This window comes from Solanum pennellii, chromosome 4, assembly GCF_001406875.1.
Source record: "Solanum pennellii chromosome 4, SPENNV200".
NCBI lineage: Eukaryota > Viridiplantae > Streptophyta > Magnoliopsida > Solanales > Solanaceae > Solanum > Solanum pennellii.
In genome coordinates, this window is record NC_028640.1 from 31,529,099 (window position 1) to 31,601,187 (window position 72,089).

Here is a 72,089-nt window from a genome sequence, read left to right on the forward strand (position 1 = left end):
GGGCTGCCTAGGGACTTGTATTATTGGGATTAGACCTAATTCTTGAAGAATTCATGATGAACCCTTCTCCCATAATCCTAGGTTGTGAATTGATGTTAATTTGGATAATGATGATACAATTGATTTAGTTCTTGGGGTTAATTACTATTGAATGATGTTATTACACCTATTGTTGGATGAGATTTGTTTGGTCGATTGTAATACCATGATGATGGCTTTGGAAGGGGAAGAGGTAAGACTTAGTGATCTTCAAACCTTAACTCTATTGTGATAAACTATACCTAATGATGTTGATTCAATTGAAGTATGTGTGTTGTGGTTGGATTGATTAGGAATACGATGTTGGTATAAAAATGTCTTATTTTATGAATTATGAGATCATGTTAAGGTTGTAATGATATAAGGATGATGTTGATTCATTTGTGTGCATTACTATGATATGGTATATGGTGTTGATCTCACTATGAGGGATGTATTGAAAGGTGAATTCTCATACACTTCCTAATGAGCTAATTATAATGATATACAAGGAGTAGTCTCCTACGACCTAAATAATTTATGATTATTAGTGAAAGACATTTCAAAAGGGATTTAGCATAGCACCGAGTGAACTTGACAATGAGAGGTGATGGCTTCCCAAGAGGAAGAATTCACCCTATAGTTCCACATGAGGTGTTGACTCCCCTATGAGAGACACTCACCCTATGGATTCTCATGAGATGAGGATCCAATTGCCAAGTGGCATGTAGAGGGTTCATACATATCTCCTAGTTCTTGAACTATGTTGCACCAATAGGAAGACTAGCTAGTGGATCCACCTAGAAAGCTACGTTTATGTTTGGTTCTCATTTGGCCGGTATACTACCTTCCGTCGGTGTAAGGTTTTACAACACTGGATTCCACACTTAGCTCTTATGGTCTATGTCGGTTAAGGCAAGTGTTCCCTAAATTAAAATGAAGTAATGAAGCACAAACTAACTAGGGTGACTTAAGAGGTTAGACTTAGCTTAGGTAGGGGTATGGGACTCTACCTATGCCTTGCACTAGTTTTCCTTGAAGGGAACCTTAGGAGGTTGTTCCTATGTATGTATATACTTATGAATGTAAATTATATGTAAATGATGATCTTACATGTTGATGGAACTATATGATGTTGAACCCACTTGTGAATATATGTTTGGTCTATGTTGTTAAAGTATGATATTATATACTCTTAATGATGTGATATGTGAAGTTGGACATCGATTATGGTTCTTGCTAGGTTTACATGATTAAGTAAGGTTATGGGGCTTTACTTAGTTATTGCATAAGTGGACTTAAAGAGGGTCATGAGTAATGGTCTTGCTTTGTTATAATGTGATTAACTCTTATTCATGCTTGTTGATGTTGTGACTTGATGAAAGAGTTGTATTTGATTATGGGTTCAAGTATGTTGATGTGCATGTGGCTTGCTTAGACTTAAGGTTGTTGGTCTTGTGGAAGTATATGGTATTGACTTAATGAATATGTATTATTGACTTGTATTGGTTATTGAATGTGAATAAGGTTTTTAAAAGTAAAATAGCATGTTTTAATGAAATGTCCCTTTTCAGCATGATTTTATGTTATATGTGCATATGATCCTATACTTAGTACATATGATGTGTTAAAACCATTTTCTCCCTTTTCTCTAACATTTTAGGTCCGGTTGTTGATGGGTTTTGAGACGACTTTGAAGGAGACTTGGAATTCTCACTCATCCAAGTTTGCGTAGGTCCTCACCACTTCAAGGATAATGCCATCTATCTAGCTATTGTAGTTGATTAGTCTTGAAGACACTATTGTTCATTTCCTTTTCATTTGAGTACTAAAGATTGTATAGCCTATATGTGGCTTTGTTATATTGATGTATGGACTATGCCCAATTGTTATATTCTTGTTTAGATGGTTATGAGATGAGACATCCATTTTCAGACTATGTTATATCTTATATATATGTGCAATAAAAGTAAAAGACTATGTAATCTTCTTATACGAAGGGTCTATGTATACTCGATATGAATATATATTATGTGTATGAGAGAGGTCTATGTAAACCTCATGATAAATAGACAAGTTTTTAAATTTCCGCATTTTAACCTATGAATGTAATGATGCAAACTAAGAGGCTAGTCTTAGTCCTCTCCGATGACGACGACGCCAGTTACGTCTAGGGGGTGCTCCCCTGATATGAAAATGTTTTTGCATGATTGTCATACGTAGTGAATTCTTGTACTAACTCCATTCTTCTCTACTTTTTACACAAAGTGTAGGTTGTGGATGCTTAAAAGGATGTCTCTATGATCGAGGGGCTTGTTATGTGTTTCCCAAGCTCAAGCAAAAGGAGTCCTTAAGGTTCAAGGATGTCCTATGTCAAGTCATGTTTAAAGTCTTGTAATTATACGTATGTATTATGTTGTAAGGGTCGTGTTCCTGAAGTACTCCTAAGATGTTGTGTCTAGGATGGCAAAGAGACTTAAGGTCTAAATGTACTTATGATATTTTATATATATGAAGTGAAGTTTCTAGCATATGAAGTGCTATGAAAAGTTTAAAAATTTTCACAAATTTGTCTATGAAAATGCGATGAATGATAACTATGGGCTTGTATAAGACCTCTGAGAGGTCAAGTACGCCATGATACTTCTAGGGGTTGCTCCCTGGATGTGACAAGCCACTTCAAGAGTGAACTGTTATTAAACTTAAAAACAACATAACAATATCACACTAACAGGGTCATTGCATTAGATAAGTTATTCTAATCCTACATGAATTATTTCAAAACTTCTCCCTAATGACTTTATCAACTTCATCAAGTAAAACAACTTTCAAATTGTTGTTCTAAAAGATTCAAGAAATGGATAAATAAGAAACCCACAAGTTATCCATAACCTATTGGATTATTTAATTCTTTCTACATCTAAAGCATGCAATTATTCTCACCTAAAGTATCATTTGATGTATTGTCGCTCGGTACAATAATAATATACTCTTATTCACTTTTATAGGATATTTTGTAAGGTATCTGCATCCCTTTGAAGGCTACAAGAGACTGCTTGTTATTTTCTTAACTTTGTCTAGTATCAATAGCCCTTTCCTCTGATAAAATTGATTTTTTCTAGCAATAAATCCTAAAATCAGATCTGATTGCAAATACATTTGACTCTTTAGAGAAATACCTAGGAGTTTAGATTCTGTATCGGCATTTTCATGAGCAGCAGTCCCCCAATAGCTTCTGTATTGGCAATTCTATGAATAGCAGTTCCCAATAGCTTCGGTATTGAAATCAAATGACAGTACCGCCTCATTCTGTCCAAACCACCAAAGCCACTTCAAAAGTAACCTTCCTCCAATAATCGAGAATGTCATGTTTGGCTTTGACTATATCCCTCCAGTACCCTTCCTTATTCTGTCCAAACCACCAAAGCCACTTCAAAAGTGAACTTTTATTAAACTAAACAACAACATAAGAACATCAAACTATCGGTTCATTGAATCAGATAAGCCATTCTAATCCTACATGACAAACAAGTACTATATCAACATAGATAAAATATAAAAAAGATTCACATATGCAATGTGCTTAGTCAAGATGCATCTAATATGTTACACGAGGTAGACAACAGGTAGAGTATTTTGTTTTTGTTTACTATTGTTTTATCGTGATCCTTTTATTTAACATATTCTACAGAAGATAACATTTTCTTTAACTATATATGTTTTTTTCTCATTTGCTGTCCTTCAAATCTTTTTACTTCTAGTTAATTCGAAGGCAAGAAAGATACGTACCTACATTACTTAAAGATATTTGGAAACTTCCTCCAAGGAAAACAATTGATGTGTTATTTAATAGTCAAAACCAATCTATTGGAAAAGAGGGTCGATAGATTGCTAGTTTTCTAGGAATTATTGCAAGAACTCCAGATTTAACACCTTTACACGTACATGATTGGAGAAAATTCAACAATTTGGAAAAGAAGAAATTATTGGATTTTGTGAGGGTATGGTGTAGTTGTTATTATTAAGTAGACTCTGTTATACATGATGTTATTTTATAAATGTTTTCTTTACTTTTTCAGAAGAAGTTTACTATCCTAAAATGCGGAGAAGACTTTGTCTTAAAGTCGCTAGGAAATATTTTTTTAACTAATGTGTTAATATTTATCAGGTCCTCGATGTCAATAGTGGCAATGGAGAAATACCACAAACAAGAGGTATTACTTATCTTTATCCTCACCATGTCAATCCGTTAAAAAACATATATATGTATTAGTGTTATAATAATAAAGTAGTTCACGACCAAAAATGGGCAGAATTTTGTTATTTGAGAGGGATTAGCTATCTTTCTCATCTGTTATCCTTGAATTGAGATATAGTGTACTGATTTAGTACATAATTATATATTTGTGTACTGTTGTTCCTAAGTATTACATTTCCAATACCTTATTAGGTTTTGTTTTATAGATTAGTTATCTGATTGCTTGAACAATCCTTTCTCACCTCATCCCTACTCTTTTTGTACTAGATTATCGGCTAAGTTTTATGCCATTAAGATTCATTTTGAACCTTCCAAAATGTGGTATATAGTTGCTGCAAACATTTCCCATAAGAAAGATCGGCTATATTCATAACAACTTGAGTTTCTATCATCTATATTGTCCACTAGATGTAGGCTGGGATGATACCTCGACCATTTTTTTTGCCTCATGATGTCTCCTGGAACATCTAACATTTCATTAGTCTTCTTGGGAATTTTCCATAGTAGAGTTTTTGTCTTTGCAAGAGTTATCACAATCTGCAGTCTATCATCTTGCTTGGGGTTTCTTGACTGAGAGATTTTATATGATTCACATAAAGACTAACAATTAAGAACTTCTTCAAAGATAGAAGGATTCAGCCTCATGTGTCTAACTTTAGCATCACAAAAAATCTACAGCCTCATGTTCAAAAATCTGAAGATTAATAACTGCTTCAAAAATCTCCAGCCTCATGTTCCACTTTAGAATCACAGAAAATCAAAAATAGAAGGAACCATCCTAAGATGTATAATTGTAGTTTGCTCCTCTCATTGTTTAACAGCATCCAACCCTTCATATATCCCCTAATTGTGTAGTGTACTAGAATAAAAAGAATCCACCTTATTTATTCGCTTCCAAACCTTATGTTCTTCAAGATTTTAAAAAGGAAGTCCTAGTTAATACAATGAAAAGTCTTTTGAATGTCTAAGTCACAAATGTCCTCAATTACATGTTGGTTCATATTGACACAGAAAATATTTGAATTAGAGACAATAGTTGTCTACTTATGAAGCTAACGAGGAATACTAACATGGACATTACTAGTTGTGCTCCTCTCATTGTTTAGCAACCTACAACCCTTCAAATATCCCCTCTTAACTTGGGCATCACTAGTTTTAGTTCTGTTGTATAAAATACTAACATGTCATCTGCAAAACACAAATGATATCAATTGAGGCAATAAAGACAATAGTTGTCTGCTTATGAAGCTAACGAGAAATACTAACATGGACATTACAAGTTGGCTCCTCTCATTGTTTAGCAACCTACAACCCTTCAAATATCCCCTCTTAACATGGGCATCACTAGTTCTAGTTCTGTTGTATAAAATATTAACATGTCATTTGCAAAACACAAATTATATCAATTGAGGTTCTTATCCATATTCAATGAACTTTGGGTATGAACCACATGAAATAGTTTAGTAATCTTGATTCAACATGCCATGCATTTATAAAGACATGAAAAACACTTTATATTAGAATCTCCACAATAGATCCAAGTGGCTTTTTGAGATTTTCTGTATGATATGATATTATTCCTATCTCATGATGTTTTTATCAGTTAGATTTTATCTTTTGTCACATTTATTTTATTATTTCAGGTCATAGAATATGATGTTTAGAAATTTTGCCTACTAAATACTTTAATATGGTGAACCATTGTAGAGAGTATCTGAAGACATTATTTTATTGAATTGGTATATATAATGATATTAGTTATTTCGTTCAAATAATATAAGTTTAGTTTCTAAGTTTTGATACTATAGTTTGGATTAATACTTCTTTTTTCTGTTTAGATTTGATGAGATATATTATGTCTTATGAGTTATAAAATGTTTTTTAGTATTTGACAAACCTCGTTGGCTCTAATAGGCGCTCTTTTGATTACAATATTTTTGAATTATAAACTTCCAAGTATAATGGTGAATTCGATAAAAATTGGACTCTAAAGGAGGGAAGTAAGATGTTTTCAAAAGGATATAGCCTTCATAATTGCAATAAAATTTTTGTCGTTAAAGATATGAATTTTTAGCGGCACTATTATTGAATTTACCAGCTATAAAATAGACGCTACATGAGCATGATTAGTCGTTTCAGATTTGATTTATAAACTATTTTAATTGCCGCTATAACTGATGAATTTTAGCGGTAGTATGGTTGGATTTACTGTCTATAAACATGGACACTACACAAGCATAGCCAACCTTTTTGGATTGGATTTATCAACCATCTAAATTGCCGCAACCAATAGCCTCTAGACAAATGTGTTTAGCGACAATTTAGTTTGTTTTAACGGCTATAAAATGGATGCTATATGAGCATAACCAACCGATTTGGATTGGATTTAACAGCCTTTTGAATTGCCGCTAAATCGTCTATATTTTAGCGGCAAAAGATCTTATCTTTACCAGCGCTTGTCCTAATGGCCGCAATAGCCTTTACCGACCCCTGATACAACGACCAAAGTGCATTGGCTGGTAATGGCTATATCGGACATAGTTATGCCCGCTAAATGCCCTTTTTGTTGTATATTCTTTTCATTTCAACCCCTTTTTATTCATTAAGATTTATCAGATGTATAATTAATCATCAATTCATTCTCATTACTCCCAACACACAAATGAAGGAAATACACAAATTTTACTACATTACAACGTTTAGGAGATCACTTGCCTTAAGTCAACCAAATAGTCGCTACAAGACTTAAGTCTTTTCCTTCTGACTAATGTCTAAAATCACACAATCTATATCAATTTAGTATTCACAAAAGATTCCGAAAATAACAATACCCAATTCAAAATTTTGAAAAATGGGTCAATCAACAAAACCAAATTTCGAAAATGAAGTTTAAATTCAAAATTCTTTACTTGAAATCATTACTCAAGGCATTTGGAATTTATTGGTGATAATATTTTGAAAAAAACACATAAAATGAGTTCTCGATCTTCCATTTTAGTTTAGAACATGAGCTTTTAAAAACTTTGTCATTTGCCAATTAAAATCTCAAGTATTAATATTCTAATCCGAAAATTTTTTAAAGAGAAATGAAATGTTAGGATTACAAAAGTTTACCCAAATGATTTATCACAATAATTCCTTTCACAAATCAACTTCAAGAATTACCAAGCTAAAAATGAAAAGTGGGGGCAAAGCCCCCGAATTTTGATGGTTAAAACCCCCATCTGATCTCCCAAAACTAACCCAAATTCACAAAAGCGAATCCGGTGAAAGTGGGGATCTTCGCTTTTGCAAACATCGCGATCGTGATCCATGGTTCGCTTAAGCGAACCCCGCCTAACTGAGGCCCTTCGCTTTTGCGACCATGGTCTTGGTTTCACGAACGTCGTGATAACAAGTCACCTTTCGCGAAAGAGAAGCACACCAACATTAGAAAAACTAACCAACTTTTTAAACATTGATAGAACCCTCAAGATTCTTTCGGAACCCCAGACACACAAATCACATATGAAAATCAATTACACTCAATGTTTCAGACTCAATAGAATCGTAGAAACACGAATTCGAGGTCCTTTAATATGACATCCATGAAAATCACAAGAAACTAACACAATACCTAAAATTGCTAAAACAAGCTCGAGACTTCTCCTCCTTGGCCTATAAAACTCCCCGACTCCAACAGAACTCTTAGAATTCCGATCTAAGCATCTATACCTCGAATGTTGGCCAAAGTCAACCCAAAAGCTAAACTCTAAACAATTTCCAACTTAGGACCTCAATCCTCAAAACCTTCGAATTTGAAATGGATAACTCTCATAGTTTAGATTTCACATTTCCGATACTACTGCAATCGACAAAATTCCAGTACGACACTCGAAACTCCAAAACACATCAACAACCTCTTTTTGACAATATTAGTCTTTCAAACTCAAATCTTACCAAACTCTAACTTTAAACTCAAATTTTTATCCAATTTCCGAAACTCAATTATAATAGACTCGGAGTCGATATCGAGAGGGACAAAACAATAATTTCACACAATTTTCTAAAATGACAAACCAGGTCTACAATTATAATCAATTATCTTCGAACTAAAGTAATTACATGATGATTCAAATAGGCCAAACAATTTAATTACATCCAATTACACTAAATTCAATTATTAAGATACCTTTTCAAGGAAATAAATAATAGTCCGTCCTTTCCATTTTGTTTCAATTGTAGCGTTTATTATTTCATTTTCAACTAAATTTATATAAATGTTGTGAAATTCTATAACTCCATTTTTAATCTCATCCATCAATCCGTATGATTTATTCAATGAACTAGATCATCGCATTCATCTCTTCTCCTTATAATCTCACCACACCCCAAACCCTAATATATTTACCGTCTTCCACTCCAGTGAACGACCGCCTCCCACCTCCTTTTATCTCTCCGTTACCCGTCGAGCTCCAGCGAGACATCATTCTCTTGCCCTTTTCCCGGAGCCACTTCCCATCTCCTTCGCAGCTGATCCTCCCCATCTTCATCTCCTCGCCGTCGAGAACAAATCTCCACACCTCCGTCTTCTATCTTCCATCTGTCTCCCCATCCATTTCATACACGAATAATTACTCATTTACACACCAATAGTTAATACTACCCGATCACTATCATATTTCATTGTTGTGTTCTCTTATTTGCTGGTTCGTGTTCGAGTGTGAGTTGGACCAGGGATCCGTGATGACTATAGCCGAGGTCCATATTTGTTCCTTACTTTGAAAAAAACAACAAAAAATTTATCAGTTTAGCTCGTAGTCGGTTCTTATATGCTGTTCAAATTCTGCCTATATTTTTGTTTGTATAATCAGTGTATAGAATGCATGAACCAACAAGAATGACAATTTAGTATATCAAATATGTCGATCATTGTGTTGCTTGTTATATGCTGTTCAAATTGTGCCTACTATTTTTTGTATAATCAGTGTATAGAATGCATGAACCAACAAAGAATGTCGATTTAGAATATCAAATATGAGGGTCATTGTGTTGCTTGTCGAATTTTCATCATTTCTGGTGAAAGTTGGAACTAACTTGGATAGTCTTAAATGGTCCTTCCCTTTCCAATTTTTAACCCAATTCATGGAAATCTGTTTCTTTCCCCTTTCAAGTAAATATGGTAAATTTGATCAATGTGATCCTCGGGTTGATTCTTAACGCTTAAATATAGCAACAAAAGGCTTTTCTTCATGGGTTTGAAGTCCTTAGCATGTGGAATTTTGGTAAAACTTTCATCTTTTAAATTGAAAACTAGAAGCAATTTCTTTCTTTATGGCCCTGTTCGGGGATTGGATAGTGCTGCTTGAACCACTGTGTGTCACATATTATTGTTATCCTGACTGTTCCTTCTTGATCGGTTAGTTTCCATCAAAGTCATTTCAATTCTTAATATGTTAGTTTGCTGTATTTTCATTATCTATACTTGTTTGAAAGCTCAAGCATGCTAGGCATTTTATGGAAGCATCCATGTATGTAATCCTGACCCTATAAGTGCCCCCAATCCTATATGTGCTTCCAAGCCCCTGAACTTGATGATATTCGTATGCTGAACGGATCTCTGTATCTCATTTGTGTACCGTGAAACTTGGTTGTTTGTCTAAAGTGCTAAACTTGTGCCTACTATATGTTTACATGGGATGTCAAGCTTGCCTCTTGTCCGAGACTGTATTTTGTGGCATGATTTCTCTTACAAGTTCCTAATTAGTTTAATTATATTTATAATGTCTGCTCATAAAATTCATTTCGTCTTGACCTGTTATCTTCTCCTTTCCTGATATGTTTGATGAAATCTGAGTGATGTCTTTTAATACATTGAAATTATAAGAAAATATTTTTTTATGTAAATGAGAACCATTTCTCTCTTTGTTAATTATAAGTCCTTTTGAAGCAACGACTACTTAAATACAATGCCCTTGAGATCTGTTTGGTTATGCCTCAATTCAGGGTCAATTAATAGAAGGGTGGTTTGTGTAAGCTTAACAAATACTAGACATAAGATATTTTATAATTTCTGTCTTTTCAGTTGGTTTCTAAACACCTATGATATCATGTGCATATGCATTCATCCCCAAAGGCATGCTAGCTTCTGGTTTTTACCCTTCTATTTAACTCTTGGATATCACTAGATTGATATTGCCATTACTAAACCTTTGCTTGATATACGCAAATACCATTTTCTTAGGGTTAAAGTAAACTTTGTACATTGGCATAGAGTATAGTTTGACATTGGGATGAGTTGATATCATGACTTAAAGTAGACCCTAGACATGACATGACGTATAACCCCGAGAGACTCTACACAAGCAACTTGACACGCATACAACACAACATAATAGAAAATAGTAAGAGAATATCATATAGTGAAAGAATTTGGTATAAAAGCAGAAGTGACATCATAGTCTCGATAAGCCAATCTAGTACATCAAAAGTTGTTGGGACGTACCTATACACCACATACAATATCAGAAAACTAAAGGCATAGAAGAATATAACATAGGTGACAAGGTCCTCGGAGCTGAGGACTCACCAAGTAGCCCAAACCTTGAAGTTCTTTCCCCTTTTCCCAATGCCGAGGTGTTATAGTTTAAAAATTGCCTAGAATGTGGAAAAGATTGGCTGTTTTGGCTCGGAAAGCTATTTCAGATTTTTGTTTTAAATTTATTTATGGTTTGTAATAATTGTAATGTATGATGTATTAAGAACACGAAGCTGCAATTAATCAAGAGTGCACAAATTTATGTGCTATGTGTTCCTTTTTCAATTTGTATTTCTTACTTCTCTTTTACTTGTTCGATTCTCTCCTGTTTCCTTCCCCCTCTCCTTATCTCTGTCCATATCACTCACCTGAATCATGTCTTCCTACAGGGAAGCCTTTACAGAGGTCAATCACGGAGAGAGAAACCTAGAGGACGTAATCAGGGGTTAACTCAACAGAAAAGGCAAGAAATAAGAGAGGCTTTTGAGCTTTTTGATACAGACAACTCTGGTAATAAAATAAACCTTAAGGAATCCATACTAGATATAGTTTTTTGATGCTTAACCTTCTTGCTGACTGTTAATTTTTGCAACATATTTTAGGAACCATTGATGCCAAAGAACTCAATGTTGCTATGAGGTTTGTGATACTTCTTTGCCATTCCTTGTAACGTCTTGGATGTCTGACTAACAACAAAAAACTTGACTTTGTGTCTTTGTGATCCTCTACTTTCTTTCACCTGTTTGTCTGTGGTGCCGTTACCGCTTCATTTTTATTGATAAAAACTTGTATCATTTGTTACAGGGCTCTGGGTTTTGAAGCAACTGAAGAGGTATTTATATGCTAGTTCATATATTTGTTTTTGATAACTATATGCTATTGCTTATTTCTGTTTAACAACATATTTCATACAGTGAAGATATTGAATCACAACAATATTTGTACTAGTATCTGAAGCATATCACTTGAACTCATGAGATGCAATGGGTTAGTTTTTGTCCTATTACCTATGGTTAGACCATGAAAACGAGCTTAGCCCATGGGGTCGGCCCAACCCAACTCGTTATTGGGGTGGGTTGTGATATAATTATTCAAACCCATTTAAAATCAGGGCTTATAAGCCCGATCCATATAAGCCCTTTAGGCTTGATCGAGGTCGGGTTTGGGTTTGTCTTTGGACCAAAACTCTTATTTAAGGGTAACTTACAATAATCTCACTAGTATATAATCTAATTACTTAAATACACACTTTGTTTTAATAGTATGAATATTACCATTGCACCTTTAATGTGTTCCTCCTTTCATTACGCTTGTACCTACATAAGAATCCTTACAAAGGGAAGGATAAACTTATATACTAGTACAACATTTCTGCAACATTGTATTAGGTTAGCGAACACTAATACAACATTGGGAACTTCAAACAAGACACAAATTAAAAAACCCATTTCTGCAATTTTTCACCAAAACGAATTTGAACACTTCTTTTGGTAGCAACAAACCCAAGACTAGAATTGTAGGAACGATACTAAGCTCGACTCTAATACCAAATGATGTAATTATCACAAGAGAAATTGTAATATAATGCGAAAATCAAAAGAGAAGAAAGTAAGCTACATAGATAGACACAAAAAGAGGAAACAAATAGAAACCCAAGGGTATATTATACCCAAAGATCTCAATTCGTTAATCCAACAAGGAGCACCAACTCTTGCGTTGATCTTGAGGGAATCAATATCCTAAGCAACCGACATTTCTAAACAAGGTTCAACAAAAGCTAATACCTAACTATCAACAAACACATAAGGAGTTCAACAAAAGCTTATACCAAGTTTCAACACTCACATAAGGAGTTTAAAGTTGATAGCTACAATATTCAAAATCATTTCTCCCTAAAATGAGCACCTAAAGGCCTATTTATAGTTTAAGGCATTATTAAATAGATGGGCCCAAAAGTGACCCAAAATAGATGAGCCAAGTCGGGCTCGCCTAATGGCTCGGCGATGTGCCCAATGTACTTGGCGAGGAATCCTGCTCCTTGCCTTGGCTGGGGAGCTACTGGAACTTTGGGCAGTCTGGGGACCATCATCCAATCCACTCGGTGATGCGCCAATGACCTTCAGCTCGCCTAATGAGTAGCGTTCCCCTTCATAGCTCCTTGGGCCAGTTGACGATCTTGAAACCCTTGTCAAGGAGGTTTGGCGAGTCGTCGATGTGGAAGTCAACTCGCCTACTTAGTTGCGGACTCTTCACTTTTGATGCTACACTCATCTCGGATTCTTAAAAATACACTACTTTTGGATTCGACACGCACCCATTGGAATTTTAAAGAGTAAGCAACATAGCTCGCCGAATGGAACAACATCTCCACTTGTTCCTCCTTGCTTCGTTACGCCTCCCACACTCCAAGCTATCATCCAAGCATGGTGTTGCCCAATGGGGAGCTCCTTCAAGGTGCGTATGTTCGCATGCAAGGCATGGAACTCCCTCCTCGTCATCCTTACATGTTCAACAACCTCCATCCTTGTGAATGATCCATCAATATGTTGAAGTTCGTGAATGGTTAGTCTTGAGGTAATCTGTATTACATCATTAGCCTGGTTGCAGATTTGAGAATGATATTAACCACATCACATATATTGAGGTGTATTATTTTGTGTTTGACTTGTAGTAAATTGACACCTAAGATGTAAGTGATGTGGTCTTTAGTTATTTAAAAGTTCTGCTATTTTTTTCTTTTTGGTCTATATTCTTCTTAGTCTTTAACATGGTGGCTGGTCAGTGTTCCTATTGGTTAAATATTAACAAGATTTGTCCTTAGGTGCCTGCATCAGGATTTTAACCTTTCTAATATCTGATTACTCTTTCAATGTTATTTGGCAAGTCATTTAGGAATAAGTTCATTCTTACTTTTTCTCTCCTTGCGCTAATTTGGAGCCTTTCCATCGTGTCAAATACTGTTTATTCGCGGATTAATCCTTGATTTTAGTTTTCTTCTTTTCTGCCCTTGTCAGTTATTCTAATATGTGGTAGTGTACTCATTAGTGTGTTTGTTATTGCAGGAGATCAATCAAATGATTGCAGAAGTTGATAAGGATGGCAGTGGTGCAATTGATTTTGATGAATTTGTGCACATGATGACTGCCAAGTTTGGAGAAAGGGACACTAAAGAAGAGCTCATGAAGGCATTTCACATTATTGATCAAGATAAAAATGTGCTTGCTTTTTTCGCTCTCCTGCTTTCTACTTTTTTGGTTATCTTCCATACAGTTAAATTGTTTTCTTGGCTTGTGATTAATCATTAAAGCATTTAAATGTAGGGGAAAATCTCTTTTGCGGACATTCAAAGAATCGCTGATGAGTTGGGGGAGCGATTTACTGACAGAGAAATCCAGGAAATGATAGAAGAGGCAGATCGTGATCGTAAGTTAGGCTATATTTCATAGTATTCCTATTGTGGATTTTGTGCTTCTAAGGTTAAAATATATATTGGTCTTTTTTATTTTGTTGATAACCAAGAATCCCCAAGGGTTGGTAGTGCGCGGTTTGAAACTCGGTGGATAATGGAATTGCCCCTCTATCCTTCTCCACTTAGATACTATGCATTTGTCTGGGGTAGGGTTTGAAATTGTGATGTGTTCCTACTCCACACCTCACAAACTACACTCTTACTTCTAGACCAAAGGCCTAGGGTTTCAATATAGTTGGTATGTAAGATATTTTTCTTTGAAGCTCTCAAACTCCTAAAAAGACCTAGTTATTCCAAAAACTGTTACCATATCTTTTATATATTACCATTTAATGGTGGCAAATGGCCGACTTGGGCTGACTTTGTTCGGGTCAAAATGGGCTAAAAATGATAAATGGGTCATAACCCAACCAGCCCAAAGTTAGTCGACTAAGATGGGCATTAATGAATAATGGGTAATAACTTATAACCCTGCTCTTCCAACATGACTCAAAAATTTTCCATTTCAAACTTTATTTCATGATTCCCGTGGATCTCCATCTAATAGAAGAAACCTATGGAATGATGGAATTGATGATTTGATTGCATTATTGGTTAGACATCAAGTCTAAATTGGCAATATGATACCAAAAATATATTTTGTTCTTTTCATTTATATTTCAAATTTAACAGAAAGTCTTGCTTAGGTCCGAAAAGGAACTATTCTGATTGTTGGAAAAGGCTTTCTTACCTTTTTGCTTCCCAAGAGTTGAATTATGTGTAAGCTGACTAGATTAAAATGAAATTAGTATATATTGTGAAGATCAAATTGCTAGTTATAACTTTCTCATGTAATTTATCAAGTATCTATTTTTAAAGCAATAAATTTAATTAATAGATCCCGATTAAACTTAGGAAATTGCTCAAAGTTGCATTACAAAAACAACAATAAAGATTGTGTTGGTCCAAAGATTTGTTTGCTAAAAATGATTTCGGTTCTATGAACTCTATAATTTGTTTGACAACAATTGTTTCATTCTTTTCATATAGGAACCTCGGATCATTTGAACTGTTCTTATCTGATTAACATGTCTCTTGGTATGTCTACGTAGAAAACAACCGAAGTTGTCTATGAGTGTTGGTACAAAGGAAAATGTTTTCCTCCATCCTAAATTTGACTATATTGCTAAACAAGATCAAGTAATCTCAGAAAGGAAAAATAAAGATCATGTAATTTTTTTTGTTGTTTTAAATTAATGAAGAGCAAAATAACTAACATTGGATTGTTCTCCAAACGAAGCCTTTGGTAATAAGGAGGGGTCAATTCCTTTTTTTCGGCACATAGAGTCTTCGCTTCTATAGGCTAAGATTGGACATTTTCATGTGTCATGTTTGGGCATCGCCATGGGTCTATTTGGGCTGTTGATTTTTGAAGGCTTAACTCGGACATAACCCAAAACACTTCATCATCAAAATTATTCCTACCCAAACCCATTTGAGTTTAGCATGTTGAGCGGGTTATATGGATTTGGGTCAATTTTGCCACGCCTAGTGTTTTAAAAGGCGAGCGCCTTTCGCCTTTGGCGACGAGGCGTGGTGAGGCGAGGCCTATCCGCCTATTTTCAGCGAGACGTGGTGAATTCAAAAAAGCGTGCCATAGTGATCAAAAGGCGACTGGCGTCGTGACGTGGTGATGCAATAGGCGTCGCCTTTTTTTTTAAAGGTCAGATTTAATAATTAAAAGCCAAAATTAGGGTTTTTTGGGGGTATTTTTGCAAACTCACCTTAGATTAAGCATTGCGACTGCTCTCCTCTTCTCCTCATGTTTCGCAAGTCGCGACTCCTAGGGACTTACATGATTTTCGCGAATCGCGACGCGCTGCTCAGGTAGGACTTACGCGACTGCTGTTCAGGTACGACCCCTGGAGACTTACCCAAATCTCTTCTTCTTTCTAGTTCTTCCCTTCTTTTCTTCTTCTTCTATGTTTTTCAACAGTGTGGCTATGCTGCTTTGTTTTTCAGACCTACTTTTAGTGGTTGACTGGTGGTGAAGTGTGAATTGAGTGCTTTGTTCTTCTGTTATATTTAAGTGCTCTGCTGCTCACTACCTATATATTTTTTTTAAAAATAATTTAATTCTTCTATAATTATTTCTTCCCTCTTAATATAGTTCTATACTATTTAATAGAGTATTTTGAATTATTGGTTCATTCAAGTTCTAGACTTTCAATATCTACTGTTAGTTTTTGAATTGAAATGTTTTCTAATATATGTTATTGCTATTAAGATTTTGGATATTTATATATGCAATTAAATATTTAATTTTTGGTATTAATTGGCGCCTCAATTCAAAAAGGCATGCGCCTCGCCTCGTGGCTTGTCCCCTTTTGTCGCCTCTCGCCATCCAAAACACTGGCCACACCTACTAGTTTGTTTAGGATGATATTACAAACTATGTAGTAAGAGGAAGTCTATATAATGCTTTTTATCCCCTTAGTTCTCTTAGATAATGCAGTAAAATCTTAGCTTGTTGGGAATTGCATCTATAACAAACGATGTGCACTTTGCTGATTTTAAATATCAATTCCTTCTCTCGTTTAGGGTTCCAATGATTGTGTGAATGAAAAAAATAAAAAAAATCCTGAAATGATGTTGTAGACCAGTACCATGTAGTTTCTCAGTCCCTTCTTCATTTTTTATGATATTAGTTCTATTGCAGGCATCAAGTAGATGCATAATAGTTACAAAAGCTTAGTAGCAAAAGGTCAGCTCTCCTTTACATTGTTAATTGAGAATCAGGGAGCAGACATAGTTCAGAATTGAATCAGGGTAATCTAGAGGGAATAAATAAACCCCTCTAGATTTTAAAGATTGGTAGGGAGTTAGCTTTTAATGATTGGTAGGTAGTCCCTTCTTCATTTAACAATCCATTCGTAGTATAAATTTTTTGATTACCAAGAAATTCCCGAGTACCAGCGATGCACGGTTTGGAAGTTTAGATAATGGGCCCATTCCTATCCTTCCCTACTTAATCATGCTTGTGTGAGTGGCAAAGCTTGAATCCGTGATGTGTGCGGTGCATTCCTAACACACTGCGCTCTTACCACTACACCTGAACCCTTGGGGCCCAGTTTCAGTACGTGTTTTCCTATACTTGGTACTAGGTTAAATATTCAAGTAAGTGCTGAATTGTTATTGTTGATTTAGCATCCTCTGATGACAAACTATTCCATGCGATTGAGGGATCTGCACACATTTTAATAATAGAATAGCTATCTGAAAGCAATAAACAATGGTCAACTTTTTAAAATTACATGTTGCAGGACTACCAATCTCCAGGCTACTCATTTTATTAGTGAACGTGACTCCTGTACTGTTCATCGACATGCCGTGACTTGGCTTGTGTACTGTTCATCGACATGCCGTGACTTGGCTTGTGTTTGTTTTTACATCCCTGTAGTCTTGTCTGTTATTATTATTATTATTATATTATTATTCTCTAGTTTTGCAATTTTGACATTGAGGTCTAGTGTCTGGAATATGCTTTTGTAAGTGTGCATCTCTCTCTTTTATGAACTAATGTATTTTTAACTTCTCGTTGGGTGCTGCAGAATATGGATGTAACTCCTAGTTTTGCATCACTACTTCTGGATTATTGTTCCATGTTGGAGTAATTTATTGAGGAACTGTTGGTTGTAAATGTTGCAGGTGATGGAGAGGTTAACGTTGAAGACTACATGAGAATGATGAGGAGAACCAATTTCGGGCATTAAGGAGTTTCATTACTGCACCAGATAAATCGGAGGATATATATTTACCAACTCTAATATATTATAATTATTTTGTGGATCAAAATGGACGACCAGTCTGTAGTCTGTACCCAGTTAATTATGGAATGTGTATTATCTAAGTTTGTAAGCAAGCAACTACTACGTCTTGTTTGACATAATTGTGTATGGGAAAAATTGTATGAAATAGCAAATATTTAATTCGGATTAAATGCCATAGCTACAATTCAACTGTATTTTTTCCAATTTGCAGCTGCTATTCAACATAATTTGACATATGGTGTGACCCTTGGTTTTGTATTTAACTTGGAAGATATATTTGTATAAAGATATATACAAATCAAAATGGTTCTTTTCCCTCTTTATTTACACCATTGCTCTCACACTATTTCTGAATTTGTCATTACCCTCCGGATTGTGCCTTCAAAAATTTCAGGTAATTGCAAAAAATGTGTTTGAAGTTAATTTTATACTTTCTTTTATTTGTAATCAATTTTATATTTTCTTATCTTTGTATTCTGTTAATATTTTCAATTTTTTTTATGAACTTTCTACATATACAAATTCTTTGTATATAGATTGCGCATATAGAACATATATTTACCAATACATATACGATTGAAAAACACAACAATAAGTCACATGCTTATACAAATTACATCTAATATTGTCTCTTATTGCATACATTTTTCACATATATACTAATACAAAGAACATATACATATAGATTTCCAGCTGTTTACATATACAATGAACAATCCTAACAAAAAACACATGTGCATATACAATCTTGTTAAGACATTCAGGAATATAGGAGAGTGAGGTTAGATACGAGCGATACAAAAGTGATCGGATAGTGGTTGGGGAAAAATATTTCATATATGAATCTTATTTCATCCATTGCAATTGAATTGAATATTGATGAATTGAAAAAATAATGTTATCATCCAATATATTGTAGAAGGCAATTCATCTCCGATGATAATTAGAAATGATATGGGAGTGAAATTGTACATAGAAATAAACCCGATGCATTAGCCAACACCTATGTCGTTCCAATGGAATCAATGCCGGACAAAAGTGATTGGACAGTTCCGAAAAATGTTTTGGAAGAAGTTGTCTTGCCACGTAGATATAAAAAGATGTCTGGCAGACCAAGAAAAAAAGGGAATAAAAATGCAGATGAACATATAATTGCAAACACAAATTGTTGTGGACAATTGGACAAGAAGGTCACAATAGAAGAACATGTACTTTCTTTCAAAAAGATTCTTGATGATTATGTTTCCGGAGTATCATGAATATTTCATGTTTAATAATTCTCAAAGTGTAGAGTTTTTTTCACTGTTACACAGAGATTCTGATACAATAAATTGAATTGAAACGTTTATTAATGTGTTCTATAATTTTTGTTTGTCAAACTTTGTCAAAAGTTAATTTTATATTTATGTATCTGATACTTAATTTTTAAAACTTTTGCATCCAAAATTCAATTAGTGTTAATTGCTAAGATTTTTAACCAAAGGTATAAGAAACAAGATGTAACATTTACTAATTGTATTAAGTTTAGCAATATAGTATCACATTTTTAGATACTACTAAATTTTCATATTAGAAGGCCAAATTATTGTGTGTAATATTTATAAACTTCCTCTTGATAAATCATATTACATAATATATCAATTTTTGTGATTTGTACAAAATATATTTAATTTTTTAAAAAATAACTGGCATGTATCAAGTGTAAAATATAGTATCACGATTTGTGATACAAACAATTTGTTATTTGGTGGTCATTATTTTATCATGTACATAATATTATTTACAAAATTCTAATGATATGTATCAAAATTATGAGATACACTAATGTGATATTTTTGAGTGACAAAATTTCATTAATATAATAATTATCATAGATATCTGATACAATAATGTCATTATATCACAATTATCAGATATATAATTTTTTGAATTCCTAACTGAACTGAACAAAAAATCAAAAGTAAAAATAAACAATTTTAAACCTCAAAACTCTTCCAAATTTAAAACTATATTATTGTAAGGGTAATAAATACTCTAAAACGCTATTTGATCTCCAAAAAACATATACACATCAATATATGTCTGTGAATAGAAACATAAAAAACTAACTAGCCTACATTAACAAGTTCATCTTCAGCTGCTGATTTTAAGACATTCTTTAGTCTTGGAGGTCATTATTGTCGCTAACATATCCAGCATTGGCCTTGTCGAAATCATACTTCCATAACACCGTTGCATATCTTTTGTGAAGATAGTCACTTTCAAAATTATTATCTAACAAGTTGATTTTGTCACTTATAAATTTTGTAAATGCAGCTAACATTACACAATCACTACAAAAACAAGAAGATTAATTATAAGAATGAATTAGATACAAAAAAATAGAGAAAGAATGAACAATATTGACAGGCTATCGCTTTTTTGTTGTATGATGTCTTGAGCAAACTCTACATCAAACAAACGTTGTGGACCCAAAAGTTCTCCGATTTTCTTGTATTTATATGCGTCCAATGCTGCCCAATCAGTTCTCTCTGTCTTTTCAAAGAACCCACTATTGGATACTCTCATCCCCTATTGACAACACAAAATCTCTTAAGATATTTGAATTGTAACTAGAGCCAAAGTTAAAGGAGTGTTTTGGAATCTATTTAACTAGATAATTGATATTCTATAATTGAAAAAATGATATTGATACATAATATAAATAATAAGCTTCAATATGATACATAAAAATGTAAAATTGTAGTTGATACATAATTCTAACTAATGATTATAAATCAGTCAAATTGATATTTAATAGAAACAATAAGCTTTAATATGATACATAAAAATATAAAATTGTACTTGATACATAATTGTAACTACAAATTATAAATCAGTCAAATTGATAGTTTTCTAAAACATACATGTAATCCTCCAATTTGAACTTTAAACTTTCATACATTTTTGACAACAGAAAAATGACCAAATATGCTTTATCTGGTAAAATAAATAAATGATACAGAAAATCAACATTTTATAAATGAATGATAAATATCAATAGTTATACCTTATTTATCTTCATTTTAACTTCTTTAATACATTAATGGTAAGAAATAATCAAAATGTACCAAAAATTAGGATTTTGTGTATCAAATGAAGAATTTGATCAATATACCTAGTAATTTTTAATTAACAATAATGTTTATACTATTTCACATAACTCATTACATGTGAATACAAAAAATTACAAAAGTACATTACCGATGGTAGTGCAGGTCTGGATGTGGCGATGACAACCTTTCTATCCCTCTTCTTGGGTGTTTTTGCATGTGCCTCTTGATACGCTCAAATTATACTTCCCTAAATAAGTATACGCGGTTGTATCAAGTAAAGAACCTATTGTTAGGTTGGGGTCGATACCACGATGAAAATGGTTTAGGCTTAACTTCAATCTACGATTACGTCTATTTAGTCAAGTCCTTTCCAAAAACGATTAACTAAAAGGGTAACACATTTTTTTAATTATTTCTAACTAAGACTAATATGAAATTTATAACTTTGGTGTTTATCAAGTGATGAGAGAAACTAGGGTGTAAGTGTTCCCCATAGGTTTATAACGTGGTAATCCTAGCTATAACAACTCTTTCCTAGTATCTGCATGCAAAGTGGTAAGTTATGTATCTCTAATTCCTTGGTCCGGCAATTAGGGAATTTCACTCCGCACCTTGCTCCGACTATGTGTGTTTACTTTACTAAGCCTTATCTTCACCCATATATGGGTTATATTCAATGTATAACTAAGTTACTACTTCACACCAATTGAAACTAGCCTCTTAGATAGTGTATACTAAATTTACGTTGATAATTCTTTTCTTATTAGCTACCTCCTTGGTCCGGCAAGTAGCAATAAGGCAGTTCTAATGTTGGCCATCGCTAAAAGGATTTCTAAACAAAAGAATTATCAATACATGTAAGAAACTGTTCTAGAATTGTTATTAAGCTAGTTTTACTTTGTTAATTACCCATGGTTCCCACAACCCTAGTTGTGGATTTAGTTACCCATGCTAAGAAATATACAATTCATAATTGTTAAACAAGAAATGAGTTAATACCTCAGATGGTCACTCAACTTTGCACTATTCTCTCAGAAAGTCACTCAACTTTCAATTTTCCCTCAAATGTCACTCAACTATGCACTCTTCTCTCAGAAAGTCACTCAACTTTCAATTTTCCCTCAAAAGTCACTCAACTATCCACTCTTTCCTCAGAAAGTCACTCAATCTATTAAATTATTTTTAATTAAAATTTATTGATATTAATTATTTATATAACAAACCAAAAATTTTAAAAAATAAATTAAATCATTTAGTGATCCACCCACCTAACCCGACCCATTAAAAAATATGATATGACCCATTTTATTTTATCTTTAATCCTAAATTAATCTAATCCTAATTCAAGGTTAAAGAGAGGGATTAATTTAGGATTAAAGATAAAATAAAATGGGTCATATCATATTTTTTAATGGGTCGGGTTAGGTGGGTGGATCACTAAATGATTTAATTTATTTTTTAAAATTTTTGGTTTGTTATATAAATAATTAATATCAATAAATTTTAATTAAAAATAATTTAATAGATTGAGTGACTTTCTGAGGAAAGAGTGGATGATTGAGTGACTTTCTGAGGAAAGAGTGGATAGTTGAGTGACTTTTGAGGGAAAATTGAAAGTTGAGTGACTTTCTGAGAGAAGAGTGCATAGTTGAGTGACTTTTGAGGGAAAATTGAAAGTTGAGTGACTTTCTGAGAGAAGAGTGCATAGTTGAGTGACTTTTGAGGGAAAATTGAAAGTTGAGTGACTTTCTGAGAGAAGAGTGCATAGTTGAGTGACTTTTGAGGGAAAATTGAAAGTTGAGTGACTTTCTGAGAGAAGAGTGCATAGTTGAGTGACTTTTGAGGGAAAATTGAAAGTTGAGTGACTTTCTGAGAGAAGAGTGCATAGTTGAGTGACTTTTGAGGGAAAATTGAAAGTTGAGTGACTTTCTGAGAGAAGAGTGCATAGTTGAGTGACTTTTGAGGGAAAATTGAAAGTTGAGTGACTTTCTGAGAGAAGAGTGGATAGTTGAGTGACTTTTGAGGGAAAATTGAAAGTTGAGTGACTTTCTGAGAGAAGAGGGCATAGTTGAGTGACTTTTGAGGGAAAATTGAAAGTTGAGTGACTTTCTGAGAGAATAGTGCAAAGTTGAGTGACCATTTGAGGTATTAACTCACAAGAAATCATGTACTTACTTTAACAAGTTGCAAGGAACCCAGAAATATCACTTGGATTAACTAAATATTGAAAGAAATGATTTCGGAAAATTGAAGTATTTCCCAAAAACCACAGTTTTTCTTCCAATAACACAAATCTGAAAAATAGTAAAAAGTCTAACCCCAAAAACGAGGTTTTTAGTCCTATTTTTATAATAATAAATTCATAAAATAAAAAGGAGTTCTAAATAAAGAAAAATCTATCCAAAACGCGTCTTCAGTTGACGATCCAACTGACGGTCCATCGATGGAAGGATGGACCATCGACAGCTTCCGTCGATCCATACTTCAAATCTTTTTCAGTCTCCAATTTTCAACACTTTCTGTTACGATTGACGGACCAGAAGCACGGTCCGTCAGTAGACCTACGATCCGTCGATGACCTCCGTTCTCCATACTTAGTGGTTTCTTCAAGTCGTGTACTGGGACTACTTTTTGTTACAACTAACGATTTGCCAGCACGGTCCGTCGATCAGTCAACCGACCAACGATCCTTCCGTAGCCCCACACTTGCTCAGAATTCCCCAATTTGATTTCAGCTGCTTGAACCCCCAGTCGACGATCATCACCTACGGACCGTCAACTTAAATTCGTTGTTTTTCCTCAAACGACGCACTATGGCTCACCACAACACCTTTGTACAAAAGTATCTTCACTTAAGCTTTCACAATCATCTGGCTATCAATACCAATTATTTTTATTGTTTTTATGCATGATATCGCTCTTAGGCTCATTCATGTGGATTAGACCATGACACAGGCTTATCACGCACCGATACCTCTCCTCTTTTATCTCTCACCAAGGTACCAACTTTCCAATATCGCAACTTGTGTCCTCACTTTAAAAACAACATCCTCCTTTCTCACACACTGATTTCAATTTGAGTATAAGGATTATTTTTCAACACTCGCTCTCAGAACAACTTCACTCCTAATTGATACTTGTCGCGGTAAGCTTGCCCGTATTTTCACTGCTTTGAGTTCACCATATTAGACTCTCAGGATCACAATAGGACTTTCTTAGCTTGTAACGTAGGCTCAGGGTTAGGTAGGGTACATTTGGATGCATTTTAATGACTTGTTTCCCTCCTTGACATAACTGCTAAGAGTCCTACCTTTTCATCATTTATTATTCCCTACTCTTCATTTTCTTATATTCTTTGCCTTTCTTTTCTCCTTTCGTGCAAATGACTCTTCTTTTATTTTTATTTTCAAATTTTCAAAATTTTCACTTGATTTTAACTTTGATTGAGCCACTTTATCTTTCCTTCTTTCATTTTTTTACATTAATTCTTTCAACCCTGCTTTCCGAAACATTCCTCATAATAGCCACCCTTAACTCATGACTTTGCCATGAGTCAAGGTACACAATACCCAAAGTTGGGTCAGGGCCAGGATGAGATTGGTTTCTGCATTAGCCACCCTCAACTTATGGTTTTGGCATAAGCTGAGGTGCACAATGTCCAAGGAGGGACCAGGGCCAATACATTGTACCCAGAAAAGATGAGTTCGGGTAGAAAAGAAAGGTTCATTGTAAGTTCAAATCATTTGGATAAAAAAGGATTAATTTCATTTGGTTTTCTTTCATTCAGGCTAAAGATTTTCTAATTTGAACAAGGGGCTATGATCCTTTCCTAATTGTCTAACACAGATTACTTTTTGCAAGATTAATCAGGCAAGTTCTAGCTAGGTACCAACAGTGGACTATTCAACTTTCCTCACACTCTCTTAACACCTCATTATCCTACCAGATTATCGGACACCTAGTTTGAATGTTAGAGTAAGGGTCCAGCAATGGTGTATCTATATGTCATGCTTAGAGACAACACATTCAACATTCACTTTGCCTAATCATGCAAGCATTCATTTTAGAATGGGATGTCATTGTATTTTGCCATAATGCTTCAGATTTCACATTCATACTTTGTACAAGGTTCTAACATTATGGTTCAACAGTAAATAATCAGTCTCTTGGTGAAAAAGATTACAAACAAGAAAATCCCCAAGAGATGATCATGAGTTGGGCTACTCAGACTTCACCCTAACCCTCACTTTCCATTTACCCCACCCCCAACAAGAAATCATGCAATTGTCCCAAATGCATAAGAAATATAAAACAGGGTGGTGGGTGAAGCAAACCTGTGGCGCATAGCGCTGACGATCAACAAGCTGGTGGGTCCGGTTTCTCGGAACCCACTCCCTCAGTAGTAGGGACACCATCAGTAGTGTCCTCATCAATGTCAGCACCCTCAGTAGTGCTTCTCTCAACATCAACAATCCTGGAGCTAGACGCCCCAACAGCCAACTCATGAGCCCTCATCTGCCGTGCTCCAACTCAGTACGCTCTCTTTCTAGCATGAGCCTCATCACCCTCTCTAGTCTGGTGCCTCTTGGCATGCTCACGTGGCGGAGGGGGTGGCATAACGGAGGTCTAGAACAGTGCAGCAAGCACTGTATCCTTAGCAGGCTCTGCAGGTGTGGCCTCAGGCTCAAGTACTCGCGTATCCAGAATGGCATCCACACCAGCCCTCAAATTTACCACAGAAGCCTGGAGAGTCATCAAGTAAATAGTAGGGGCTGTCGGAGTGAGAACTCTCAACTCGAAGGCGTCTAGGCGTTGGTGGACCACCAGAATCTGCCTTTTAGTTTTCTTGGCAATCCTCTTCTCAATCCGATCCTTCTCCTCAGCAATGGACTTCTGCATCCAAGGCTAGATATGATACAACAGTGTGTCCATCTGGGCCTGTAACTTCTGGATCCTAGCAATCGAGACCAATACTACAGATGGAGTAGAGCGGGAGGAACTTAGAGTTGTGCTAGTACCCAAGATAGACTCAACGGGGGTGGTACCGGTAAGCTCTGATGTAAACTGATTAGACCCTTGGGCTTGCTCTACCGTGTCCGCCAAGTTCTCACCTAGAAGCTGCACCTCCACTCTGAGCCCTCTGTTGGGTGCCGCCTCATTGGCCTCATCCCGGATGAGACCTATATCAACTCTCCTAGTAGGAGTCCTGAGAACATCAATATGCCATATGGGCACTCCAGTAGACCTGCACAACTCAAAAATCAAGAAGGGAAAAGGGTACGTGTGATGGACTTAAAGGCCCTCTCATGAATGACTACCAACAACAGTCTCGGAACATCCACCTCGAACCCTGCAACCATGGCAGATACCAATACTGCTCTATCCTATGTGAGAATGTTGTCAGCAGCAGTAGGGGATAGGAAGTGAAGAACCAATAGCCAGATGAATTTGGCCACGAATGTGAGGTTGGCCTTCTTTATCACACCTCTAGGCTCCAACACCCAATCTGCACCCTCATCATCCTTGGAAATGTGTTGGGCTATCCACTTCTTGGTGGTCTCTCTCACTCCCGCATCACGCTGGAAATGGTCCTCCTTTATCAGCTTCCACCTATAGTCAAACTCGGGGGTAAGGGGCTCCCTGGTAACATCTGTATCAGCGCCGTATAAGAAACAACGAATAGCGGGTAAGGAGATGTCCACCTTGCGGCCACGGACTCGATCATGATCAAGTGGTACCTGTTTGGCGGGATTAGACCGCCTATCCATAGATGACCGGAGAGTCCCTACATAAGAAGCGTAGAACTCTGGCACCACCTCCTCGCTATAGGGACCGACGCTCCTAGCCATCTACTCTAGCCGATGGAGGGTGAAAAGAGCTTGTGCATCAGGGACAGAGTGAAGACTCCCTTTAAGAACTCGCAGCTCGACTATCAAAGTCCGAGTCATGACCCCCTTATCGTTGAGCAACTTGTCGTCCCTATACACCTGGTTTGTTGATCTACACACCAATGGTTGGGATGATTAGCAAGCGGTGAAGGGATATCGGTCAGGGGTGCTATCAACCTCATCAGACAAGGGAGAATGGACCGGTGCAGCAGGAATAGTGGGACCATGTGAATTTGACGCTTCCTCAGACCCGGAACCTCCTCAGAGCCAGTCGCTCCCTCAGACCCAGCAGCCTCCTTTGAGACAGACACTCCCTCAGAACTCGCAACAGACCCAGAAAGTGTGCCAGTCAGTGTGCGCTCCTCACTAGACTGGGAGGCAGTGACTACGCCGGATTCCACCTTTGTGGGCATGCCCTGGGTGGTCCTAGCAGCATGTGTCATTGTCCGGGTGCCTGGTGTAACATATTCTAGATCATGATCATCATCCAAGCCAATCACCAGCCGACATAAAGGGGAAACAAACTTTGAATGTCTTCTAGAGTAGACTGGGTCTTGCTTGGGAGCCATTGGTACCTGCAAAAGAGAGTTATTAGTTTCATTGTGAACATCTTACACACCCAACAGAAGCAAGATCAAATTTGAATCACAAAACATTGTCAAGTTCAGAACTGCAGAACTAAACGGCGGGCACTACAGACGGTCCGTTGGTAGGGTCCGTCGGTGATTACTTAGCAAATATTTTGAAGGCTTCAAAACAAAGGTTCTGTTAAAGACGACAGACTTGCAAGACGGTCCCGTCGATCAAGCGACTGACCGTAGACCTAGTCTATGGTTGGACACTTAGAAATTTTTTTTTGAATGCTTGACATGCAAAGTTTCTATTAAAGACGACGGACCGTAGATCACTTCCATCGGTAGGCACTTAGACAAAATTTTTAGACCCTCAGCAAACAGAGTTCTATTAGAGTCGACGGACGTGCAGGACGCTCCGTCGATTAGTCAACGGACCGTAGTCCTAGTCCGTTGTTCCAGAGTTGATTCAAATTGGGGGTAGCTATCGACGGACCCCATCGACGGTCCGTTAATTGACCGAAGGTCTGTAGATGAGGTCTCGTACTGTCGGTCAGAGATAAATTTTTGTAAGCCATATTTGGCACCCCCAATTGACAATGTCAAGCATAGAAAGACACATTAGGTTCATATATCAATTAATCCACCATTTCGTCATTCCTACGACATCGATTAGTGGAATTTCAATCATAGAATCTTAAGTACTAAATAGCCCGAAGTTGGAAAAACTACAAAACTCAGAACACCGTTCATTTATATATTAACACCCCAAACCATTCACTTTTCATCATACTAAGGGACTAGGGACCCAAGTTCAATAGTTTAATCATGCAATTTTGTCGCCAAGTCAAGACCAACATACAATTTTTCATCAAATTTGTATGCTAACATTTAGGTTTCCAAACAAAGAACATGAAATCAGAAGCAGATGAGATGAACATACTTGGGGAGATGTCTTTGTGCATGAAACAACACCGAGCCCGCCTTTGAACACCGACTGGAAGGAGTACAGAAAATGATGGGAAGTTGGGAGAGAGAAGTTTTGGGATTGAGATGAAATTTTGGGGAAGATGGGTAATCAGGAAAAGATTAGTGGGGAATAGATGTGTGAGTGAGTGGGGTAGTTAAAGGGAAATGGGGAGGGAAATGGTTGGGAAAGGGATTTGAAAGGGTGAAAGGTAACTGAAAATTTTTTAAAATCAATATATAGCCGATTGGGTTGGGTCGGGTTATTAAGTTTGGGGAACTAAAAATTCCCCGTTGACAGACCATAAGTCCGTCGACTATTCTGTTGACTGTGCCCTAACTTAGGAAAAATTAAAAATCATACATGGGATCCACAGATGCCATCGACGGTTCGTCGATGGCACGACGACCCATCGGTTGGTCCATAGATCAGTGCACCAGACCGATTTCTATATATTTCTGGTGATTTGACTCCCTGCACATTGAACACCCAATAAGCTAATCTTTTTGTGTTTTCTTGACACTTTTTATACACTGACCCTATTCTACTCTTTAGCCAACACTTCTAAAAGAAAGTCAAGGGAAATTCATACATGACATGAAGTGAAAACTAAAATAATGCAACTACTCCTATAAAATCAAGAAAAACCTATTGTTGGCTAGGGGATACATATTGGGTTGTCTCCCAATCAGCGCTTGATTAATGTCGTGGCATGATGCAAGACTCTTGATTACTCAGACTTCATCAAGATGATATGCCTCAACCACTTCATTCGCATTTTCCGCATGCCCTAGGTAGATTTTGATTCTTTGTCCGTTCACCTTGAACCTTACACCCTAGGTAGATTTTGATTCTTTGTCCGTTCACCTTGAAACTTACACCCTCCTTGTTCTCCAACTTAACCGCACCATGAGGGAAGACTTGAGTGATCAAGAATGGACCAGTCCATTTGGATTTGAGTTTGCCCGGAAACAAGCGCAACCTAGAGTTGAATAAAAGCACCAAATGCCCAACCAAACATTCGTGCTTCTCAATCTTTTGGTCATGGTACTTCTTCATCTTTTCATTTTAGAGGGCTGAACTTTCATATGTCTTCAAGCGAAATTCATCAAGCTCATTTAACCCATTCAACTTCTGCTCCGCTGCTTCATTCCAATCCATCTTCAATTTCTTCATTGCCCACATGTCCTTATGCTCTAACTCGAACGGCAAGTGACAAGCCTTACCATATACAAGTTGGTATGGGGACATACCTATGGGATTCTTGTATCCTGTCCGATAGGCCCAAAGAGCATCATCAAGCCTTCTTGACCAATCCGTTCTACCTCCGTTCACCATTTTCGCCAGAATCTGCTTGATTTCTTTGTTTGACACCTCAACTTGCCCACTAGTCTGAGGATGGTAAGGAGTGGCCACATCGTGGCGAACCCCATATTTCTCCAATAACCCTTTGAACAACTTGTTGCAAAAGTGGGATCCGCCATCACTAATAATGGCCCTTAGAGGTGCCAAATCTGGAAAATATGTTCTTTTTCAAGAATGCAGTGACACACTTTCTTTCATTATTTGCAAGTGCTATGGCTCCCACCCATTTCAACACATAATCAACCGCCACAAGAATATACTTCATCCCATTAGAACTCACAAAAGGGCCCATGAAGTCAATGCCCAACACATCAAACAACTCAATTACAAGAATAGGATTTAAAGGGAGCTCTTGCCGTCTAGAAACACCTCCATCCCTTTGGTACCTATCACATGCCTTGGCGAACTCATGAGCATCTCGGTGGATGGTTGGCCAATAGTAGCCACATTGAAAGATTTTATGGGCAGTCCGGATACCACTATGATGCCCACCCACAGGCGAGGAGTGGCATGCCTCCAAAACACTCAACGTCTCAACTTCTGACACATAATGCCGAATAAGCCCATCGGCAACTCCTATATAGATATGGCTCATCCCAAAATAACTTTTTCACATTATGCATGAATTTTTTCCTTTGATGAAAGGACAAGTCCTATGGGACGATATCACTAGCCAAGTAATTTGCAAAATCTGCGAACCATGGAATGAAGTCATGATAAGCGGCCAACACATGCTCATCAGGGAGAGTATCATCAATTTTCAGCCTTTTCACCCAACTCTTGCATAGCTTAATCCTCTAATCTAGACAAGTGATCGCCAACTTGATTTTCGGTCCCTTTCTATCTTTCACTTCAAAGTCAAACTCTTGCAACAGTAATACCCATCTAACCAACCTTGGTTTCACATCCTTCTTTTCCATTAAATATCTCAAGGTAGAATGATTAGTATGCACTATAACTTTTGTGCCAAGCAAATAGGAGAAAAATTTTACGAAAGCAAATACCACCGCAAGTAGCTCTTTTTCAGTCATAATATAATTTTTCTGAGCTTCATTAAGGCCCTTACTGGCATAATAAATGGGGTGAAGGATTTTATCCCTTCTTTGTCCCAATACTAGACCAAGAGCAACCCCACTAGCATCATACATAACCTCAAATGGTCTGCTCCAATACGAAGAAATAATAATGGGTGCAGACACCAACTTTTCCTTCAACTCTCCAAATGCTTTAAGACAGGATTCATTAAAATAAAATTTACACTCTTTCTCAAGAAAATTTCACAGAGGATGTGCAATTTTTAAAAAATTCTTGATGAACCTCCGGTAGAAACCCGCATGCCCAAGAAAAATCCTCACACCTTTTATAGAGATGGTTGGAGGAAGTCTCTCTATCACCTCGACTTTAGCTCGATCAACCTCTATACCCTGCTCTGAGATGCGATGGTCCAATAAAATACCCTCTTTCACCATAAAGTGACATTTTTCCCAATTTAGCACAAGGTTGCAATGTTCACATCTTTTGAGAACTTCAGACAAGTGATTCAAAAAATGATCAAACGAGTCACCAACAATAGAAAAATCATCCATAAATATCTCAATGGTGTCCTCCACCATATCGGAGAATATGGACATCATACATCTCTGTAAAGAAGACGGTGCATTACACAACCGAAGGGCATCCTCTTGAACGCAAAAGTTCCATAAGGACAAGTAAAAGTTGTTTTCTCTTGATCTTCCAGTGCAATAGAGATTTGGTTGTAACCCGAATAACCATCAAGAAAACTATACCACCCCTTTTCTGCAAGTCTATCCAACATTTGACCATGAAGGCCATAGGAAATGGTCCTTTTCTGTCCATGCATTCAATTTTTGTAATCCATACACACTCTCCATCCGGTCACAGGCCTCATCAAAACAAGATGATTTTTCTCATTAGAGACCACAATCATTCCCTCTTTCTTGGTCACACACTAAACAGGGCAATACCCAACAACTATCAGCGATCTGATATGACTCAGGCATCCAACCACTTAATAATTTCCTTCTTCACTACCTCTTGCATAGGTGGATTTAAACGTCTCTGGTGCTCAACACTAGGCTTATGATCGGGCATGAGTTGGATTTTATGTGAACAAATATCGGGAGGGATCCCAATAATATCCGCAATAGTCCACCCAATAGCTCTCTTGAACCTCTTCAACACTTCAACCAAACACTCTACTTGTTAATATTAAAATCTGATGCAATAATTACCGGCAAAGGGTCACCTTTCCCCAAGAATACATACCTCAGATAAGGTGGTAGAGCCTTAAGCTCAAATTTTAGAGTCTCCTCTATAGATGGTTTCACGGCTGGAGACTCGCGATGCTTCATATCTAACTCCAATATCTTTGGTTTGAACCAAATATCACCTCGATCAAGTGCCGCAACCAATGATCCATACTCTTCAATACCATCACTCTCAAAATTCATAATCACTGCTACTAGTGCCTCAACACCAAGGGCGCTCTTCGATTTGAACCTTAGACGTACTCTCAACCCTGTAAGATATAGCATATACCATTTGTAGCTCACCCATCTGCCTCATGGACCTACAAATGTTGAAAGTTCCTTTTTCATTGTTCAACCGAAACTTCATCTGCCCTTTCTCCATGTCAACCAAGGCGCGGCCAGTAGCAAGGAACGACCTCCCAAGAATAATAGGCACCTCAAAATCCACCTCACAGTCAAGAAACAAAATTGGTCGGAAATATGAATGACTCCAACTTCATTAAAACATCGTGGAGTATCCAAATATGCCTCTTCACTGTTCGATCGGCCATCAACAAACACATCGCAGTGGGCTTTGGGTCACCCAAACCTAACTTCTTGTAAATGGAGAGAGGCATGAGATTTATGCTTGCCCCAAGATTACATAATGCTTTAGCAAAGTGTAATAACCTGATTGTACATGAAATAGTGAAATGACCCGCATCTTCTTTCTTTTGCACAAGAGACCTTGTAGCAATAACACTAGAATGTTGCATCCGATCATCATCCTCAAAACTCACCGAGCTCTTCTTAGTGACCATATCTTTCATAAACTTGGCATAACCGGGCATTTGTTCAATAGATTCTATCAAAGGTATATTGATGGAAAGTTGTTTCAACATAGTAATAAAACGCCGGTATTTGCCATCTTCGATCTTCTATAGCAATCTTTGTTGAAATGGTGGTGGTGGTCTAGTAACGAGGATCACCTTTTGGGGCATCTCTAATTCTTTCACCGCTTCATTTACCAATTGACCACTAGATATTACTACATAATCTTCTCTTGTCACCTCATCTTCAACACCAGACGACATAGGTGGATCAATGGTTTGCTTACCCCCTTGAGTCGTGATTGCCATACAATATCCATCATTTTTCAGATTTTTGACGGTATTGCTAGGAAGAGTACCTGGTTGATGAGGGTTCACTATAGACGACAATTGGGCCATTTGCATCTCAAGATTCTTGATTGAGACTGCATGTGCATCCACTTTTTTCCCAATATTAGCCAAATAACCTCTCAACACCTTGGCATGCTCATCACTTGCATCAAACCTCCTTATCATATTTTTAAATATGTCTTCGACTCGCGCCATACCAGCTCCACCATCTGTAGGAGCAACTCTCCTATTTTCAGGTGGAACATAGGGCCCACTCCGATCATTTCTGTTACCATAGTTACCCTGATTGCAGTTGTTGTCACGTTTGTAATTGCCATATGGAAGTGACCATCTCGGTTGTAATTGCCATAGTTCTGACCTAGATTTCCTTGACCTTGGCGCTAATTTTCCTAATTGGAGCCTTGGGCTTTCGGTAGGAAACTCCCTATATGCTCATTCAGTGCATAAGAATCTTCTTTATAGTAGTACTCATCAACCGGTGGTGGTGGTTTAGCCAAATAGTCCATTGCATTTACCTTTTCTGCACCCCAGTGACATGTTTCAACAACAACCCAAGCTCAGTTCTCATTTGAGCCATCTCTTCACGAATCTCATCTGCGGCTGGGTTGTGTGAAGCTTGCACCGCAAAAGTGTTTCTCCCTGTATCCGACTTCCTAGTGCTCCAAGCTTTATTATTTCAAGAGTTTTTCTCTAACTTCTAAGCGATCTCTGCATAAGTACACCCCCTATAAGAACCACCCATAATCGTATCGAGCACCGCTTTATTATTATCATCTTGCCCCCGATAGATTTACTCTTAGTGACTCATCATCAATGCGGTGGTTTGGGACACTTCTTAAGAATGAGGTGAACCTATCCCAAGAACTGCTTACTGACTCCCCTGGCAATGACACAAAGTTATTCACCCTATATTTGTGGTTGAGATTTTTAGAAATCGGGTAATACCTTACTAGGAACACACCCCTCAATTGCTCCCAAGTATAGATTGAATTGTAGGGCAACTCAGTAAGCCAAATTGCGGCCTCCCTCGTCAGTGAGAGAAGGAAACCCCCCAATCCAATTACTTCCATGTCTAAGTATGGACTCCCTACACAACTCTTACGATGGTAGCCCCGAAAAGAAACCTCTAGCGGTGAGCATCTGCATCATGCTACTAGTTACCACGAAAGTAAGACCATATGGTAGAGGAGGTAGGGCAAGTGGCCCATCAGAGTCAGTAATGTTTTCATTTCCCCTATAGTACTCTTGAGGGCGTGGGGCAGGAGGTTGCCTCCTCGGATTACCTTCACCAGGGTTATCAACAATCACTTGATTATGAGCATCGATTGGCGGGGGAAGTCTAGGGTTGATCTCATCATCAATATAAGCAGGATTGTTTTGAATATTCATTCTGCGAAGTGTACGATTTACTTCTGGATCAAGTGACAGTATTGGTTCTCCCCGACTCTGTGTACTTGGCATACATTAAAGCTAGACCTGCGAGAGACAAAAATAAAAACAAAAAGTAAAATAAGGAAATTGTTGACTAAAATTCGGTAATGTGCTTAAAGTTAATCTAAAATCCACTTTCCTTGGCAGCGACGCCAAAAAATGATACACTAAAATTATACTTCCCTAAAGAAGTATAAACATTCGTATCAAGGAACGAACCCAATTGTTAGGTTGGGGTTGACCCCATGAGGAAAATGGTTTAGACTTAACTTCAATCTACGATTATGTCTATTTAGTTAAGTCCTTTTCAAAAACAATTAACTAAAAGGGGGGATTTGTGTAGCAAAAATATTTAATAATTTCTAATTAAGACTAATAGCAAATTAATAACTTTGGTGTTTGTCAAGTGATGAGAGAAACTAGGGTGTAAGTGTTCCCCATAGGTTTGTAACGTGGTAATCCTAGATATAACAACTCTTTCTTAGTATCTTGTATGCAAAGTGGTAAGTTATGTATCCCTAATTCCTTGGTCCGGCAACTAGGGAATTTCACTCCGTAGCTTGGTCCGGCTACGTGTGTTTACTTTACTAAGCCTTACCTTTACCACATATTAAGCGTCATATTCAATGTATAACTAAGTTATTACTTAGCACCAATTGAAACTAGACTATTAAATAGTGTGTACTAAATTTACGTTGATAATTCTTTTCTTATTAGATACCTCCTTGGTCCGACAAGTAGTGACAAGGCAGTTATAACATTGGCCACCGTTAAAAGGATTTCTAAACAAAAGAATTATCAATACATGTAAGAAACTATTCTAGAATTGTTATTAAGCTAGTTTTACTTTGTTAATTACCCATAGATCCCAGAACCCTAGTTGTGGATTTAGTTACCCATGCTAAGAATTACACAATTCATAATTGTTAAATGAGAAATCATGTACTTACTTTAACAAGTTTTAAGAAAACCCAGAAATGTCACTTGAAATAAAAAAATATTGAAAGAAACAATTCCGTAAAATTGAAGTATTTCCCAAAAACCAAAGTTCTTCTTCCAATAACACAAATCTGAAAAATAATAAAAAGTCTAACCCCAAAAATGAGGTTTTTAGTCCTATTTATAATAATAAAGTCCTAAAATAAAAATAGTTTTAAATAAGGAAAAATCTATCCAAAACGCGTCTTAAGTTGACGACCCAACTGATGGTCTGTCGATGGAACGACGGACCGTCGACAGCTTCCCCTGGTCCATACTTCAAATCCTTTTCAGCCTCCACTTTTCAACACTTTGTATTACCATCGACGGACCAGCACGATCGATCAATAGATCTACGGTCTATCGATGGCCTCCATTCCTCCATACTTAGTGGTTTCTTCAAGTAGGGTGCTGTGACTACTTTTTGTTACAACTAACGATTTGCCATCACGGTCCATCGATCAGTCAACGGACCGTCGATCCTTCCGTATTCCCACTTAGTCAGAATTCCCCCATTAGATTTCAGCTGCTTGAACCCCCAGTTGACGATCATCACCTACAGACCTTCACTAGGTCGACGGACCGTCGGTGGCTCTGTAGGTTATCACTTCTGCGCTGATTTCAGCACAGTCTTCAGTATTTCCATTCTGGACAATTTTCCTGCAAGTACAGATAAAAATACCACAACAAGTCCTTAGATAGGAACTAAACTTAAGGAAAAAGCATTGAAAGTACCGTAAAAACCATGGTACATCACCTCTTTTTTTGATTTTTGACTTGTTGAAACTCTGCTTAGCCATCTTTAGAATATGCAAGCTCTTAGACCTGTTTTTTTGTAAATTTAGAATCTTCAGTGTAACACTTTAAAATCCAAGCCATATTCTAGACCCTAACATAAGTGCTAGAAACCAAATCGGAAACTACAAGGAGGTACTAGCGTGCCTTAGCCTATTTGACTAGTTTTAAGAAGTCGAAAAATGATGGAAAATGGTGGAAGGGTGTCTAACATGTGTTTAAGTTGATTCATGGTCAAAACATCCAGGTACGACCTCCAAAGGACTAACGAAAAGCCCTTGAGGAGGACCCTTGCAAGAGTAGGCAAAAGGTGTCAAAAGTCAGTGTCACCAACGGATGCCACAGATGAGCCGTTGGTAAATTGACGGGGCGTCAATGCCACCATCGATGGTCACTTATCAAAAATCGTGGAGGGATAATTTTGCATAGTATCTGACCAATACAACGGTTGTAAAACACGGAAGGGCGCTGTGGCCGTCGATTGACCCACGATCCGTCAATCGTGGTGTCATCTATAGTCACTATAATTTTCTGCACATTTGAATTAGTTCCAATTAATTAATTGAGGGGTTAGTTAGTTAGTTAGGGGATTAAAGAAGCCTAATTAAATTAATTAACCCCCATTTAAAGACCCCAACCCATTAGACTAATCACAACTCACAAAACAAAACTCTCTTCCTTCTTTCTTCTTTCTCTCTCAAGTGAAGAACACCATTGAAAACCAAACTAGGGGAGGGTTTAAGGGCTGAAAGTAGTCAAGTTTCACCATAAATCTTCAATAATTAGTAAGGTATGAGATCTAATTCACCTTTGAGACCTCTTTCCTCAAAGGGTTCCATCAAATTGATTTCCAAAGTTGAGTTCTCAAGTGGGTTTTCTTCCAATACGAAATTGATATTATGAATTGAATTGTTTATGATTTATTTTGGATATTATGAATAGATTAAAATGGTATTGGTTTAATTGAATTGTTTATTGATTGAATTACTACTAGATGATGTTGTTATACTAATAATGAACGAATCATGGTTAATTATAGTCCTATCATACTAGTTCTTGAGAAGTTGATCTAGGTTAAGAAGTATGTTGTGAATTGATCTAAGTATCTTGTCTTAAGCTATGAACTAGTATGGAATTGTGATGTAGTGATTCTTTTAGCCTTGTTATCATGTTCATTGAATTATGAGGATGGTATGCCCTAATTGGGTTGAACTAAGGGTTGATGTAAGACCTTGATCATGGATTATGAAGGAGACTTGGTAAGTCTTATGATCCATATCCTTTACTTCAAATTATGGTTAATTGTGATTAAGTCCTGATGATGTGTTGGAGTGTTAGGATTGATAGGTGGTATGATGTTGAATTGAAATGTCTTGACTATGATTTGTGAGGTGTTGGCTTAAGACTTAAATGTTATAAGGATGGTAATGATTTATCATGATATGAAGATGTTAATGTGCTAACCTTACCTATATGAATTGTAATGAAAGGACAATACTCATGCAATTCTTGTTGAGCTATGATAATGAATATACAAGGGTAAGACCGTATGACCTACAATAACTTATGATAATTAATAAAGACATTAAAGACATTTCAAAAAGGAACTTTACAGTGAACTTGACAATGGGAGGTGACGACATTCCATAGAGGAAGATCCACCCTATAGTTCCACATGTGGTGTTGACTCCCCAATGAGGGATACTCACCCAATGGATTCGCATGAGAGGAGGCCCCAATTTCCAAGTGGTATGTAGAGGGATTATACTTGTATCTTGGTTTTTGAACTATGTTTCCCCCATAGGAAGATTAGCTAGTGGATACACCTAGAAAGCTACATTTATGTTTGGTTTTTCTTTGGCCAGCAGACCACCTTCCTTCGGTGTAAGGTTATACAACACCGTATTCCACACTTAGCTCTTGTGGTGTATTTCGGTTAAGGCATGTGTTCCTTAAACTAAAATGAAGTAATGAAGTACAAACCAACTAGGGTAAATTAAGAGGTTTAACTTAGCCTAGGTAGGGGTATGGGACTCTACCTATGCTTTGCAATAGTTTACCTTGAGGGAAGCCGTAAGAGGTTGTTCTTATGTATGAATATGCTTATGATAATATATGATATGTATATGATGCACTTGCACATTGTTGATACTATATGATGATTAGTTTCACTTATGGATATGTGTTGGTCTATATGGTTAAAGTAAGATGATATGTACTCTTAAATACCATGCTAGGTGAAGTAGGATGTTAGTCATGATTCTTGTTGGGTTACTTGATTGAGTAAGGTTATGGGTTATTGCTTAGTCATTGCACTTGTTGACTTGATAGGGTTTCATGAGTAATTTTCTTGCTTTTGTTATAATGAAAACTCTTATTCATGTTTGTTGCTATTATGACTTGATGATAAAGTTACTTGGATATGTGTTCAATTATAGTATATGTATGTTGACTTGATTAGTTTTGATGTTGTTGATCTTATGATGTACATGCTTATGACTTAATGAATATGTTATATTGGTTGGTATGGTCTTGTTGAATATGCATAAATGTTTTTAATAAGAAGTGCATACTTTATGAAATGTCCTTTTTCTTTGCATGATTTCAAAGTATGTGTGCATATGGTCTCATACCTAGTACAAGGGTTGTACTAACCCCATTTCTTCATTTTCCCCAACATTTTAGGTTTTGGTTGTTAAAGTGCTTTTGAAAATGACTTGAAGAAGACTTGGGTATATTGACCATCCAAGTAAGGTAGGTCCTTAATTTCCAAGGGCGATGCCACTATCTAGCTAATGGAGTTGTTTTGAGTTTAAGACTTCTATGTTTCGTTCTTTTCCATTTAGAATGAAATATTGTATAGACCATGTGAGGAATTCTTACTTTGATGTATGGTTTATTCCTAAATTCTTACACTCTTATTAGATGGTTATGAGATGAGACGACTATTATGACTATGTTATATTCTATATACTTATATGCAATGAAAGTAGAAGACTAAGTAATCTTCCTATACGAAGGGTGGTCTATATATACTCGATATATATATGTACTATGTGTATGTAGAGGTCTATGTAAACTTCTGAGTAGATGTAATGAAAAGTTTTAAATATTCCACTAAATTTGACCTATGAATGTAATGATGTAAGCTAAGAGGCTAGTCTTAGTCTTTAAAGAGGATGCAAATGCTGGTTGCATCTAGGGGCTATTCCCAGATGTGACAAACTTGGTGTTAGAGCATGAGGTTAAATATGTTTGAGTCGATGTCTCTCTCTACCACGTCTATGTAGGTTCATTTTTATAATTGTGAAGCACGCCACACTTATGAATAGGAACCTATGAGATGCTTAGGAAACTCTCACTTTCTTTGAAGTCTAATATCATGCCTTTAGAGTGTTAACTCTATGTGCTTTTGCATCTAATCCTCTTATTATGATTATAGGCAATGAATACTCGAAGGAATGCATCGTCAAGACTTGAAGAAGAGATTGCCAAGTGGGAGTTCCTCCCCGTGGTGATCAAGTTCCTCCTCTTGAGAAAGATGTGAATGATGACCAAGTACCGGTGAATCCTCCTCCTTTGACGGATGAGAACGTAAGGGCCGCTCTCTTTCAAATGGCTCAAGCCATTACTACCCAAGCACAAGACTCCACCACTAAAGGACAAGCCATGACGGCCCAAGCTAATCGGGAGGTTGTACCTCGAGGACACCAACAAGTTGCTACCATGGCCTCTCCTCTAAGAGATTTCACTAGGTTGAATCCTCCTTACTTTCTATGGGTCCAAGGTTGAATAAGACCCCCATGAGTTCATCGATGAAATCTACAAGATCCTCTATGCTATAGGGTTGTCTACTAGTGAGAAGGTTGAGTTCAGCCATTTATCAACTCAAGGATGTGGCTCAGGCATGGTACGTCTAATGGAGGGACAATAGGCCTTTACGAGGTGGACCCATGACTTTGGAAGTGTTTAAGAAGGCTTTTCTTGATGGTTATTTCTTAGGGAGAAGAGGGAAGCTAAAGTGATGGAGCTCATCAATCATTGCAAAGGATGTGTGAGTGTTCATGAATACTCCTTGAAATTCACTAAATTGTCAAAACATGCTCCTTCTTTGGTTTCTGATCCTAGAGATGAAATGAGCTGTTTTATGACGGGATTTCGGATTATTTACAAGAGGAGGGTCATTCGGCTATTCTACATGACAACCTGAACATTTCTCGTCTTATGGTTCATTCCTAACATGTAGAAGAGGCAAGGTCTAAGAGGAAGAGTAGAGATGCTAAGAGGGCAAGATCTTTTGATGGTGGTTCTTCAAAGAATAGGCTTGAGATAGAAGACAAGTCTAGGTTTAAGAAGCGGGTTTCTAATAAAATTTCTTCCAAGTTCCCTAAGGCTAGGGATGATAGGGTGTCTAACCCTAAGTCTAATAAGGGAAGGGATACTAGTTCACCCAAGAAGTCTACTTGTGCCAAGTGTGGAAAAGGGCATGTAGGAGAATGCTTAGTTGGAACGGGTATTTGCTTTGGTTGTGGTAAGAGTGGTCACAAACTTAGGGATCGTCCTAATGTGAAGAGTTAAGACAAGGGTAGTGGGAAAGCAAGTGGTTTAAGTGAGCTTTGAAGAAGAATCGCTTCTATGCTTTCTGCTCTAGGGGTGATCAAGAGACTTCTCCAGACGTGGTGACCGGTATCTTGAAAGTCATCTCTATTGATGTATATGCCTTACTTGATCCGGTTCTACCTTATCATTTGTTACTCGTCTAGTAGCTAAAAAGTTTTACATTTTTACAGATATTTTGCATGAACCTTTTATAGAATCTACCCTAGCGGGTGAGTCGGTTATTGCAAAAAGGGTGTATAGAAATTGTCCTATAATGTTGCCCAATAGAGTTTTTTATGTTGAACTAGTAGAACTTGATATGCTAGATTTTGATGTCATTTTGGGTATGGATTGGTTTCATGCTTTTTTTGCCTCTATATATTGTCGAACAAGGGTGGTGAAGTTTAACTTTCGAAATGAGCCCATTTTAGAGTTGAAGGGGGGAATTCTATTCCTAAAGTCCGTATCATCTCTTGTTTTAAAGCATTGAAAATGATCTCTTAAGGGTTTTCATAACATATAGTAAGAGTCCAAGATTTAGACTCCAAAATTCATCCCATTGAGTCGGTCCCCGTAGTGAGGGACTTTCCGAAGGCCTTTCCTAATGATCTTCCCAGTATTTCTCCCAAACAGGAAATTAATTTTGGTATCGAGTTGTTACAGGATACAAATCCCATTTAATACCTCCTTATCAGATGGCTCCGGCCGAATTGAAAGAGTTGAAGGCTTAGATCAAATATTTACTAGACAAAGGCTTCATTAGACCTAGTATTTCTCCATGGGGTGTTCCGGTTTTGTTTGTGAGAAGAATGATGGGTCCCTTAGGATGTGCATTGATTACCCCCAACTCAATAAAGTCACTATTAAGAACAAGTATCCTCTCCCTCAGATTGACAAGGCCATGATCATCATATTGCATAAAGTAACGCCGAGAAGGCCACATCAATTCACATAGCACCACCACCATAAGTAGACCAAACCAATCACAACATAATTGAATTCTAATTAACATAGAATAAAAGTAATTAGGGCAGCATAACCCCACTTCATCTTACCACTTCGATTTCTAGGCTAAATCATCCAATTCTATATCACAAGACCCTTACCCATGGCCATGAACATCAATTCAATACATAAACCATAGTATCCAATGAATCTAAGTCAATACAATATAAATTTATCAATATAAGACCAATTAGACATCACTTAATAAAATCCTTACTTAATTTAATAGACCATGGAAAACTACATTATAATCTTAAGCATTAAGTCAATATCAATTCAATAGGCTTAGTAGTCAAAAAATCTATGAATATTCAATACTCAATTGATGAAATTGAAACATCCTATAAACCAATTAACCATAATCCATACATGAATGAAAAGCCCATAACAATCTAAACATGAATTCATCAATCTCAAAGCATGATCATATAACCTATATTTTAGTCGAATTTGAGAGATTTGTGAATGTCAAGGGTTCATGGAGAATTTCATTGTAAAACATAAATTATACATCAATTACATCATATCTTAACATTTGAAAACCATTTATGCAAGAACCCAAGACTTAGAGTAGAAATAGGACTTTTCCATCTTTTTGAAAACTTTGAAAATCATCTCTGAAATTGGCTCTAAGGTTATAGAAAGCATTAGAAGAAGAAAACCTACCTTATTTGAAGAACCCAATGATAATTTGAAGAATAAACTCCATTGAAGAACCATCTTCAAGCTCCATCTTCACCTTGAACTCTCATGGAAATTTTTGGAGGAACTTTTGGAGGGAATATGTTTTGATTTAAGTGTTAGGGTTATAATGAGAGTTTTGTAATATTCCGGAAAAATTACATTTCTAGTTAAGAGCCAATAGGTCTTTAAGAATGGGTATTTGGGGTACATAGGCATCCCAATTCCCAATATTGAGAAATATTGGGCATAGTATAGAAAATTAGCTAAGGGGTATCAGCCAATTTATATATAATACCCAAATAAGCAAAAAATTGGGCATATTTGAAAATATTGGCTTAAAGGTGTTAGCCAATTTTCTAACATTAATGAGCTTGTTTAAGAAATGTACCTGCAATGAAGACCGTAAGCTAAAAACATATATTTTCTAGTATTTGCACACAAAGTACTAGGCATCCAAGTGTCAAGCCTAGTATCATAACACATGATCATTTAAAATGATCATGTAAATTAAGAAGTGCCCAAGGACGTAGTGAGGGTCCTTGGGAAAATAAGTAAACATTCCCAAATTAACCATAAATAATATCTAGTTAGGAACGTACAACCAACCCATATGCAAGCACATGTACAATACATGTGAAGAAGCGGCCAAAGGAGGGGACCACCCTAACCGAATTCGGTTAGGGTAGTTAGGGGGATAAACGTGCACAAGGGACCACTCCATGTAGGGACTAACCTCCCTACCAATTATATAATCTAAAATACTGCCCAAAATAAAAAAAATAACCTAGGACTAACCTAACTGGACCCATTAGTGCACCCGAGAACCTAGGACCAAAACCGGGTTCACACTAACCTAGTACTAGTTAAAGAGACAACCTAGTACCTAACCTAGGATGGTCCAAAAGGTTAGTTATGGTCCTAAAAACTTAGCGGTACTTTAGTAATTACCCTAGGCTACTTAGTTAATTAATTTTAAAAAGGCAAAACCGAAATCACAAAGAAATATCCAGATTTCGGTTAAAACAAGAAAAAGACAACCTAGAACCTAACCTAGGATGATTCAAAGGATTAGTTATGGTTATAAGTACTTAAGGGTACTTTAGTAATTATCCTAGGTCAATTAATTAATCAAATTATCCATTTAAATAATTAAATTAAAGGGGTCAAACCAAAATTCTTACACTAACCTAGTACAACTTAAGAAACATCCTAGTACTTAACCTACGATGGTCCAAAAAGGTTCATTTTTGTTCTAATGATTTAGCGTCACTTTAATAGAAACCCTAGGTACCTTAATTAATTAATTTAAAGGTGAAAAACGAAATTCTTACAAAAAATTTCAGATTTGATCAAGTATTGTGGTTTCCTAGTTCTAGTCAATCTTGGAGGGGCTTTTTAGTAATTAGTTAATTAATTTGTTTAATTAAATATAAGTTCTTAAACCTAAAAATCACATTCAAACTCATAGACAAAAAGGACGCAAAAATAGTAAGCAACAAAACGCAAGAAAAAGGCAAAAAAATTATCGTTTTCTTAAGGGTGATTTGAAGGTTTCTTCAAGGTTTCGTTCAAGGTGGTCTTCATAGATTAAGTTCTAAATAAGGTATGGGTTTCTCTCCTGGAATTCTTTCTCCAAGAGAACTTTCTTGCCAACGATTCAAAGATCTTGAAAACTTGGGTTGTTCTCGTGTTCTCGTCAAACTCCTTTGTCCCTAGTATCCTTTTCGATTCCATGTTGAATAGGTTAGATATCATGTTGTTGGTATGTGGTGCTGGCTGATATTATGTGTAATATTATTGAATTATGATTGTCGATTACCTATGAAGTTGTGATCGTATAAAGTTAAGTGCTTTAAAGGTGAATCATGAATCGACAATGTGTGAGTTACACCCATAATTGTTTTAAGTGTTGATGTATGAATTTCTGTTATTGTGACGTTATGAAGGTGTTAAAATCACAAAATATGTCTAATAAGTCTTAAAAATGTTACCCTAAAGTAATGGACCATGATTGGTTAAGAGAATGATACTATGTTAAGATGTGTCCTAAACTGTTATGTATGAAGCTGATTACGGTTTGTTGTGTATATCTACTATAAATATGACTTGTTGATGATAATGTTTTCGTTAAATGATCATATTATGCTGTTCAAGATGTTTAAATCGTTATGCCTATAGTTATGTTATAAGGTTGGCTAAAAAGATCTCTATGAAATCATAATTTTAGTGATTGTCTGGCTTATGCCAATAAAATGGCTAACAATACATTGTCTAAAAGGAATGAATGCAAATGGATATAATATTATGTTAAATAATTAAAAGATAGTATAATTAATAATATACATATCCGACCAAGCACGAAAGAACGTAAAATTGGCCTATGCCAACAAAGATGGTTATGTAATCTATACCCAAATGTTTATGCCAATACTAATCATATGTCAATCTTGTGTAGTAAGATTATCAAATATATTAGAAGAACTTCTAAATTAATTCAATGAATTCATAACCAAGGGCATGCCACTCATTGGTACAACTCCCAACATTCTCTAAAAGAATGACATATGAACTCATGAAACTCATTGAATGAAGTGCTCATCGTCCATAAACGATGATATTAATCTCTACACTAAAGTAAGTAAGTAACGTGAGTTATAACAGAATTAAAGGGGTCTAAAGTAAGTAAGTGACCAAAATGGGGTGTTAAAGAAAGTGACACAAGTCTCACTTTCACCAAATCTACTATGTTAAAAGAATACTCACGTATGAAGATGTTAGAACGTGTGAGCCAGTATCATTAACACCAAAGGATGATATGTAAGGAAAATTCACATTTCATCAATGTAAAGTAAGGATGACCAATCATCAATAGAGTAAGTGAACCTAAGATGTATACAATGAAATGATGAAACCCTAGGAGGGTTAAAGTAAGAGTGTGAAAGACAGTGAATGGCCAAGTGCATAGGCATATGATGAAATGAACATTCACGTAATAAGGGGTGAGTAATTATGAAGAGCAAATATGCTGAAGTCAATGAATGTAGTGAAAACATGATAAGAGGCTAATGTAAAAGATGAGAGCAATCTCAAATGATCCGAAGTAAACGTTACCAAAACGTACTCACCTATGAGAGTGTAAAGTTAATGAAGAGACAAGTCTCTATGAACACTATAATGAAAGTATTAAAATTAATATACACTTAATACTAATGATGAGATGAGAAATAATTTATTGAGCTATGATGTCCTCATACTAGAAGTCAGCTTCCATGACGTATGAATTGAATGAATGGAACTTTATACTGAGCACCGATAGACTAGCTATGAGCGGTGATGCTTTCTTTCGGGAAGAGTGGAGGTTCACGTAACTTTCATGAAATGAGACTGTATGGCATGCCGGGTATGGGTCTACTTATATCTCCTAGTTTATGAACTTATACTGCCAATATAGGGATCTAACATTGTTCAACTTCTTATATACGCTAGCCTTTTCGGGTCACTTTGGCCGGTGATTCCACCTCTTTTCGGTGTGGGGCAGACACTGGATTTCATGATGCTCACATGATCTATGTCGGTTAAGGTTTAAGTTCCGGAAGAGAGAATGAGGCCAGCCTAAAAGTATGAAAGATAATGAAATGAAGGATACCGAAGGTGTTTGTGCAAGACAATCAGGAGGTGAAATCGAATTCAATTAATGACATTAGGTCATTCTTGGTCATTGTACTTCATGATCCCGATGAGAGTCTTAAACTTCATCCTAGTTATAGATGGTGTTTACATCAGCCAACGAATGAATTAAATGAATAATGTGAAGTACGAATGGACGAATGAAGCAGACTCTGTGTTTGCTAAAGAAGGCCCTCGGGTTGAGGTCCCATATGTTGGGCCCTCACTTGAGATGTCTTAATGCTACATCAAAGATTCCAAAGTCTCGTGTATATAAAATGTATAATATAAATCATGAAAGTAATGAAATTAATGGCATGATCAATAGAGAATTGCTTATGAAAGGTAATGAATATATAGTGTAAAGAATGACTCACTATAAGATAGGTAAATCATTTCTTAGTCCTTGGATTACTTACATCGATTCATTGTGGGTATGGTACTACAATGAATCATTGCACTTGTAAGTAAACATAGGACCAAAAAAATTATTGAACTACACAACAAGAAGAAGAAAAAGACTAAAAAATAATCTAAGTATACAAAGAGGAGCTCTCGGCCTAAGAGGATAGAAAATCTCAAATCTTCGCCCGAGTTGTTCTAAAATTATGTTGATGATACTAATGTTTTGTAATCATATAGAAAATGAGTTGTTTGCTTTGAATTAATTAAAATACATCATATTCATACCACAATTCACAACTAACTATTTCGTAAAGTCTAGTGACTAGGCTTTCCATAAATAGCATGTTGTTTAGGAAGAACTTTCTTTGATCATGCATAGACTTATGTGTATGTGTGAATACACCCATACGTAGTACAATTGGTGTACTAACCCCTACTATATACTATTTTATAGATGCAGGTTAAGGGACCAATTGACGACTCTTGCCACGGTTTGGACTTCAGCGTTTCTCAAGACCATTTTTTAGGTCCTCCTGATTTCAAGGATGCTACAGTTTTAGTCTATCCTTAGTTTTAGACAAAGCTAGCGGATGTTGTCCCTAGAGTTTATTAGTACTCTCATTTCTAAGATTTTTTAATAAGGCCGTGTTTTGCAAACGTATTTATGATATATTGTTATTCTGTTTCGAATTGATTCTTATGATGGATGATTGTTACATTTATGTTGAGATTAGTATATGTTGAATTCATGAAATAACTATACGAAGTCTATGTATACTTCATATGTTGACCAAGTATTGTGTTTTTCTAATTCTAGTCAATCTAGGAGGGCTTTTTATTAATTAGTTAATTAATTTATTTAATTAACTTATTAAACCCTAAGTTGAATGAGTCAAGATCAGTTCTTAAACCTAAAATCACGTTCAAACTCATAGACAAAAAGGACGCAAAAATAGTAAGCAACGAACGCAAGAAAAAGAAAGAAAATTTATCATTTTCTCTAGGCGATTTGAAGGTTTCTTCAAGGTTTCGTTCAAGGTGGTATTCGTATATTAAGCTCTAGATAATGTATGGGTTTCTCTCCTGGACTTATTTCTCCAAGATAAATTTCTTTCCAACGATTCAAAGATCTTTAAAACTAGGATTGTTCCCGTGTTCTTGTCGAACTCCTTTGTCCCTAGTATCCTTTTCGATTCCATGTTGAATAGGTTAGATATCATTTTGTTGGTATGTGGTGATGGATGATAATATGTGTAATGTTCTTGAAATATAATTGTTGATTAGCTATGAAGTTGTGATCGTATAAATTTAAGTGCTTAAAACGTGAATCATGAATCGACAATGTGTTAGTTACACCGTAATTGTTTTAAGTGTTGATGTGTTTGTTCAAATGTTGAATTGACGTTATTGTGACGTTATGAAGGTTTTAAATTCATCAAATATTAATATGATGCTGTCCAATATCTTAAAAACGTTACCCTAAAGTCATGGACCAAGATTGGTTAAGATAATGATACTATGTTAAGATGTGTCCGAAACTGTTGTGTATGAAGATTATCACGGTTTGTTGTGTATATCTACTATGAATGTGACTTGTTGATGATGTTGTGTTCTTTAAATTATTATATTATGCGTTTCAAGATGTTTAAAAATGTTATGTCTAAAGTTATGTTATAAGGTTGGCTAAAAATATTTCCATGAAATCATAATTTAAGTGATTGTTTGGCTTATTCCAATAAAATGGCTAACAATACATTGTCCAAAAGGAATGCATGCAAATGGATATAATATTATGTTCAATAGTTAAACAATTGGCTAATGAATAATATACATATCCAACCAAGCAATATAGAAAGTAAAATTGGCCTATGCCAACAAAGATGTTTATGTAATCTATACCCAAATGTTTATTCCAATACTAATCATATGTCAATCTTGTGTAGTAAGAGTATCAAAAATAATTTAGGAACTTCTAAAGTAATTCAATGAATCCATAACAAAGGGCATGCCACTCATTGGGACAACTCCCAACATGCTCTAAAAGAATGACATATGAACTCATGAAACTCATTGAATGAAGTGCTCATCGTCCATAAACGATGATATGAATCTCTACACTAAAGTAAGTAAGTAACGTGAGTTATAACATAATTAAAGGGGTCTAAAGTAAGTAAGTGACCAGAATGGGGTGTTAAAGAAAGTGAGATAAGTCTCACTTACACCTAATCTACTATATTAAAAGAATACTCACGTATGAAGTTGTTAGAAAGTGTGAGCCAGTCTCATTAACACCAAAGGATGACATGTTAGGAAAATTCACATTTCATCAATGTAAAGTAAGGATGACCAGTCATCAATAGAGTAAGTTAACCTAAGATATATACAATGAAATGATGAAACCCTAGGAGGGTTAAGTAAGAGTGTGAAAGACACTATGAGTGGTGATGCCTTCTTTCGGGAAGGGCGGAGGTTCACGTAACTCTCATGAGATGAGACTGTCCGGCATGTCGGGTATGGGTATCCTTATATATCGTAGTCTTTGAACCTATAATACCAATATAGGGATCTAGCAGGGGTCGATTCTCTATATATGCTAGCATGTTCGGGTCACTTTAGCCGGTGATTCCACCTCTTTTCGGTGTGGGGAAGACACTGGATTTCATGATGCTGACATGATCTATCTCGGTTAAGGTTAAAGTTCCCAAAGAAAGAATGAGGCCAGCCTCAAAGTAAGAAAGATGATGAAATGAACGATACCGAAGGTGTTTGTGCAAGACAATCAGGAGTTGAAAAATTGCCAAGTAATGACATTAGGTCATTCTTGGTCATTGCACTTCATGATCTCTATGAGAGTCTTAAAATTCATCCTAGGTATAGATGGTGTTTACATCAGCCTATGTATTTATGATATATTGTTATTCTGTTTCGAATTGATTTTTATGATAGATGATTGTTACATTTATGTTGAGCTTAGTATATGATGAATTCATGAAATAACTATACGAAGTCTATGTATACTTCATATGTTTAAAAGTTCAAATTTTCTGCTAAAAGTAACCATATGAATGTGGTGAATGCAAGATGAGGCTTGTCTGCTATCTCTGAGAGGTCAACAATGCCGGTTGCGATTCGGATTCCTGAATTTGGGTTGTGACAAGTTTATTGAATTATATACTCTTAAAATACCCAAAACACTCAAAACAACCGTTCAAAGGCTCATAGCATCTTGGGGTGAATTTACAAGTTCACCCTCAACTTAACAGTAAAGCTGGCAGGAAAACAGGCTGCCCCTTCGACGTCCATACCAACAGACCATGGTCTCACCGATGCCCCGTCGTTGGGGTCTCGTGGGTAACACTTGAAACTACCCAACCTGCATTACAAGTTTCTCCATCGACGTTACCCATTTACAGGCCATTTCCTGGTCAACTGGCCGTCATTTGGGTCGTCGATAGCCACTGCCTGGCTGTGTTGAGCTTCAATGTTGAGGGTCCTCATTTAGGGACCCTTGTAGGTCCTACATGGAGTTGTACTCGGGTATTTAAACCCCAAATATATTTGTATACGAGTTTAGGAACCATCACATGAGTTCATCCAAAACGAACACGTAAAACCCGATGAAACATACATAGACACGCAAGGTCGTTTCAAGGCAAGCCTTTCGAACGTCATGGACGTTTGACCTCCAAACTTCACGAAACTTGACACACTCCCTATGAATAACATAATAACTCATTTAAGGACCTTATAACCTCATGAATCAAATGTAAACACATAAAACCACATATGAGGCTCATAAGTCACTTAATCGTCGAACGTCTTGGTCGTCTCTTGACGTTTGACTTCCAAGACACCTACACTCTTAGACACTGTCTCAAACCCACATTATAAACTATTTTAGGACCTTATACCATCCCTAAAACCATGTTATGGTCTAGATTCACCTAAGTCATTTTCGGGGTCTTACAATGATGAACCCATGACTCTTCCAAAACTCTATTTAGCCGTTGCGTAGGCATTGTGATTGTGTCTTGTTATGGTTGAATTGTTATTCTATTACGTCGAATATCTCATGTCTAATTTTATTTAAGTATATTGATGATGAATTTTTGTTGAATGATCCAATTGGATCAATGTATGAAGATTTGGCATGAGTAGCTTAGATATCTATGTATTCACTGTAACGTTGCCATTAGAATATATAAAATTGGAATTCGATTATGATAGGATGGTTGTAGCTACTGCCTTACATTGATATTATTTATGAGTTGTGGGTATGAACCCAAGGTGGATCAATACATGATAGTTTGAATAGGATTAACCTATATAAATTTATCTTCGATGAATTCCTAATATGAAGCATGCTTACAATGATTTCGAGCTTATTGGCAATTGTAGTAGGATCTCGTTTAGGCTATGATTTATTTAACTACTGCCCTATATGTACATTGTTGATTTTATAATCAAGACTATGTTGGGGTTTGATTAGGTGCTGCCATAGATGAGTATAAATGGTTAATGATCCCTTACCCATGTACCCCTATATGAGTGTGTGAATATCTAAGGTTAGGAGTCTTGAATGTAATGTGAAGATTGTCTTGTCTCCTATGCAAAATTGTGTTGTATGTTATATGCTTGAAAGGGTAGTGTGGTCCTAAGAGGGTGGCTGCCTCAATGTGTTGTTGATAGCCATCATGTGATAATTTTGACCAATGTACACAAACACTCACACATTATGCGTGCTTACCATGTAGTAAAGATTCATAGTGTCTAATGAAAGGTTGATATCACATTAACTAAATGTCTACTACTATGCATGTAAGGTAAACACGTAACGACTTGGCTTATGGAATCCGAATCGCCACCGGCGTCGTTGACCTCTCAGAGGTCGCAGATAAGCCTCTTCTTACATTCATCACATTCATATGGTTAATTTTAGCGGAAAATTTAGAACTTTTATATGTATGAAGCTTACATTGACTTTATATATTCATTACGTGTTAAATATTATATACTAAGCTCAACATCAATAGACAACCATCTAACATAAAGAATCAATTTGAAACTGAAGATGAATATATAGTAAATAGTTTGCCAAACACGATCTTACATCAAAAGGTTTGAAATGAAATATGAAAGAAACGCTAGGGAAAACATCCACTAGCTATGTCTATATCTAAAGATGGATTAATGCTTGTCGCATCCTCAAAATAGAGAGGACCTACCAAATGGTCTGGAGAAATATGAAGTCCATACCGCTGCAAGTGTTGTCAATCTGGTCTCTGACCTACACCTATAAAAATAGTAAATAGTATGGGTGTATGCACACATACACATAAATCTATGCATGATCAACGAAAGCTCTTCCTAAAGAACATGCCATTTCTGGAAAGTCTAGTTATTAGACTTTCCTAATTCGTTATTTGTGAATTGTGATATGAATATGATGTACTTTAATGCATTCAAAACACACAACTAATTTTCTATATGATTTGAAGACATTAGTATCACCAACATATTTTAGAACCCCTCGGGCGAAGATTTGAAATTTTAAGTCCCCCTAACCCGAGAGCTCTGTCCTCCATACTTTAGTTTTATTTTCAGTCTTTTTCTTCTTCTTGTTGTGTAGTTCAATAATTTCTTTAGTCCTATGTTTTACTACAAGTTCAATGATTCATTGTAGTCCCATCCCACAATGATTCGATGTAAGTAATCCAAGGACTAAGGAATGATTTCCCTACCTTGTAGTTAGTCATTCTTTACACTATATATTCATTGAATTTCATAAGCCATTCTATATTGGCATGTCATTTATTTCATTAGTTTCATGTTAGGGAAGTTATGAGGTATGTAATTAACATTGCTTTCTACTTCCCTTTATTGACATCATATAAGAAGTCATTATAAGTCAATCTTATTTGGCTGTGCCCATTATTTGCTAAAATTTAATGAGTGTGATATTGGCACTTGACATTCTTAAACTCTTCATCATTGCTCACTTTGAACATACGTTGCATCATCATCATTATTCTCACTTTCGTAATGACATCATTAGGAATAAGATCACGCGAGCATAACATGAAATCCAATGTCTCCCCCACACTGAAAAGAGGTGATTTATCGATCAAAATGAATCTTAGAGCATGTGAGATACTCATGGAATCCAGTGTCTGTCCCATACCGAAAAGGTATGATCCCTGGCTAAGGCGAATCCATCTCAAGAGCTCATTCCACACCAAAAAGGAGTGGCTCAAAACTATAGTTAACAAAGAACATATCATGAGCATTAACCGACATAGATCATGTGAGCTAAACATGAAATCCTGTGTCTTCCCCACACCAAAAAGGGGTGGAATTACTGGCCAAGGTGAAAATGTACATGCCTAGCTCGCTTAGGTGGAAACCACTGCCTAGTTCCTATGTTGGATAGACATAGTTCAAAGACTAGGGACTTAATGAGACTACTTATACACCTTGGTGGTAGCCTCGTCGCATGAGATTTCACGTGCAAGCACATGCTCATAACTAGTCTATCGGTGCTATGCTCACTTTCATTATCTTCCTTATGTTTTAGAGTTGACACAAGCATTATGGAAGCTCTCTTCTAAATTGAGATTTACTTACTCTTTTGATGACTTGTCATCATTACTTTACATTGATGAAATGTGAATTGTCCTTACATATCATCCTTACTTTACATTGATGAATGTGAATTGTCCTTACATATCATCCTTACTTTACATTAATGAATGTGAATTGTCCTTACATATCATCCTTAGGTGTTGATGAGACTAGTCTCACACGTTCTAATACCTTCATTCGTGAGTACTTTTAACATATTAACTTAGGTGTGAGTAAGACTTGTCTCACTTTCTTAAACACCCCATTCTGGTCACTTACTTAATTTAGACCCCTTTAATTATGTTATAACTCACGTTACTTCTTTACTTTAGTGTAGTAGCTTCATTTCATCGTTTATGGACGACGAGCACTTCTTTTGATGATTTACACATGTTCATAATTCATTCTTGTAGAGCATGTTGGGAGTTGTACCAATTAATGGAATTCCCTTGGTTATGGATTCATTGAGTTACTTTAGAAGTGCTTGTAATATACTTGATACTCTTACTACATATGATGTAACATATGATTAGTATTGTCTCATGATTTGGGATGTTAAACAAGTAAGCCATTTTTATTGACATAAGCGAATTTTACGGATGTTCATATTTAAATTGAATACGTATATCCAACATTTCAATCATTTACATAAGCCCTTAGGTAACATGCATTCATTTTGACCAAATAGTGTTAGCCAATTTTACTGGAACTAGATAGCCAATTCATTCATGATGTGATTTCATAGAGATCCTTTTTAATCAATCTTAGTTCATGACTTTAGGGTAACGTTTTTAAGACATATTGCACAAAATAATATTAGAATTTCATGACTTTAGCCTCCTCATAATGTTACAAAACACAAGTCAACATTCGTCACACACACATCAACCTTTGACATTTACGGACGTAGCTAACATATGATCGATTCTTAATTCACGTTGTAAACATTAGCTTCATACGATCTTAAGTTCATAGGTTCATGAAACATTCATCATTCAAGAACATTACACATAAAATCATCCAGAACCACATACCAACAACATGATCTCTAACCTATTAAACATTGAAATCGAAAAGGATACTAGGGACAAGGAGTTTGACGAGAACGAGTACAACCCATGTTTCAAGATCTTTGAATCGTTGGAAAGAAATTTATCTTGGATAAATAAGTCCATTAGTGAAACCCATACCTTACGTAGAATAATCTATGAAGACCACCTTGTACGAAACCTTGAAGAAAGCCTTGAAATCGTCTAAGAGAATAAATAGAATTTTCTGTTTTTCTTTCGTTCGCTTGCTTACTGTTTTGCGTCGCTTTTTCTATGAGTTTAATCGTGAGTTTTTAGGTTTAGAAACTGATATTGACTCATTCAACTAAGGCTTGATAAGTTAATTAATTAATTAAATTAATTAATTACTAAAAAGCCCCTCCTAGATTGACTAGAACTAGAAAAACACAATACTTAGTCAAATCTGAAATTTTTCCTAAGACTTTCGTTTTGACCCTTTAAATTAATTATTTAAATGGATAATTTAATTAATTAAGGGACCTAGGGTAATTAATAAAGTACCCCTAAGTCATTGGAACCATAATTAACCCTTTTGGACCATCCTAGGCTAAGTACTAGGATATTTCTAGAGTACTACTAGGTTAATGTAAGAATTTCATTTTTAACCCTTTAATTTAATTAATTAAATGACTAATTTAATTAATTACCTGACCTAGGGTAATTACTAAAGTACCCTTAAGTCGTTATAACCATAACTAATCCTTTGGACCATCCTAGGTTAGGTACTAGGATGTTTCTTGAACTAGTTACTAGATTAGTGCAAGGATTTTCTTTTGACCATTTAAATTAATTAATTAAATTTTTATTTTAATTAAGTAGGTGACCTAGGGTAATTACTAAAGTATACCTATGTTTTTAGGACTATAACCAACCTTTTGGACCATCCTAGGTTAGGTACTAGGTTGTCTCTTTAACTAGTTACTAGGTTAGTGTCACCCGGTTAAGTCTTAGGTTGTCGAGTGCACTAATTAGTTTATTTCATTTGGTACTAGGTTAGTTAGCTAGTTAGGGCAGTAGGTTATAGCCTAGAATTATTTAGGAAGTTAGGCCCCACATGAAGTGGTCCCTTGTGCACATTTTTCCCATTACTACCCTAACCTAATTCGGTTAGGGTGGTCACCTCCTTTGGACGCTTCTTCACATGTATTGCACATGGGTTGATTGTACTTTCCTAACTAACTATTATTTATGGTTCATTTGGAATATTTAGTTATCGTCCCAAGGACCCTCACCATGTCCCTGGGCACAACTTAATTTACATAATCATTTTAAATGGTCATGTGCTATGGTATAGAGGATTGACACTCGGATGCCTCATACCTCACACGTTGGTTGTGGATCTATATGTATATAATGCCAATTACATTATCTTAGGGTCTTCCTTGCAGGTACATTCTTCAAACAACAATCTTTTGATTGGGATATGGCAACCCAAAAAATATATTTATTATTCGTATATAGAAAATTTACTAATATCTCTTAGCCAATTTTTGTACACTATGCCCAATATTTCTCAATATTGGGCATTTAGGTGCCTATGTACCCCTAATAGGCTATCCTAAGGGCATACTGGTCTCTTCAATAGACATATGATTTTCCAGAACGTTACAAAATATATGTGAAGTATGTTATGTATTCCCTTACTAGGATGACTTGATAGGTGTAATAGTATGACCAAGGGTATGGGACCTTTTCTATGCATTGCACATGTGTACCTTGAAAGAATAGTTCCTAGTTTTGGTCTCTTATGTACATGGATATGAATGCATGAGTATGTTATGAACATGTCTTATATGCTATAATGTGAAGTATGTGGTATGATGAAGTATGATTATACCTAGTGTCTAGATGTGTTTATATGAAAGCATGGTTTATGTAGTTACACTGGTACACTTGTGCATGAATGAAGTAAAGTATGAACATATGTGGTCTAAAGGTGTTATGTGAAAGGTTTTCTCACATGTAGGTACACACACATGTATGATGATTTAGTCAATAGAGGGACTCTTGAAAGGTGTTCTCAGGAGTATCCTAAACTAGATAGGTGCTTGAATATGCTATGTCCATGTGAAAGGTTTTCTGACATGATATAGGTTTATGTAAGGACTTCTCATCTATAACCTTTGAGATAAACATATGGGGAGTGAATATGCTAAAGCCTATGTTTTATAAACTAAAGTTAATGAAGGCTTTTTAATAAAGGGAACTTAGATTAGCACCGAGTGAACTTGAAGTGAGGGGTGTTCCTTCCCCTTGTAGGAAGGTAGGTCACCATAATCCTCATGAGGTGGATAAGTACAATGCCTTAATAGGCATAAATAGGGTTTCCAAAAGTGAATAATCATAATGCCCCATTTGTCATAAATAGGGTTTTGACATATATGCCTCCAAGTTTCCATAACTATGTTGTCCCATAGGATCTAGCAAGTGATATCACCTAATATGATAGCAAGATACTCATGTCTTACCTTGGTAAGTAAGATTCCTCTTTTTGTGTGAGGGGATTACACCAAATTCTATGTTTGATTCACATGGTCTTATTGTCGGTTAAGGCTATAGTTTCCCTAAAGTAAAATGGATAATGGAAGTAAAGTAAGGACTCTAACTAGGATAACCTAAGGTTAGTTGCTTAGTGTAGGTGAGGGTATGGGACTTCACCTATGCATTGCACAAGTGACTCTTGAGGGAAGTCCTAGGAAGGTGTTCTAGTGCATATGTCTATGTATGTGTTCCTTTTGCATGACTTTATAGTAATTGTCTACCATTTGTGATGAAGTGAATGGTATGAGTCTTAATGGATATATGTGATGTGGTCTTGTCCTTATATGTACTAGATTGGTCTTCATGACTACATGATGAAGGTTGTTGACATGAATGAAGTTATCCTCACTTGCTATGTTGATGTATAAATTGGATTTTAAGGCTTGTGGTCTTATGATAGGTTTACTAATTGTGTGTGAGGTTATGGGGATTCACATATACATTGCACTAGTACAACTAGAGTATGATTGTGTGATGTGAAGTGAAGTTAGAATATGTGCAAGTTGATGTAGCTTACTTTAATAATCCTATAGTACTGGCTTAATTGTGTCATTGAGGTATTACACTTCTATGATGGTATGTGTTGACTATGTATGTTGTATGAATGATTCCTTGTGGCCTTAAGGTGATGCATTGCACAATGTATTACTAGAAGGTTACTTGGGAGGTTAAGAAGTTAAAGAAAAGATGTTCACTGTTAAAGAAGAAAATGCTCACTGTAAAGTAGAACTAGCTCACTGTAAAGTGACCCAAATATGACTTAAATTCTATGTGTGATACTATATAAATATTTGGCCTTTGAATATGTCTATATTAAGTACGTAAATGATATAAATGCTATTAAATAAAGGGTTTATCAATTTACTCAAAAAGGCATGAAATATGATTTCAAGAAAATGTCCCTTTTTATGCATGTTTTTGCATGGTTTCCATACTTAGTGCATTCTTGTACCAATTCAATTCTTCTCTACTTTTTACACAAAGTGTATGTTATGGATGATAAAATCATGGTCTCTATGTCTAGGAGCTTAATATGTGATCCCCAAGCTCAAGGAAAAGGAACCCTTAAGTCCAAGGATTCCTAAGTCATGTCTTTACTGTAAAGTGTATAAGATTTCTTATGTATTGTGTATTAAGTGTCGTGTCCCTAAAATACTCTGATGATGTTGAGTCTAGGATGACAAAAAGAGATTAGACTTTTTAACTATGTATGATGATATATATATATATATATATANTGTTTTAAATTTTCCGCTAAAATTTACGTATGACAATGCCATGAATGATAACTATGGGCTTTTATAAGACCTCCGAGAGGTCAAGTACGCCATATTACTTCTGGGGGGTGCTCCCCTGATGTGACAGAGCATATTTAGACAACATAGTGAACTTCAAAGAGTATTCCTCAACACTCATATTGCTTGCTTGAGATTGATAAAATCCTCTACCTTCACTTCCCTCCTATCAGGGGGAAAGTAATTTCCTAGAAAAGCTTCTTTGAATTGTTCCCACTCAATAGGACCCGACTCAACTTGCCTATTTCCTTTCCTGAGCAACATCTTTCAATTGATACGAAGCCAACTCTGCTTTCTCCCTTGAAGTCACTCCCATAGCGTGAAATATATTATACATCTCATCTAGAAACTATTGGGGATCCTCTCCCACCTTAGAGATAAGAAAGATGGAAGGATTCATCCTCTCAAAGTCTCTCAATCTATATGTCATAGTGCTCTCTGACACATTCACTCTAGGTGCCAAACCCATATTTACATGGGTAGTCAAAGGTCGAGCTAAAGTAAGTAAAGCCTCTCAAATATCCCCATTAGTTATTTCGGGGAAACCACAGGAACATCATTACCTCCACCCACAATAGGGACTTGATCACCTTGAGCAACTTGCTCAACTTAAGGTGGAATCTCCTCATTCACATCATTCTCCTCAACTCTCCTAGCCAGTGTCCTCCTCATATCATCTTTCTTAGAAACACAAGGAAAACCATAAGAAAAGGGTATTCATAACTTTTACTCTACGGCACAACATAGGAGTAGAAAATAAGAAAAAGTCTATCGTCCTATAGCCTCTCGCCCATATATGTGTTACGACTCACACCGATGGTCATGACCCTAATAGACATGACTTGATGAGTCTTTTTGATTCCAAAGACCACTTTCATAACCTATGCTCTGATACCAAGCTTGTCACATCCTGAGACCACACCGTAGAAGATATGGCACTCTCAGAGCGCAACCGACATACTTTACCTCTCGGAGGTCTTGTACAAGCCCTTCCGTATCGTTCATCACATATGAACATATGAAAATAGTGCTGAATTTAAACTTTTCATAAACATTCTATAAGTCTTTAAAATATATTTCATATAAAATCCATAGGAAATACTAAGTCAAATTTTGTCAAATCCTCGACACAAGATTACTTTGGTACACGGCCCATACACAATAGAAATATAGTACTACTTAGTCTATTACAATACTTCAATAAGAAAAATAAAATACAACTATTCCTTCGATTCAAATGAGGACATACTTCAACTTGCTTGAACGATCTTCTAATCCAAGCTTAGCTCTCCAAAAGCATCTTCACCTATAAATCACTTTACATATAGATAAAAGCATGAAATTTGATACAACCAGATGAAATAAGTATGGCATAATGCATAAAAATCATGAAAACGGACATTTAAGAGAAATATGAATATTTTGATTTAAATATCATAATATAATCATAAGAAAAACATTAGGAACACATAATAAATCACTTAAACAATTTAGAAAATTTTTAGGAACTCTTACAGTGAAGTATATCACTGTTACAGTGAAGCTCCTTCACCCTACAGTGAAGTTTCTTAGTTTCACATTAGATACTTTATAGCATGACTTTCCTTTATCAAAAGCTATCCAAAGAATCAAATAGGTAAGACAAGGAGAGACCGCCATACAACCTCTATTGTCACACCTAAATGATCCTTAAGATCACTTATAATGAGATCAACACACACTTACAAGACACAAAACATATGAACATGAGATTCTCCTACCAAAGGTGAATCTAAGTGTCACATGAGTGAGTTGTGAAGTGACCGCCCATACAATCCCTTACACACATACTTAAGAGATCGTTTATATTACATAGGATAAGATCATTCTCACTTAATACAACAACATACATATAATATGACATTCTCCCTTCCGAAGGTTATCAAAAGACTTACTTAAGTAAATCAAGAAGATAACACCCATGATTGACCTCTTCAACATTACCTAAGTAATCATTAAGACAACCTTAGTTTGGATAATGTCTACATAGTCAACCATCTTCCCTAACTAGAGTCATTCTTAAGACTTATCTAGGTAAGATACGAAGTGACCATTCCTATTGTAATGACCCACAAGTACACCCTAGAACATCATTGAGTCACCACATGGAAAATGTGACTTCAATAAGTCTCATTAAAGCCACTCGTATCATTCATTACATAATAAAATAAATTTAAAATGAGTAAGAATTTAAAACTTTCTTCACACACGAAGAACTCTTTCCATAACCAATACGCAAGCGGAAGACTTTCATTTAAAACATATAAATCTTTACAATATCCCATTGAACCATCTAAACTTTAGAGTATACAACACTTTGGACTAAGCCCATACAAAACATAAAATAAAGACTAAGAGATAAGGAACATGTGGATATTGTCCTCGAATCGATGAGGACTCACCAATACTTCGTCTTCAACCCTTAGAAACCTATCAATCCTCCATGGCATATCAAGACTTACAATTCCTTACACTTTAGTCAAAAGGGAAAAGAAGGGGTTAGCACATTAAATGCACTAAGTATGGAAGCCATGCAAAAACCAAGAAAAGGGGACATTTAGTAAATAACACGCTTTTCATGAATTTTGATTAAAACATCATAATATAAGCATAAGAATAACCTATAACACCTTAGGAACATATAAGAAAACATTTAAAAAATTATTCACATTTTTAGCAACACTACAGAAACATATTCCAAGTTACAGTGACTGTTACAGTGAAGTTTCTCAACTTCACAAGGGATACTTCTGCCATGCAATCCTCTCACTAAAAGCTATCCTAAGACTCACTTAAGAAAGACAAAGTGAGACCACCCATACGCCCTCTTTAGGCACACCTAAATGATCCTTAAGACCACCCATACGCCCTCTTTAGGCACACCTAAATGATCCTTAAGACCACCCATAATGAGATATACACACTTACAATACATAAAACATATGAACATGAGATTCTCCTAACAAAGGTGATTCTAAGGTTCACTTGAGTGAGTTGTGAATAGACCTCCCATATAATCCCTTACACAAATACTTAACAGATCCTATAGATTACCTAGGATAAGATCATTCTCACTTAGTATAACAACATACATATAATATGACATTCTTCATTCCAAAGGTTATCAAAAGACTTACTTAAGTAAATCAATAGGATAACGTCCATGACTGACCTCTTCAAGATTACCTAAGTAATCCTTAATACTATCTAAGTTTGGATAAGGTCTACATAATCAACCAACTTTCCTAACTAGAATCATTCTTAAGACTTATCTAGGTAAGATACGAAGTGACCCTTCTTATGCCCCCTTCACACCTTAAATAGACAACCCTTAACTACTCTAGATAAGTACTTATTCGTTTAACATGATTTCTTAGCTTAAGTTATTACATTCCTTAGTTCATTTAAGACTCATTCATCTCATAAGGACATTCAAGTAATGGTCTTGGAGAAGACCTAGGGACTCTAACTAACATCTTCAAATCCTATTGTGAAATGTCTAGATAGCGTCCCATACCACCACCTAAACTTCATATAACTTCTCTAATGCTAATAGGTATCTCACATGATGAGAATAGGCAATAATCAACATAGACCATGATAGCTAAACATGGTATCTAGAGTTCTAACCTACCTTGATGAGGGTGTTCTACTTGCCAAGGGTAAAACTAGGACACAACCAATGTAGGCACACGGGTAAGGAATATGAAGTGCTTTTATGTACTCTAGTCTCATTCTCAAGTAGAGTTACATTGTACTCTAGTATCATTCTCAAGTAGAGCTACTTCCAATAACATACTCACTCGGTGCTAGCCTTTGTTCTCATAGAGTCATTTACATTAAAGATTCATACAAAGGGGTTCCATATCAAGTTCATAACCCAATCAGATTCACCCTACCAAAAAGGTCTTCTAGGTCTACCTTAAAATGGCGACATAGATAGCTCATCATGACTTTCCTAAGGAAGATATGATGCTGTTCTAGATGATAAACCCTAAGTCCATCATTCATTACAAGAAGGATACCATTACTGATTTCGACTTCAATGTTCATAACCTTACATCTAGGTTTAATGTTCCACGTACATGGCCTTCTTAACATCATTTAAAGTCTCACATATCATTCATTCCTACATGAAAAGGGTGCACTATGATTACCTAGTCAAGACATATAGTATTCACATATCATTCATACATGTTTCAAGTAAGGGACACAAGTCTACCAAAACATGACACAACATACTTTACTTTATTACGTATAGCATGTCATTCTTTGAAGAACTTAGGAATGAACCTTATCATCATTATGTCAACCTATACATTACTCTAACATCATAAATATAACCATCGTAGACTCATATAGTTAAGTAGGAACAGTCATGCATCAACTCTAAGACTAAACATACAAAGACACAGTCATAGACTAACATGATTACCTAATATATTTAGAAGAACACATACTTTCACTTTGATAACATGTAGATAGATATGCTCATACTTTACATAAATCAACGACACAAATCATCATAATACTTCAAGTAGTTCCGACAAGGCTATGATCATCATAGTACATAAACTAACGCCAACAAGGCCACATCATTCACATAGCACCTCCACCATAAGAGGACCATACCAATCATCATTGTAAACAAAATCTATACATAATACTAAGAGATTTAGGGAAGCATACCACCCATTCAATCTCACCACTTCAATCCAAAGCTAAATAATCCATTTCTATACCATAAGGCCCTTACCCATGGCCATGAACATCAATTCAATGCATAAACTATAATACTCAATGAATCTATGTCAATTAAATATAGATTTATCAATCTAAGACTAATTAGACATCAATTGAATACAATTCTTACATCATTCAACAACCAATAGAAAACTACAATAGAATTTTATAAGAATTAGGTCAATATCAATTCAATAAGCGTAACATACAATGGATCTAAGAATATACAATACTCAATCGATCAGATTGAAACAGCCTATAAACCATACAATCATAATTTATACATAAATCAAGAGCCCATAACAACCTACAAATGAACTCATATATATCAAATCATGATCAATTCACCCATAGTTTAGTCAAATTTAATGATTTGAGAGGTTCAAAGGTTCATGGAGAATTTAAATGGAAAACATCAATTATACATCAATAATATCATATCTTAATGTTTGAAAACGTTTCATGCAAGATTCCAAGACTTAGAGTAGAAATTGGACTTTTTCCTCTTTTGGAAATCTTTGAAAATCATCTTTGAAATTGACTCTAAGGTGATAGAAAGCCTTAGATGAAGAAATCACATACCTTATTAGAAGAACCCAATGATAATTGAATATGAAACTCCATTGAAGATCTATCTCCAAGCTCTATCTTCACCTTGAGCTCTCATGGAGGTTTTTGAAGAAATTTTGGGAGGAAATGGGTTTTGATCCAGGTGCTAGGGTCTAAATGGGAGTTTCATGACTTATACACTCTTAAAATACCCTTAAACACCTAAAATAACCGTACTCCAATTTTATAAGACTTCGGGTGAATTTCCCACAAAAACGCAAGTCCTAACATAAAGCTAGCAGAATTGCAGCAACATCGTCGCCCTACTATCGACGATCCGTGGGTGAGACAGCGCCCAGTTGATGGGATTCGTTTGGTTGCATCTGCAGATTCTCAGCCTTCAGGATACATGGATTCATCGACGCCACCCATCGACGCCACCCATCGACGGGCCGTCGTCTGTTCAACTGGGTGTCGTTTGGGGCAGTCGATTGCCATTGCCTCGCATTGTTCAACTCCAAGATGCGGTCCTCCTTCTAGGGCCTCTTGTGGGTCCTAGGTGGAGTCTTACCCGGACATTAAACCTCTACAGACGTACGTATATGTATTAGGAATAACTACAAACAAGTACAACATCAAACGATCCACGCAACATGCCAAAACACATCCAAAATCACAAAGACGTCTAAAGGCTATCTTTCACACGTCATCGGATGTTCTTGGACGTTTGACCTCCAAACCTTACAAAAATCAACATACTGACTCTAAACAATATTATCAATCATATAAGGATCTCATAAACTCATTACTCACTCATAATCACATGAAAATACATAAGGCACATAGGTGACTAGTCGTCAAACGTGTTGGTCGTCCCTTGACGTTTGACTTCTAACTTCACCAAAATCTTGAGACACTGACTCAAACATCATTTTAAACTATCTTATGACTTCAAGACTTCATGTTACACCATTAGGCCCGAGTTAAACCTAAGTCATTTTTTGAGGTGTTATACCTATGCCCCCTTTACACCTTAACTACACAACACTTAACTACAAGATAAGTACTTATTCATTTAACATGCTTTATTAACTTAAGTCACTACATTCATTAGTTCATTTAAGACTCATTCATCACATAAGGAAATTCAAGTAATTGTCTTGGACAAGACCTAAGGACTCTAACTAACACCTTCAAAGCCTATTATGCAATGTCTAGATAGCGTCTCATACCACCACCTAAACTACAAAGAACTTCTCTAATGCTAGTAGGTATATTATATGATGAGAATAGAAAATAACCGACATAGACCATGATAGCTAAGCGTGGAATCTGGAGTTCTAACCTACTCCTATGAGGGTGTTCTACTTGCCAAGGGTAAAACTAGGAAACATCCCATGTAGGCACATGGTTAAGGAATATGAAGGGCTTTTATGTACTCTAGTCTCATTCTTAAGTAGAGCTACATGGTACTCTAGTCTCCGTCTCAAGTATACCGACTTCCCATAACATACTGATTCGGTGCTAGCCTTCGTTCTCATAGACTTATTTACATTAATGGTTCATACGATTGGGTTCCATATCAAGTTCATAACCCAATCACATTTACCCTACCAAAGAAGTCCCCTATGGATACCTTACAATGAAGACAAGATAGCTCATTATGACTTTCCTAAGGATGATATGAAACCGTTCCAGCCAATCAAGCCTAAGTCCATCATTCATTACATGAAGGATACCATTACGACTTTCAACTTCAAAGTTCATAACCTTACTACTAGGTTTAAAGTTTCACGTACATGACCTTCTTAACATCATTTAAGGTCTCACTTATCATTCATTCATACATTAAAAGGGTTCACTAAGATTACCTAGTCAAGACATCTCATATTCACATATCCTTCGTACATGTATCAAGCAAGGTACAAAATTCTACCAAAACAAGACACAACATAATTCACTTTATTACATATTGCATATCATTCTTTGAAGCACTTAGGAATGACCCTTATCAACTTTATGTCATCCTATACATTACTATAATATCACCAATACAAATATTATAGACTCATATAGTCAAGTAGGAACAGTCATGCATAACTCTAAGACTCCACACATAAATATATAGTCATAGTCTAACATGATCACCTAATATATACAGAAGAACACATACTTTCACATAATCACATGTAGAAGACCATGATCATACTTCACATTATCAATTACATATATCATCACATTACTTCAAGTAGTTTGCCGACAAGACCATGATCATCATAATCCATAAAGTAATGCCGATAAGGCCACATCAATTGCAAGTAAAGCATATAGCACCGCCACCATAAGTGGACCAGGCCAATCACAACATAATTAAAGTCTAATTAACATAAAATAAAGAGAATTAGGGCAGCTTACCCCCAATCCATTATCACCACTTTAATCCATAACTAAATCATCCAATTCAATACCATAAGGCCCTTTCCCATGGCCATGAAAATAAATTCAATACAAAATTATCAGACTCAATGAATCTAGGTCAATTCAATATAGATTTATCAATCTAAGACAAATTATACATGAATTGAATACAATTCTTGCATCATTCAATGGCCCATAGAAAACTACACTAGAATTAATAAGCATTAAGACAGTATCAAGTAACCCATAAAGTACTAAAAAACTAGGGTTCATCAATTACATGGGTTCATAGTTTAATTGAGTTAAAATAATCTAATTAACAATAATTCAATCAATATTCAGTGCTTTAAAATCTTTAATGGAAGAAAACCCATGGATAGATCATAAAATTGGACAAGTTCATCTTTAAAAACATTAGAAAACTCTTTGAATGTTGGATCCTTGATAAATAGAGTTTCAAGGATCAAAAAACATACCTCAATGATGTTAATCCTCCAATTTGATGAAGAATATCCACTCAATTCTCTAATCCAAGTTCTTCCTTGAGTTTTGGCTTTAATGGGGTTCAACGGAATTTCTAAGAGAATTAGGGTTTTGATTTTAAAGAATGAAATCTTCTAAGTGTTTAAGGCTTATAATCATGTTTAGAATACCCAAAATACCCCTAAGTAACCGACCTTTTTCTTGTTTTTACGTGAGGTGATATTACCATTTCACCCGTTTCACTTAGAGTGAACTGTGCAAGAACACAACTCACAGACGGTTGCCAATCGACTGGTTGTTTCCCAACCAACGGACCATCCTATTGGTCCGTGGTTTCGGATTAAGACTGGTCCTTGGCTTGGACTTCTCCAACGCCTATTTCCTGACCCATGACACCCATCGACGGGGCATCGACTGGCCAACGAGCCATCATTTGCCTTAGTCGATTAGGGCCTGATCTAGGCAGCCTTGACTCAAAAGAAAGGGTCCTTCCTTAAGGCCCCTTGGATGGTCCTTGGGGATGTTTTCCCAGATGGTTTCAACCCAAATATGTTTGTATACGCGCTTATAACCTTCCACATCAATTTCATCCAAAACGAACACGTAAAACTCGACGAAACATGCCAAGACACACAAGGTCATTTCAAAGCAAACCTTTCGAACGTCATGGACGTTCTAGGACATTTCACCTCCAAACTTGATGAAACTTGATACAAAGCCTATAAACACTATAATAAATCATATAAGGAACTCATAACTCATGAAATACACATATATACACATAAAAACACATGAGACACATAGGTGACTTAGTCGTCGAACGTCTTAGTCGTCCCTTGATGTTTCACTTCAGAATCACTTAAAACTCTAGACACTTCCTCAATACCACATTATAGACAATTTTAGGACCTTATACCCTAATTAATACCATGTTAATCTCTAGCTTCACCTAAGTCATTTTTGAGGTATTACATAAGACTTCTAATTCTCTCCTTTTCATTTAGAGATGATTGTTATGTAAACCTATATGAGGATCTTTGTTGTAATGAAGTATGGTTTAAGCCTAGTTGTTGTGTTTGTATTAGATGGTTCTAATATGATACATATTATAGACTTCTTGTGAGATTATTTTCCTATACTATGTATATGAAATAAAAGTAGAAGTCTATGTAGTGGTTCCTATTGCGAGGAGTCTAAGTAAACTCCCTAAATATATATTGTGTGTATGCGAGAGGTCTATGTAAACTTCAATGTATAAGTAATTAAATAGTTTTAACTTTTCTGCATTTTTAACCTATAAAATGCAATGAAAGAATGGTAAAAGGTTAGTCTTAGTCCTCTTTGAGGACGACGACACCGGTAACTTCTAGGGGCCGCTCCCGGATGTGACAAACTTGGTATCAGAGCATGAGGTTGAACACTCTTACGATTGATGTCTCATTGAACCACATCTATGTAGGTTCTTATTCATAATTTTGAAGCGCGCCACACTTTTGAGTGAAAAGCTATATGATGCTTAGGAAATTCTTATTTTCTTGGAAATCCAATATCGTGCCTCTAGAGCCTTGTTTATGTTTGATTTAACCTAAACCTTGTATTATAGGTATGAATACTCAAAGGGCAGCCGCACAAAGACTTGATGAAGTGATTGCTAATGTGGGAGTTCCTCCCCGTGTCGATCAAGATTCTTCTCTTGAAGAAGTTGCTAATGATGATCAAGTTCCGGCAATCCTCCGGCCATGACGGACAGAGATATAAGGGAAGCCTTTCTCCAAATGCTCCAAGCCATTACTAATTAATTACAAGCCCTCACTACTCAAGCTCAAGCCATGAAGGACCAAGCTAACCGGTAGGTGGTACCCCGAGGAAACCATGTTAGCACCATGGCCTCCCATTTGAGGGATTTCACAAGGATAAATCCCCATACTTTCTATGGGTCCAAAGTGGATGAAAACCCCCCAAGAGTTAATTGATGATGTCTACAAAATCCTCTATGCTATGGAGTTGACTACCAGTGAGAAGGCTGATTTAGCCACCTACCAACTCAAGGACGTGGCCCAAACATGGTACGTCCAATGGAGAGACAATAGGCCTTTGAGGGGTGGTCCGGTGACATGGGGGATTTTCAAGAAGGATTTTCTTTATATCAAGGAGGTATAAGTGTGCTTGACTACTCTTTCAAATTTACTAAGTTATCAAAGTATGCTCCTTCTTGGTTTCCGACACAAGGGATGAGATGAGCCGCTTTGTGATGGGAGTGTCCAATGACTTGAAAGAAGAATGTCATTTGGCTATGCTACATGATAATATGAATATTTATCGTCCCATGGTTTATGCTCAACAACTGGAGAAGACAACAATTAAAGGAAGAGTAGAGATTCCAATAGGGCAAAGTCATTTTATGGTGGTTCTTCAAAGGGTAGGCTTGATATCATAGACAAGTGTAGGTTCAAAAAGATGTTTTCTAATCAATTTCCTTCCAAGTTCCCTAAGGCTCGTGATGATAGGTTGTCTAACCCTAATCCTAAAAAGGGAAGGGGTACTAGTTCACCAACAAAGAAGCCTACTTGTGGAGAGTGTGAGGAGAAGCATTATGGTGATTTCCTCATTGTGATGGAAAATTTCTTTAGTTGTGGTAAGATTGGCCACAAGGTGAAGGATTGCCCAAACTTGAAGGGTCAAAACAAAGTTAGTGTGCAAGCTCAAGCAAGTGGTTTGGATGTGGACGAGTTTCAGGTGTTTTATTTGGGTGAAACTTATGTGTAAGTTCTACAACTTATTTAGTGTTGTATTTACGTTGGAAGCGTCCGGGTACAACTTCTAAAGGACCCAGTAAAAGGCCACACAAGAAGGACCCAAGGCTGGTCGAGACACTGCCTTGGCAGTGTCAATCGACGGACCAAACGATGGCCAAATAGTCAACCAACGGCCTCTAGGTGAGGTATCGTCGATTGGTACTTATATTGGGCTTGTCTTAACTAAAAATTTGGCTAAGTACCAGTCTTCGGAAGCCAAAGGACGACCCGTAGACTGACCTACGGCCAGACGATTGCTCCATTGATGGTGATCTGTGAACCGTTGCCTGCGTCTGTTTCATTAAAGGGGTAAATGGGAAATTCACCCCACATACTACCCTGATTCAAATAGGTTTATTTATCTTTTTTTAGGTGTATATAAGGGAGTAAAAACGTTATCAACCCCATTCCCAATACAATTCACCAAATTAGACTTTTCCCTCCAAAAATATTCACTCTATAACCTCCATTGTTAGTGAAGCTGAAGAACAGCTTGAATCTTTTATTTACATTGATGAATCATCAAGTTTAGAGATTTTAATGTAGATAAAGGTATGGTTATCTCTCATCTCTAGTTATCCTTCCATCTAGAGAGTTAGTCTCAATGTTTTCAAAAGAGTTTGCATGATCAAACTTCTCCGTCATCAATCTAACCATGGGTTCTTTCTTAAATTGATTTCAAAAGCATAATATGAATGTATTGATGATTATATACTGATTTGTATCTTGAAGCTTCTGTTTCATTCTAATACCATGGTTGAATTGTGAATATAAATCTTGTATGATGAAAGTAAAGAAGTCTTGGTTTTAATTGATCTAGGTTCTTCTAGTCTATGGAGTTGTAACTTGTGATCTTGACGTTAGGTTAGTAGTTATATGAATTGATCATGGTTAATGTCTATATCTGCTTCCTATAATGTAATATGAGGATGAATTATATGTAATGAATCCAATATGGTTCAATTAGTGATATTTGAATAGGATTAACCTATGTAAACTTACCTTCCATGAATTCCTATATGAAGCATGGTTGTGTCGACCTTAATGGCAACTGTAGTAGTGCCTCATCTATATTATGATGTCATTAGATACTGCTTAGCATGTACATTATTGGTAAAATATTATTGATGATTAATACTTTGGTAAAATTAATAAGATGACCTAGTCTCTCTACTCTACATTGAATTAATAGTTTAATGCCTACAAGAGTAGCTTGATCTTGAAGAGCTTTAAGCATGATTTTAATATGATTAAGTCTATGATTATATACTGACTTGTATTGATATTATTGATGAAATATTATCTATAAGCCATGCAAATGATGTTGGTTGATGGTCTATGTCCTTCTACATTCTAGAATGTTAATGATATGTTGTACAAAATAGCATGGCCTTGTAGTAGCTTATGTTTAACTTCTTGTATGATTATGGTACTTTAAGATATAAAACAATACTTGATTTATTGATAAAAGCGTAGTAATGGTCAATGATGACCAAAGGCTAAAGGATTGGTAAGAATTCCTTTACTCTTCTACTTCTCTATTTCTTTATAGTAATATTGATGAAGCCTTGTATGACATTGTGTGGTATGGTCCACTTATGGTGGAGTGTTTACTTTATTGTCATCATATATGTGTTCACCATAGCCTTTAAGGCAAATTGATGAATATATGAAGATGTGCTTATGATTATACTATGAGAAGATTATGCCTACTTTACTATTCTAGTTGTGATCTAGGTTGTATGGCTATTGTATGAGCATGTGTATATCCATGTTAGGGTAAAGAACAGGTGCTGACATTGATAAGATAAGGATGTTTAATAATCTCTTACCTATGTACCTCTATGTGAATTCATGAATAGCACAAGTTAGGAGTATTATGGTGTAAGATGGTGGATGCCTCAATATGTTGTTGATAGCCATTATGTGATCATGTTGACCAATGTGTAGACACAATCACTTTACATGCATGTTACAAGTAGTATAGGTAATGGTGTATAAATGAAAGGTAGTTTTCATATTCACTAGTGTCTACTACTATTCATGTTAAGATGATGTTTATGAAAGCATGATTTGTGTTTCCTTAGCTAGGATGACTTGATAGGTCTACTAGTATGGGCAAGGGTATGGGACTTTGCCTATGCATTGCACATGTGCACCTTGATAGGATAGTTCTAGTTTTGGTTTTTATATGTATGAGTATGTATGTATTGACATGTGTGTCTTAATGTGTTATGTGAAAGGTTTGCTCACATATATGTATACACACACATATGTATGAAGACCTAGTTAAGAGAGGGGCCTTGAATGGTGTGTTCATGTGTACCCTAATCTAGATGATGCTTTACATATGTTATGTTCATGTGAAGGGATTCTTTACATGATTTAGGTTGATGAACTTTCATCTATCACCTATGAGTTAAGCATATAAGAGGATGAATCTCCTAAACCTATGTTTGATAAAGTAAAAATATAATAAAGGTTTTCAATGAAGGGAACTTAGCTTAGCATCGAGTGAACTTGAATGAGTGTGTGTCCCTTCCTATGGTAGGAAGGTAGGTCACCATAAATCTCATGAGGTGGA

General features: G+C 36.1%; 1 protein-coding gene across 1 annotated transcript; it reads left to right on the forward strand.

Moving 5' to 3' along the window:
• Positions 1-8,632: 8,632 nt before the first annotated feature.
• On the forward strand, positions 8,633-18,265 carry LOC107017851 (caltractin-like). The gene is made up of 7 exons (XM_015218127.2): positions 8,633-9,016; positions 11,183-11,303; positions 11,396-11,432; positions 11,598-11,625; positions 13,856-14,008; positions 14,114-14,216; positions 17,950-18,265. Exons 1-7 carry the CDS (start codon positions 9,002-9,004, stop codon positions 18,012-18,014), a joined length of 522 nt encoding a protein of 173 aa, XP_015073613.1. The 5' UTR covers positions 8,633-9,001; the 3' UTR covers positions 18,015-18,265.
• Positions 18,266-72,089: the final 53,824 nt, after the last annotated feature.

Bases quoted from the DNA above. Each gene is read 5' to 3' on its own strand.
- LOC107017851 (XM_015218127.2), top strand. The intron at 11,433-11,597 runs GTTTGTGATACT...CATTTGTTACAG, and splicing joins GAACTCAATGTTGCTATGAG to GGCTCTGGGTTTTGAAGCAA. The intron at 14,217-17,949 runs GTAAGTTAGGCT...TAAATGTTGCAG, and splicing joins AGAAGAGGCAGATCGTGATC to GTGATGGAGAGGTTAACGTT.